The 72,089-nt window shown below is 46.5% G+C and overlaps 1 long non-coding RNA gene across 1 annotated transcript; it reads right to left on the reverse strand.

The window, feature by feature from the left end:
• Window positions 1–4,547: 4,547 nt before the first annotated feature.
• On the reverse strand, window positions 4,548–33,948 carry LOC141735595 (uncharacterized). The gene is made up of 3 exons (XR_012584799.1): window positions 33,819–33,948; window positions 9,027–9,642; window positions 4,548–6,984 (listed from the first exon to the last, which is right to left on the reverse strand). It is a non-coding gene; the product is annotated as an uncharacterized LOC141735595 (long non-coding RNA).
• Between the last annotated feature and the right edge of the window lie 38,141 nt (window positions 33,949–72,089).

The following is a 72,089-nucleotide window of genomic DNA, read 5'->3' on the forward strand; positions in this document are numbered from 1 at the left end:
GAGAATGTTATGGGAGACAGTGTCAAAAAGCCTTGCTGAAGTTGAGGTAGACAACGTCCACTGCTCTCCTCTCATCCACCCAGCCAGTCATGCCATCATAGAAGGCTATCAGATTGGTCAAGCATGATTTTCCCTTGGTGAATCCATGCTGACTACTCACAATGACCTTCTTTTCTTCTAGATGCTTAGAGATGACATCCAGGACAAGCTATTCCATCACCTTTACAGGGATGGAGGTGAGGCTGACTGGCCTGTAGTTTCCCAGGTCCTCCTTGCCTTTTTTGAAAACTGGCTTGACATTAGCTTTCCTCCAGTCCTCAGGCACCTCTCCTGTTCTCCATGACCTTTCAAAGATGATGGAGAGTGGCTTAGCAATAACATTTGCCAGCTCCCTTAGAGGTTTTTCTTAGAGGTTTTAGAGGTTCTTAGAGGTTTTGTCAAATGCTTAACATTTTGCTTTTCATCAATAAAGATTTCAGGAATTCTGTTTCATCTTATGCAATAAGGCAGATTGATGAACTGAATTGTTGCATTAGGTAAGTTCATATGAAAATTCATCATTTTAAGACCCTCATATACTCTGGGACCTAAGATATTGATCCAGTTCCCCAGGTGGTGTAATCTAATGTGATTCCAAGGACACTAGCGAAGTTAAACCCATTTGTCCCAGCAGAGAACCAAATTGTGTATCAATAATGAAGTACAATTCCAAAAGGTTCAGTTATAAAATTTTGCACTTATTTGAACTCTTATTTACATGGTAAATGGAACGATTATTCAAAATTCTGTTTTGTTTATGTATTTGGTTTACATGGCAAGGTTTGGGGGGTGAGGCTGCAAGGGCGGTTTCTGTGAGAAGAGGCAAGGGGCTGTTCTGTGCTGGACAGAGCTGGTTTTATCTGGTTCAGCAACAGACCTACAGCAGGCTAAAGCTGATCCAATCAGTGAAGTGGGTGGCACCTCTGTGAAAACATATTTAAGGAAGGGCAAAACGCTGTGTAGGCAGTGAGGAAAAACAAAGTGTGAGGAGAAATCATCATGGAGCGGGTAGTTCCCCATAGCGGGGAGGACCATGATGGAGCAGAAATCCATACTGCAGCTTGTGGAGGACCCCATGCTGGAGCAGGGGGATATTTCCTGAAGGAACTGTGCCACTGTGGAGAGCCCATGCTGAAGCAGGTTATCCTGACAGGATCAGCAGCCTATAGAAAACCTGTGCTGAAGCAGAGGAACAGTGTGAGGAGAAAGGAGTAGCAGAAAGGAACTGTTTTGTACTGACCATAACTCCACATCCAACCTGTGCCACTTATGGCAGTGTAATAGTGGTGGTTTCCCAAATTAAACACAGACCTTTTATCAACTGTTTCACTTTATTCAGAAACTGTGGGTTTTGTTTTATTTTGTGTTAGAGTTTTTTGTTTGGTTTACTTGTTGCAGCATACTGACAAGGCCATAAAGATACTATTTGATCATGAATAACTTCAAAAGCTATGGGATAAGGAGTTGTTCCTTACAACAATCTACGGTTCATAGTAATGAACAATCAATGTTATCTGAAGGGGATGTGCAAATTTTAACTGCTCAGCAGTAGTGATTCTGAGGACACACTTCCTCTGACAGAGGAACAACCTGGCACAGAGGGCAAGAAGGCCTAACAACAGAACCAGCTAAAGGGCACTTTGGTCAGCAGAACTGGGGCTGGGGGATGAACCAAACACTGTGTTAAGGCACCTGATTCAAACACTCCTATGACTGGTGCTGGTGCAAGTGTATATAAATATTTGGCCCATGCTGCATCTTTGCAGACTCCTTGTTGTCCTGGTTTGAGGTAAAACAGAACCAACTTTTTTTCAGTGTGGCAGTGTGCTCTCCCCTTTTTCCCCTCCCCCCCAGCTCCTGCTCAAGCCATAACTGTCAGTGGGAGTTGTGATGAGTTGCACCTGGACTTTGGGGGATGGCTGGCAACACAGTCAAATACACTGTCTGGAGTGGGGGCCTAGATATCTTGTTCCCATGTGAATATGACTATAGGTCAATTCTCTTACTCTATAAATAGTGGACAGCCCAAGAGCCCTTTGAGCTCTCCTGCATGGCAGGGGGCTGCATGACAGGATCTCCCCTTGAGTGGGGACGCTTGCTTAAGGTTCTACTCCTTGAGGTTGAGAGATTCCTTGCCACAACAGATTCTCGGTAAGTGACTAATAGCATGCTAAACTTTGAAATCTTAGCTAAGTGATATAAGGATTGATTGCACATATATAATCCTTTAGACATAAAGCATTGGCCAAGTCTGGGACTAGGATTGGATCCAGCTGCACCTAGACTCCTCTCTGAGAAGGAGTTTAGAAAGCACGGGGGTCCTTTCTGAGCCTCGTGACTCAACAGGAGGGTCTCCCTGACAGCTCTGTCTGACCCTGTCCTCTATGCAGTAAATAATCAAGCGTACCTTGCGATTGAATCTCATAAAACACTGTTGCATTCACTACTAACTTTGTTAAATCACTGTTTTATATTAATAAATATTTCACTGCTGCTCTCTTAGGAGTGAAGTTAATCACTATGTGTGCAACATCATGGCATAGTTGGCAGGATGGCGGGCGTTATCACTGATTAATTACAGAGGCATGGAGTGAACCCCAGCCCCAAAGGATGGAAAAGATAAGGGAGTTATCTGCAAGATGTTAGGTACCTGTTTAGAAGCTGTGTACCAAGACAGGGAGAATGGAAATAGGAGAGAGCAGGACCTAGAGAAGGAAATAGAGAGCAGGAAGGCAACTGAGTTACTGCTATCTTTAAAAATTAAACAGCTGCAAAAACAATTGCAGGGAGAAAAGGCAGAAATTGGGAGAAAAGGTCGAAATGATGCTTATACAGTGTGAGAAACTTGTATCTTAATCTTGAAACTCATCCCTTGTACAAGAAGAATCATTCTGAAACCTCAACATTCTCCCCTAAAGGACTGTCTGGGGGAATGTTCCCGGGGTCTTCTTATTATCCCCTTTTTCATCCCTAGGCCTAGAATCCTTATTTCCCATTCCGAACAGAGACTTTTCTTACACCCCTCCCTTTCGCTTCGTCCTTCTCCGGCTGCGCCCCTCGCGGGACTACAGAACTGCAGATCCGGACTCCACGCTCGCTTCGTACCACAGTACGTCTCAGTCACTCACACACAAGTCTCTTAGAATGTCCCGACCACCAAGGCAATACTTTAACAGTCCGATTTTTCTTACCTTGGTCCGTGCACGGAGTTGCCTGGTCGTACTCTCTGTGCCTACTGCACCTATCCCTTTTCCCCCTGTGGTTCACAGAGTCTGCCATCCAACTGGGTCTCGAGATCTTAGTCGATTCCTCCCGGAATCCCTGCCGACGATCCACGAGACCGTTGAAATCAACGGGACGCGTCTTCCCATCCTTCGGCGACAGGGACTCCCAAGAAGATGACTTCTTCTCCCGGACGAGCCCCCAAATTGTGAGAAACAAGTTCCGGTCCAAATGAAATAGGCTCAGGCAGAATCCTCTGTGAAGCACATTTTTATTCACGTTCTTGCAAGAGCGGGTGACCTAGCAAGTAGGCACACTCTCAGTTCTTGAAACACACCTTTTTATTTCCTAATCCCCAGCTGAATTTTTCCCTCCCCTGTTTCCCATTGGTTAGGTACTCCAGGGTTCACAGTCTGTCCGAGGCGCCTAAAATCCTTCCCAGATGTCTGCCTCCACTTCTCTTTATGCTACACCTAAAGGGATTATCTGGCTAGTTTATTTCCTTCCTTTTTGGTAAAATTGCTCAATGTCATTAGCCCTGATTAAATGTTTGACTACCCTTCTAGACACTAATCCAGTAGGAATCAGTTTGTCCTTTTGTCTGTGTGATAAGAGATGTTCTACAAGCCTTTGCTGGAGCCTCTTTGTCTTAGTCATTCCCTTATCATGTCACCTCTGATGGAAACGGCTTTTCTCCTCTGCAAAAGCAATACCTACCTTTCTTACAACAGGCTCCCCACCCCCTTGACATTGTACAGATTAAGAAACTGATAGTATTCCCTGAAGATTGGGACGGAAATGTTTGGGGTGATCCCAATGATAGCGAGTCAGAAGACGACATTCCTTTGTTCCCCACAAATCCTCTTGAATATGAAGCCAGACCTATTCTTAAAACAGAAAGAACGGCGGAACTTCGGGGTGGTAATCCATGGCATACTACACGAACCAGCCCCTGGGGTCTGTTGCAATTGACAAATTTGCAAGAGAGATATAGCAGAAACCCCGGTGAAACTGAAACTAAATACTTGTGGCGAGTATGCTTAAGTGGTGGCGACCGAATAATGTTAAATCAGGATGAAGCCAGCGGCTACTGGGGTCCGGGAGTTTTCTTAAATTTAGAACCCAAACCAACAGATACACCCCATTCTATCACCAGCTGAGTACCTTATTGGGTGGGAGGAATTGACACCATGGAGCGGGATGAGCCCTCCATAATCCCCATTAAATCTCTAAGCGAGCTATCCACAGCCGTCAGATGTGGCAATTAGGCACGGACTCCGTTTCGGTGCACAAACAAAATCGCTTTATTTTAGGCAACAGCCTCCTTAAATACCTTCTGCTACAGAGCTAGCAATTTCCCACTGCTACATCCTTATCATGTGATTACACAGCACATACCACACATACCACATACCATACATGGTGTAAACCAAGACAAACTATTCATCTTTAGCAACCCAGCCGGCCGTCAGCACTCTCTCTTCTTCTTCTGCTTATCGTGGCCCAGGTGCTGTGCAGCTAGGGCTTGTTTACTTATCCCATGGTTTGCCGCCAGTGAGAGCGATGAGAACTCCAGGGCTCGTTCTGGGTGCCACGTCCGCAGGTTCTTCGTCATCCACAATTCCCCCTTCTTTATTTACTACCAAAACAGTGGGTAAGGTTTTGTCTATAAGACGCTGCGCACACTGTAGCATACAGGGAATACAAAGCGTAATGCACAAGAATATGCTTATACAAAAAAGCAAGAATTTTAGAGGTGATTGCAACCATCCAGTTAAGCCCCAACTGTTAAAAAGGTTATCCAGCCATTCCCAACTTCCCCCCATTCGTAATTTCTGCACATTTTGCTCTAACTGTTGTATACTTTTATGGATTCATTCAGAGTGGTCTGATAAATTCATACAGCACATGCCATCAAAATCTTCACATCCATGGCCATGCGCTAATAACAGGAAATCGATGGCTGCCCTATTTTGCAAAGTTGCATGGCGTACTGAATCTACATCTAATAAAAGGCCAGAAAGAGCTAATGAAGTAGCATTACTTTGTTTCGCAAGCCAACAACCTAGCTTTTTTAAGAGCGTTAGCGCTTTCGCAGAAGCCACACCAGGAGCAAAGAAAGAAGAAATGGCAACCACGGGCGGTTGCCAGAAGTGTACCTGGTCGTCACATTTTGACTCGAAAGCATGAGTTACTGATCTTTTATTTCTATGGTAGTCATTCACATGAGTGTGATTTAATATCATTGTGATATTAGGTGTCAGCATGGTTAATTTTTCTATAGTACAAGGCCCTCCCATAATCCGAGAGGGAATCCCTGACCATGCACAATCTCCACAAATAAAAAACACGCCCTGGGGCAGTTTCCGGGGCACCGGATCCGCAGGGGCAACGTGAGCGGATGTCCAATTGCACCATTTTGATTGATTCCGATATGTATAATCAAGAGGGGTGACCTTTTGGAGATGTGTTGTGTTTCGAGGGTGTTTGGTAAAGTTAAAATACTTACAAGCACTCATCTGAATTGAGCCTAAAATATCAATCTCCTGTGGCTCTAAAGGCAGGGGAAAGAATGATTTATTTGCCCAATATAATCTACTAAGGCAATTTGTAGGTTAAGACTTTGTGATAACCAAGGGTCAAGGTCATCCTTTTTGATGGAGACATGTATGTGGCTTGGATCCATTCCAGAAAGCTGGTGACAGCACAAACGACCCTGGAAAAACAATCGTGGTAACATTTCAATCATCGTAGTTACTGGTTTTGAAAAGGTATGTGGCAAAAATACCCACTCTAATGCAGTCAGGCTCTTTGTGAGTGCATCATCCCACTGTCCTATCAGGGCATAAAGTTGAAATTCTTGTAGGAAGGTGTTCAATGCATCTTGCAGCAGTAGTAGACTATATCTTATCTTGCAACATGCTGTAATGCCTTCGGAGCTGTTGGGGTTAATGAACATAGAACGTATGGGGGGGGGAGGGGCGCGGGGGCAGACACAGTGCTTCAGGGCATCCCCTGTACCTTCAAAGTGTGCTCATGTCTCTCTCCCCCTCTCTGACCCGAGACAACCCCCTTATATCCTGCACCAGATTGAGTGGAAAAGCACAGGCTAGAGTCGCTGCACACGTGGCCAGCACATGCAGCGAGTCTCACCAGACTCATGGATCCAGCTTTGCTAACAGTGGCTGTCTGATACGTGACTACATAGTTGTAATCCCTTCTTGTTATCTTCTTCTGTGAAGGTCAGGTTCTCATGGATACACACATAGTTTTTGCAGCAACAGTACTGAGGTCCTTTTTCTCAGCACGTATACTGGGTTTGGTTCAACTAGTAATTTTCTGTCGTGTCTCACCCAAACCATCCTCTATTATCCCTTACACATGCCACCCCGTGGTCCGTAGTTTGGACACGACGATATTCTACAACTCGTACAAGGATATGATGCAAAGCGCCATTTACAACTGATCGTATAATGCTTATTAAACACGTCAAACAGCATACTAAACATAACAGACAAATTCCTTCCACACAGGCAATGAGTATAATTTGCTTCAACCAACCCCACCCCCAAGTCCATCCAGCAAAGAGATTTCACCCAGTGGTCTCCACAAGTTGCTGGTTCGGTCGGTGCAGTTCCTGCAACTGGGCATGGATGGATTTGGAGTGGTCACTTAGATTCATACAATACAGTCCTTTAAAATCTTGACAACCATGTCTGTGAGCTGAAAGCAAAAAATCAGTAGCAGCTCTGTTTTGCAACATCGCATATCAAATACTATCTACATCTAGCAATACCTCAGAAATAGCTGTACTAGTAGCATTGTTAAACTTAGCCTTGGCAGCAAGAGAGTCCTTGTTACCAAGAGTCCTTGGCAGCAAAAGAGTCCTTGTTACCAAGAACGCATGCAGACTCCCTGTTCTTGCTGGTATAGTTTTCTCACTGTGCTTTGATCTTCTTCCACAACGGGCCAAGATTCCCAAGCAGCTAGATAAGGTGTCTGTGAGTCCATTACAGGCTTATGTCATCCAAATGTTTTTCTTGCAAGCACCCGAGAATGAATAACAATTGGTGTGATATATGTGTTTTCCAGCACCCAGGTGCGAGTCCCTTGAGCGTATTTACAGTCCTCCTCGCCGATCTTCCATTGCTTTCCCATATTCCACCCCCTTGCTCAAGAGACCGCTTCTGCTGGGGTTCATTTTAGTCTCGCAGGGTATAACACAGAGTAATTTACCAAGGCATGCAATAACATATACACATATAGGAAAAAACCAAAAACATATCTCTATGATACTGCTTTGAATCAGGTGTCCTATTTCTCTTTTTCTGCTGCTTTCTCGTAATGCGTATGGCATACTTTTGTGCTAACGTGGCACATTTCCTGTCTAATTGTTCCTGTTTGTTTTTTTTTCGTTTTTTTTTGTTTGTTTGTGTTTTTTTTTTTCCCCATCACTTATGACTGACATAGAAGTCTGCCTTTGCAACAAGAGCTCACCCTTAAGTTTCTCATTTTCCTACAGAGCATCCTATAGATTTGGGCTCAACTCCTTTTCCCAATCAACCATGATCTTATAGGCAAACAACAAACAACCAGCGATATGCCCTGCATGGGCAAGCCATTCCCAAGAGCGTAAGTGTGTCGGCTGGTGAAAACTCCCCCAATATTCCAGGATTTCCATCGGTTCTACAGCCCATCCTGGTCTATCTACCTGGGGTGCACTCGCCTTACGTCTAAACATTGTGTATATACAAACTTCTTCACTTGACGGAGTGTCAGCCTTAGTTGCATACGAGAACAGTACCACACCGAGCAGAACACCTGTTCAAGTGGAGTCACCTAACGACACTGCACACAACAAAAAGCAAACAGTAGCACGCATGCTGATCAGCAGGTATAAGCTGGCGCCCACACACACTTACACAGCAGACATACAAAAACAGCACTTCTATCTCAGGGAGACGGCTGGGGAGGGGAGGGGGTGAGGCAGGCAGTGATGGGAGCGAAGCGGCTCTGGCTCCATCCTTCTCCGCTGACATTCTGACAATACACCGCAATACCCCAATTCCAGCTGCGCACATATAAGCGGTTGATAAGGAGGAACAGATGCAGTATCTGGCGCAAATGGAGGAGGGTTAAAATGGAGGAGCGCGATAACAACTTTCATCACTGTTGCTGTAAAATCTCCTCCGCAGCTGAAGCAGATGCAGGCATAGCTTTAATTGGGGTTAAAGGTGGATATAAATCAGGTTCAGTCTCTGGATTTATTGGACCAGGATCAAAGGGGTCCCCAGGATCATCCTCAGGGCTATTACAGAATAGGGTAGAGTGAACTTGAGTGCTTCCTTTCCCTTCGGCATGTTCTGATCTCGGCAAGACCGGGGGGCAATCATCTGCTTTAAAATTAGGAGGTGCGGCGGTTGCCCCAAACGGAGCAGCATCGTTATTGCTCGCAGCTTGTCTGATATCCTCCTGTTTCCGTATCATCTCTAGAATTTGCCGCCAAGGGGTTAATAATTCAGCAGCAACCTTGTCTGCCTTCATGGCTCTGTCCCAGAGTTTAACCCCTGCTGCATCCCACGTTTTTATACTAAAAATAGTGATTGCATCGACACCATCGCAATTAACGGAGACCCATTTCAGTATCTTTTTTAAGGTCTGGAGGCTCATATCTACATGATGTTTCTGCAAGAGTCCTTCCATTAACCCTAGCACCGATTTTTCTTACAAAGATATGTTACTCCCCATTGTTCCCCACAACTCACCTCTCTTGACGAGATGATTAAAGCCGGCTCCTGCTTCCTTTCAGCAGCACTGAAGTTCTGTGGGGCTTGCCACCAGACTTCATTAGCCTGGATAATCGCTCCTCACACGGGGCACCATTTGTGGCAATTAGGCACGGACTCCGTTTCGGTGCACAAACAAAATCGCTTTATTTTAGGCAACAGCCTCCTTAAATACCTTCTGCTACAGAGCTAGCAATTTCCCACTGCTACATCCTTATCATGTGATTACACAGCACATACCACACATACTACATACCATACATGGTGTAAACCAAGACAAACTATTCATCTTTAGCAACCCAGCCGGCCGTCAGCACTCTCTCTTCTTCTTCTGCTTATCGTGGCCCAGGTGCTGTGCAGCTAGGGCTTGTTTACTTATCCCATGGTTTGCCGCCAGTGAGAGCGATGAGAACTCCAGGGCTCGTTCTGGGTGCCGCGTCCGCAGGTTCTTCGGCATCCACAGTCACAAAAGCCGCTTGCGTAGAAGCCATGCACGAACGAGGACACCACGATGTCCCACTATCTGCTACAGTAGATTTTGCAATATTAAAGCCACTGGTCAGAGGAGTCACAGCAGTTCTGAAATCCCATCTAGCTGCAAAACGGGATGAGATTAGAAGAGATACCATATTTAATACACAGGGCAATCGTCCTCCCAGGCAACTCCCTACCTGGTCAGAATTAATGCACAGCATTGTTAACTACTGCCGTGAAATGGGCTGGGAAAACAGTGCAGCAGTTGAAAAACAAAGCCAGAAATCACGGGGAGGAGATCACAAAGTAAGACCCATGAAACAGGGAACAGGAATTAAATTGAAGGTAAACGTGCAAACAGAGTCTCAAGAAAAGAGGAATGAATTGTGGAGAAAAGCATTAGCACTAGGCATTCCCAGAGCTTCGATTCAAGGCCAACCTACTGGCATTATCTTGAGTCTGATTGAAGCATTCCAGAAACAAGATAACGGTGGAAACAGAGACTTCGTTTTCAACTTCTTTGAAGGGGGATAATCCCTTTTTCCCTCTTAAAGAGGAACTGCAGGACACCAAGTCAAAAAACGAGTGATGTCCGGAAGGCAATTGGGCCTGCCTGTCCGGAAAGTGGAGGCTTATCAGTGGATAAGTGATGATGGCCCATACATCTTAATTCCAATTGGTCCTCGAAGACAACTAGTAAAGTTTTTAATAGATATGGGAACACAAATTTCAATATTAACACAACAAGATGCTGAGAAGCTGGGCGTGTGTTCCAGATGGCAAAGAGTTAGAATTACAGGTGTGAACGGGGGAACTGATGTATGTCAAACTGCTAAAGTTAGTTTATGGCTCCCAGGCAAGAAGCGCATTTCATCTACTCACTTTGCAATTAAAGTTCATCATGAAAATATTTTAGGTTTTGATATTTTAAACGGCTAAATCTGGTGTCTGCCGGATGGCAGCGTGTGGTCCTTCGGCTCAAACACTGACCTTAACCCGTGCAGAAACCGGGAATCCACAGTGCGGGTGCTCTGCTCAGCCCCTGCACTCCCCGAGTCAAAGATTAGAAATGTACCGCAGTATCCAATCTCTGCTGAGGCACGAACGGGCATTTCTGAAGTCATAGCTGATTTGGAGAAAAGACAAATTGTCTCCAGAACCCACTCCCCATATAACTCAGTGGTCTGGTCGGTTAGGAAACCTGATGGGAGGTGGCGTTTAATTAGCGCCATCTAAATGCTAATACAGCGCCGCTAACGCCATTGGCCGCTGTACCAAACATTGCAACCTTAACAGCTACTTTGCAAGCAGCTGCACACCCATGGATGGCGGCACTAGATATGTTCTTTATGGTTCCCTTGAAGGAGGAGGATAAAGAGAAGTTTGCTTTCACTTGGGAGGGAATACAATATACCTTTAACAGACTCCCACAGGGGTATAAACATTCACCCACAATTGCTCATGCCGCTCTTGCTGAAATTTTGCAGACAGTCTCACTCCCCCAAGGTGTGAAACTGTACCAATATATAGATGATATTCTGATTGGAGGAACTTCTCCCGAGACACTGAGGGAAGCAGCAGCAGCAGTGTGGCAAGCACTAAATAAAGCAGAAATTGAGGTTCCACGTGGAAAATGTCAGGGACCAAGTAAAGAAGTAAAATTTTTAGGTACTTGCTGGATAGCAGGCACTGCTGTGATTCCTCCGGATACCTTAAGAAAAATTGAAGAGCTGCAAATGCCCCAATCAAGGAAGGCATTACAACAATTAATGGGAACTTTAGGATATTGGAGGAAGCATGTGCCTGGATTTTCTATAATTTCCCATCCATTAAACTCACTTTTACGGAAAGGCAAATCCTGGGAGTGAAGGTCAGAACATAATGAGGCAGTAAACACTCTAATCGAAGAATTAAAAACATACCAGTCACTGGGACTGGTACACCCCCGCGACCCTATCATAGCCCAATGGGGTTTCGGAGAACATGCTACTTATTGTAATCTGTTCCAAACTGGCCCAAATCGACCAAAAAGACCTCTATTGTTTAGCTCAACTGCATTTAAAGAAACAGAACAACGGTATTCTGAATGGGAAAAGGGACTTTTGTCTTTAGTCCTAGCAGTTAAACAAGTTGAGGAAATACATCAGGGACAACCTGTGCAAGCTAGAGGACCCTTTATTTTACTAGAAGCAATCCTTAAGGGGACTGCTCCCCCAGAAGGAGTTGCACAGAAACCCACTATCAGAAAATGGTATGCCTACCTAACAGGAGTAGCAGAAAATATGCAATTAACTGAAGGACACAGTAAGGTTTCCAAATTGCAGATGCCCGTAAACACAGACCCTTTAGCGTTACAACAACCTTTTAAACCTTTACCCATTCTGGATGCACCACCCCTTACTGAGAATACTCTGACAGAAAACATTTGGTTTACAAATGCTTCTGCGAAAAGCAATATAAAGCTGTTGCATTAGATATTACCTCTGGCAAATAAGTAGTAGAGGAAGGTGAAGGTAGTGCACAAGTAGGAGAAATAAGAGCAGTTGTTTTGGCGGCACAGAATGGAGCAAAAATTCTGTATGTAGACTCTCATGCTGTATGGGCCGGTGCCACATAGTGGCTCTGTCAACGGGAAACCTTAAACTGGGAAGTAAATGGATAAACAGGAAAACTTGTGAAACTATTCTTACAGAATGTCTGTGGTGTAGACTGAGATTGCAGGCAGATCATCCTGCTAAAGCACCACCTCTACATATCAATGAAGAACTTCGAGATTTGTTGCCTACCCCTATCGGAATGAATCTTACATTGGTGAAGAAACTACTACTGGTGAGTGAATGTAGACCCTGATGATATGCCATGCAACCAGCCTATGTTGCAGAAGTTTGTGCACCACCGACGTATACTCACACATTGTCAACAGTGGTCTGGGGAGGATCTGATGCTGATACATGACCTGTAAATGAAGTGGCTAACAGAGTACGACAGTATGAAGATAGTTTCTCTTGTCCCCTCACTGTTGCAGCCGTGCAAAAAATGGCTGAGAAAACCGAGAAAATGATGGCTGATAAAACTGAGAAAATGACTGCAAAAAATGAAAAATTATTTCATAAACTGTCCAGGATGGAGGAAAGATCCCACTCTTCCCCTGCATGGACTCACATTGCAGCTGTTAGGAGAAGACGCCCTCTTATGAGATTAGCTCAAGAGAGACGAACACGTTATGAGATATCCTGTGGTTTTGATGTACAGCAGAAAAAGGGATATTCTACTTTGTAATAAGTAAGCTTGGCTACTTTAGTAATGCATGCCTTACTAATGACTGTATCCTTGAAGAGGAACTGAAAGGCTGATAAAAAACTAAAGACTGATAAAAAGAGACCATCCCTCTGCAGGAGGGGTGAAGAGACCATCCCTCTGCAGGAGGCGCTGAAAGACAGATAATTGCAAAAAAAAGCATGAAGTCAGCAAAATTCAGTTATAACTAAGGGAAAAGTAAAGGTGGCAGGAGGAGATTGTGACCGCTGACTCAATTAGAGACCAAGCAGTCTAACCACGCCACTGTATTGGAGCATGCGCACATCAATTAAAGGGCACTGTAACTTTAAATGAAAGCAAGGAATAATACTAAACAATAGAAATTGTGAAGATAAGGTACTAAGCAATAATCATAACTAAAGGCGTGTACATCTGTGTTTTGAATCGTATAAATGTAACGAAGATTTTGTGAACCGGTGTGCTAGCTTTGTGGAATACCACCTAGCACCCATATCTATGCAAATATGCAATAATAAAATACCTCTGATCTGTGTGTACATTGGCATCTTGCACACCAGGTAAACGACCCCACTTTTGGTACAACAGTTTTGGCGACCCAGATGGGACTGCGCTGACAGCCTTACCCGGATTGTCTTCCCGTACACGACTGAGGAGAAACGGCCCAACTGGATTCCAGCAAGCACCAACCTTTTGATTGGGGATTCCATCAGTTCCCCTCCTGCAGTCAGGCAGTAAGCAACACAATGGTGCAGCATGACTGAAAAGGGGTATATTTTTGGGAATATGAGGAAAGGGGGGTAGGGATGAAATCTCTCAGGAAGCAGGTAGCATTTGGTCTGGTTATCTCTTAACACCATGGTGGGAGAGGCCTGCACCAGGAGCTCAAATTGGTCTTTTCTGGTAAGACGCATCAGGAAAGATGCACAGGCTGCATAAGATGCATGAGGAAAGATGTGCAGTGGTAACACGAAGGGAGACATCCCTTGTTTTTGATCTCAACATGTAGATGCATGATAGGGGAAGAGAATTCCCCGTCTTTGCTGACAAAGAAGGGCCAGAAGGGTTGGAGCTGAGTGCATGAGATCCTGGGTAATTGCTCTCAACCCCACGGCAGGAGAGGCCCGCACCAAGAGCAAGAGTCTGTTCTGGTCTGGTCTTTTCTGTTCTGTTTTGGTACTGAAATGTGCACTACTGCTTCCCAGGGGACACCCCTTTACTCTTCTCTAGGATGCATCCTGAAAAATTGGAATAAATTTGGAGGTGATCCCATGACTAAAAATAAGCTAAAATGATATTGTAATCAATGGTGGCTGAATTGTAAATTAAATGATGATGAGCAATGACTGAAAAATGGATCTTTACAATTTAATACTATGTTGCGATTGATGATGTTTTGTCGTCGATTTGATAAATGGGATGAGATTGCATATGTTGATTTGGTTTTCATTTTAACGTGTGATCATGAAACTCATAAAAAGTGTAAATTGTTGATGAATGATGCTGATGGAATGTATGTATTAGTAGAAAGTGTTAATAGGAAAGGAAAGAAAAAGTTGTAACAAAGAATTTAAAAAGAAAAAGCAGAAGAAACATATATCTGTATGTTGTGCAGGTGATGAACAAGAGGATGTACAGTTGCTTGTGCCTTCTTCCCCTCCCTCATGTAATCCTAGGGCCAAAGAAGAGCAAAGTCTAGTTAATTCCGAAAAACATTTTTTAAAAAAGGAAAAATGGGAAATGAGAATTTTAGCCCTATTTCAAGTAGAACTAGAGGGCATTCTCAGCTGGTGATACAGGCACTGCTAAAACAGGCTGTCGGTATGCCAGTCTTTGTGCGTGTCCCTTTTACAACTTCTGTCTTGTTAAATTAGAAACAGTCAGCTCTTATCAAGAAAACCCAGAAGGAATGTTTGGCATGTTGCTTATGGGCCAGTCGTCGCAAGATATAGGGAGTTGTGGAAGGAGGATGAAGCAGGGAGAGTGTCTGTTTCTTAGTTGATTTAAATTGCTTATGGGATGAAGGAGAAAGAAAAGAAGGAATGAGAAAGGATGAGGCTGCAGGACTCTCTTTTGGCTGCAGCAATTGTGGATAGGAGATACGGATACAGGACATGGAGTACCAAGAGGCCCTCTGAGTTTAAATCAATGCACCTTCTGTAAACAGGAAGGACACTGGAAGAATGAATGCCAGAACCAAAAAGGGCCAGAGGAACAAGATCATATAGGGAATGCTAACCTTATTATGCTAGACGATCCGGACAATGAATCAAGGGGACTAGGGGAAAATATTAAGGTCTCCCCAGTTGATCCCCTGGTTCCAGTTAAGCTGGGGAAAGAGATCATAGATTCTTTAACTGACAGTGGGGCCACTCATTCGGTAGTCACCAGTTGTAAAGGATCTCTAAGTAAAGTTACTATACCTATTGTTGGGGCAACGTAAAAAAGAATATTAAGGCCATTTTTGCAACCTATGTGTCTTGGGTTGAGTGACACAGGACTAATTTCTCTTCTAATGCTGGGGAAAACTCCACTTTTAGAAGACTCTAGTGTCTGAATTTGTGAAAATATTTACTTTATAGCCAGATAGGCTATGTGACATTCAAGGTCTCAGTGTTTTCGAGCCTTGCCAGGTGCAGGGATGAGGAGGAGCAAGGCCTGGGCATTTGACCCAGGCTGGCCAACAGGATTATTTCATACCATGAACGTCACATTTGATATAAATTAGAAAGTTTGCTGCATAGTCTCTCTCTCCCTTGATGGTGGCAGTCCAGAGAACTCCTTGCCCTGGTGCCAGACCCTGGTGTCAGCTTATGGCTGACTTACAGTCTTGTCACTATGACTTCTCATTTCTATTTCATTAAAAGCTCACAATTGGTCACACAACTGTCATGGTTTTGCTGCTTCTCCCTCTTTGGATAACCTATGTTTTAAAATTGGGGAGTTTACTCTTCCAGATTCAGACTAATATTAAGAGATGTTTAATGAAGGGACAACATTATAGAAACAATAAGAAAATGTCACAATGACAGTTTGAGCACTTTCAGTTTTATCTAATAATAATATTTGGAAAAAATCTTATTTTTTGTGAGCAGAATGCATTCATCCATATTTGAGTACAATTCTAGTGAAATGATTCATTATTACTTGTAAATACATTTCTGCTATGCTAACCCAGTTCTAGATCAGCTTCTGTGTGAAATTTTTATTGTACAAAAACCACCTGAAACTCAACACACAAATTTCTTCAGAAAATGCAGCAAGTATGATCAATAATGGCCTGGTTCCAGGAGAGGCTTTACACTATGTATATGATTCAAAAATAATGTAGGCCTAACTTAAAAGACATAAATATATTTGCAAGAGTGGGTTGACCCTGGCTGGATGCCAGGTGACCACCAAGCCACTCTGTCACTCCTCAGATGGACAGGGGGAGAAAAATACGACAAAAGGCTTGTGGGTCGAGATAAGGACAGGGAGATCATTCACCAATTATCGTCACAGGCAAAAGAAGGCATACCACATCTCAAGGGCCAAAACTACACACACGACTCCCTCTCTGAAATGCTTATACACCAATGCACGCAGCATGGGGAATAAGCAGGAAGAGCTGGAGATCTGTGTGCGGTTGCAGGGCCACGATCTCATTGCAACTACTGAGACATGGTGGGACAGCTCACATGACTGGAATGCTGTCATGGATGACTATGTCCTTTTCAGGAAAGAGAGGCCAGCGAGGCATGGTGGTGGAATTGCACTCTATGTGAGAGAGCATCTGGAATGCATCGAGCTCTCCCTGGGGGGGCGGGATGAAGAGAGGGTTGAGAGCTTGTGGGTAAGGATTAAGGGGCAGGCAAATATGAGGGACACTGTTGTGGGTGTTTATTACAGGCCACCTGATCAGGATGGGGAAGCTGATGAGGCCTTCTACAGACAGCTGAAGGTAGCCTCACAATCACAGGCCTTGGTTCTCATGGGGGACTTCAATCACCCCGATATCTGCTGGGAAGACCACACAGCCAGGCACGCACAGTCCAGGAGGCTCCCTCCAGTGTATTGATGATAACTTTTTGACACAGGTGGTGCAGGAGCCAACAAGGCGAGGAGCACTCCTGGACCTGGTACTGACAAACACAGAGGGACTGGTGGAGGACATTAAGGTTGGGGGCACCCTAGGTTGTAGTGATCATGAAATGATAGAGTTCAGGATCATGGGTACTATTCACAAAACAACAAGAAGTAAAATTACAACCTTGGACTTCAGGAGGGCTAACTTTGACCTCTTCAAGAAAGTGCTTGGAGAGATCCCGTGGGCTAGGGCTCTGGAAGGCAAAGGGGCTCAAGAGAGCTGGTTGGTATTCAAAGACCACTTTCTCCAAGCTCAGGATTGGTGCATCCCTAAGAGCAAGAAATCGGCCAAGGGACGCAGGAGACCTGCATGGTTGAGCAGGGAGCTTCTGAAAAAGCTCAAGCGGAAGAAGGAAGTCCACAATAAGTGGAAGAAGGGACTGACCCCTTGGGAGGATTACAAGAATGCAGCCAGAGCGTGCAGGGATGAAACAAGGAAAGCCAAGGCCTCCTTGGAATTAAACCTGGCAAGGGATGTCAAGCTCAACAGGAAGGGCTTCTACAAGTATATTGGAACCAAAAGGAAGACCAGAGAAGTTGTGGGCCCACTGTTGAATGAGACAGGAGCCATGGTGATGGAGGATGCGGAGAAGGCAGAGTTACTGAATGCCACCTTTGCTTCAGTCTTTACTGCTCGTCCCAGTCCTCAAGAGTCCCAGGCTTTAGGGAAAGTAAAGGGAAAAGAAGAAGGGTTGAGGAGGATCAAGTGAAGGATCAATTACGTCAATTAGATATTCACAAGTTCATGGGTACCGATGGGATGCACCCGAGAGTGCTGAGGGAGCTGGCAGAAGTCATTGCTGGGCCACTCTCCATCATCTTTGAAAGGTCCTGGAGAACAGGCGAGGTGCCTGAGGACTGGAGGAAAGCCAATGTCACTCCAGTCTTCAAAAAGGGCAAGAAGGAGGAGCCGGGGAACTACAGGCCAGTCAGCCTCACCTCCATCCCTGGAAAGATGATGGAACAGCTCGTTCTGGGTGTCATCTCAAAGCATGTGGAGGAAAAGAAAGCTATCAGAAGTACTCAACATGGATTCACCAAGGGGAAATCATGTCTGACTAATCTGATAGCATTCTATGATGGCATGACTGGATGGATAGATAAGGGGAGGGCGGTAGATGTTGTCTGCCTTGACTTCAGCAAGGCGGTCGACACGGTCTCCCACAGCATCCTCATAGGGAAGCTTAGGAAGAGTGGGCTAGATGAATGGACAGTAAGGTGGCTAGATAACTGGTTGAAAGACAGAGCTCGGAGGGTCGTGATTAGGGGCACAGAGTCTAGTTGGAGGTCAGTGACGAGTGGTGTTCCCCAGGGGTCAGTACTGGGTCCAGTCCTCTTCAATATATTCATCAACGACCTGGATGAGGGGATAGAGTGCACCCTCAGCAAGTTTGCTGATGACACAAAGCTGGGAGGGGTGGCTGACACACCGGAAGGCTGTGCCGCCATACAGAGAGACCTGGACAGGCTGGAGATTTGGGCAGAGAGGAACCTTATGAAATTCAACAGGGGCAAGTGTAGGGTGCTGCACCTGGGGAGGAATAACCCCATGCACCAGTACAGGTTGGGGGCTGACCTGCTGGAGAGCAGCTCTGTGGAAAGAGACCTGGGAGTCCTGGTGGACAACAGGATGACCATGAGCCAGCAATGTGCTCTTGTGGCCAAGAAGGCCAATGTTATCCTGGGGTGCATCAAGAAGACTGGGGCCAGCAGGTCAAGGGAGGTCATCCTTCCCCTCTACTCTGCCTTGGTGAGGCTGCACCTGGAGTACTGTGTCCAATTCTGGGCTCCCCGGTTCAAGAGGGACAGGGAACTGCTGGAGAGGGTGCAGCAAAGGGCTACCAAGATGATTAAGGGACTGGAACACCTCTCTTATGAAGAAAGGCTGAGGGATTTGGGTCTCTTCAGTCTGGAGAAAAGACGTCTGAGGGGGGACCTTATCAACACTTACAAATACTTAAAGGGTGGGTGTCAGGAGGATGGGGCCAGGATCTTTTCAGTGGTGCCTGGGGACGGGACAAGAGGTAATGGGCACAAACTTCAACGTAGGAAGTTCCATCTCAACATGAGGAGAAACCTCTTTCCTTTGAGGGTGGCAGAGCACTGGAACAGGCTGCCCAGAGAGGTGGTGGAGTCTCCATCTCTGGAGACATTCAAAGCCCGCCTGGACGCATTCCTGTGTAACCTGCTCTAGGTGACCCTGCTCTGGCAGGGGGTTGGACTAGATGATCTCCAGAGGTTCCTTCCAACCCTATGATTCTATGATTCTATGAAAACAGACTTGACTCAGGGAAATTAATTTAATTTCTTGCCAATCTAAATCAGAATAGGATAATGAGAAATAAAACCAAATCTTAAAGCACCTTCCCCCCTCCCTTCTTCCCAGGCTCAACTTCACTCACAATTTTCTCAACCTCCTCCCCCTGAGCAGCCCAGGGGGATGGGGAATGGGGGTTGCGGTCAGGTCATCACACATTGTCTCTGCTGCTCCTTCCTCCTCGCACCCTGCTCCAGCGTGAGGTCCCACCCCCAGGAGACAGTCCTCCATGAACTTTCCGAATGCGAGTCCTTCCCACAGGCTGCAGTTCTTCATGAACTGCTCCAGTGTGGGTCCTTTCCATGTGTCCTGTCCACAGGGTGCAGTCCTTCAGGAATGACCCCCACAAGGTCACAAGTCCTGCGAGCAAAACTGCTCCTGCATGGGCTCCTCTCTCCATGGGGTCACAGGTCCTGGCAGGAGCATGCTCCAGCACAGGCTCTCCATGGGGTCACAGCTTCCTTCAGGGCACATCCACCTGCTCTGGCATGGAGTCCTCCATGGGCTGCAGGTGGATATCTGCTCTACTGTGGACCTCCATGGCCTGCAGGAGGCCTGCTTCACCATGGGATTCACCACAGGCTGCAGGGGTGTCGTGGTTTGGGTCCGACTGGCCACTGAGATGAATGACAGATGCTCTCCCCCAAGGGGAAATCTCCACTCCAGTGCTTGGAGCACCTCCCCCCCCTCCTTCTTCACTGACCTTGGTGTCTGCAGAGTTGTTTCTCTCACATATTCTCACTCCTCTCTCCTGGCTGCTGTTGCACAGCAGGGTTTTTTCCCCTTCTTAAATACGTTATCACAGAGGTGCTACTACCGTCACTGATTGGCTCAGCTTTGGCCAGCAGCGAGCCCATCTTGGAGCCAGCTGGCATTCACTTTATTGGACATGGGGGAATCTTCTAGCAGCTTCTCAGAAAAGCCACCCCGTAGCCTCCCCGCTACCAAAACCTTGCCACGCAAACCCAATACAGCTGCAAATCATAGTTCTCATCAACCACATGCTGTTGTTTAGAGTTCTGCGTTAGCTGGGGTTTGCATGTTGGAGAGTAAATGTCAACATGCCCACACACATAGAGATTTCATAAGGATGTCATATTCTTCCATCAGTGGCATCAGAGTAAATCCAGATTTCTTGATTTTCATAGATTTAAATCATTAAAACTTTAGTTAAGTATTAAGTTTTGCAATTTAGATTGAGCTGATGTCTGTGTATTATGCAGATACACTGCAACACAGGAAAATAAAACTCTTCTGGGATTGAAGAAACTGTTGGCAAATAATTAGCACTGAAATATTTTTTTCATAATTTTAAAATGAGAGGAGACAATTAGACTGTCTGATTCTGTACATTGCTGTTATCAAACCCAACCAGAGCATCTCCATGTTTTTCACGTTATCTTAGGCTAAAGCACTTTTACTAGACCAGCAGAACTTTTTTGTCTAAGGTAACTTTATGATGACTAATTTTAAGCACTAGGGTTCTTTTGTAGGTTATGAGTGTGTTGTATATAAGAAGTGCCTGCAGAAGAGCCTAGACTGTTGTATTATTTGGCATCTGAAAAGATGTCTGAAGCAACCAATATACTTGAAATGGTTAGGTGCTGTCCTGGTTCCGGCAGGGATAGGGTTAATTTTTCCTGGTATTCTATGCCATGTGAGCCACGCCCACCCTGAGCTGCCGGGGGCAGGAAGTTGCTGCTTGGAGCGGGCTGGGGCGCGTCCCGGGTCCGGTCGGCGAGCGGCGGGGAGCGGCGGTTCCGTAATCGTGTTTGTATATGCCTCTATCCGTGTTGTTGTTGTTGTTTGCCTGTTCCCTTTGCTGTTCTGTTAAACTGCCTTTGTCTCAACCCAAGAGTCTTGCCTTTTCTTACGATTCTTCCTGTATTAGGAAGGCGCGAGCGAGCGGCACGTGGTTCTTTGTTGCCGTCCGAGGCTAAACCACGACAGTCCTTTTTGGCGCCCAACGTTGGGCTCGAAGGGTTGAGATAACGACAGAATCCAACTAGAACGTGGAAAAAAAAACGGTTTTGGTTTTTTTTTTGTATGCATTTATTTTATTAGGTAAGTAGTCACTGGTCATCATGTTGCTTGGTTTGTTCTCATGGCTGTGTTACATAAATTCCTATATGGCTTATGTACTCCCTGCGATGCTGTTTACCATGTCTGGAAGAGGGATGAGGATTATCATTCTGCTGTCCTGTGCGTTATCTGTTTATGATATGATAACATCACTGTTCAGACAGCTATTTTGGGGTGTTTATGTGGTGTTGCTGTCCTGTCCGTACATTGGACACCGTCTCTCAGAATTTATTAATAATTTCCCCAGCCCTTTTGCCTCCCTTTTCTCCTTCGGGTCAGGTATGACAGCTTTTGAGAATCTTGAATATCCTTGGGATACTCAAACCAGCGTGTTCCTAGTGCTATGTCTCCTGAATACGTTCCAGGTCTTGTTTAGGGTTAAGCGACTATTTAAGACTACCACCCGGAGATCTGCTCCGAGGCTGGATAGTCAGGGGTGGCATGGCATGTGGGAGAGCATGGGCAGGTACCTAGAGAACTACTCACCTCCAATGGTCTGGGACTTCACCCCTGAACAATTACAGGACCCTGATAAAGTGGTAGAATATTTGAAGGGAAAATGCTGTGGCTATTCTAGAGAGGCACAACTCACCGCGCTGTGCTGGGCCCTGGCCAGTATCTACCAGGCACTGCTCAGAATTATGCAGCACCCTCAGGGGGAAGAGATGGAAACCAGACCAGCAGCCCCTGTGGCTACTGCAGCCCCTGCGGCAGCCACTGCGGCTACTGCAACCCCTGCGTCAGCCCCTGCGGCTACTGCAACCCCTGTGACGGACACTGCGGCTACTGCAACCCCTGCGTCAGCCACTGTAGCTACTGCAATCCTTGCGACAGACACTGCGGCTACTGCAACCCCTGTGGCAGCCACTGCAGTTACTCCAACCCCCATAGCAGCCACTGCCACTGAACCAGGGAACCAACCCGTGCCGGTATCAGTTGCCCCCATACAGAAGAAGAAGTACACAAAGAAATCAGTTCGCTTAGTAAGAGATGATGATGAATTAGGGTCATCACGAGAGCAGGAGGAAGAGGCAGAACCAGAGATAATTACTCGATCCCTATCCTTGAGTGAGCTGCGGGATATGCGAAAAGATTTCAGCCGACTTTCAGGCGAGCACATTGTCACCTGGCTGCTCCGGTGCTGGGATAATGGGGCCAGTAGCCTGGAATTAGAGGGTAGGGAGGCCAGGCAGCTGGGATCCCTGTCTAGGGAAGGCGGCATTGACAAGGCAATTGGGAAGAAGACCCAAGCCCTCAGCCTCTGGAAACGACTCCTGTTAGGCGTGAGGGAGAGGTACCCCTTCAGTGAGGATGTTGTATGTCAGCCAAGCAAGTGGACTACCATGGAAAGAGGTATCCAGTACCTGAGAGAATTAGCCGTGCGGGAGATGATTTATTATGACTTGGACAATGCAGACTTACCCACAGAGCCTGATGAGGTGCGATGCACAAGGCCCATGTGGCGGAAGTTTGTACGGAGCGCACCATCATCATATGCCAACTCCCTGGCAGTAATGGAATGGAAAGGTGAAGAGGGACCAATGGTGGATGAGGTGGCTGTCTGGCTCCGGCGATATGAAGAAAGTCTCTCTTCCCCCCTTGTCTCAGCTGTGGAGAAACTGTCGCGGAAGGTCCAGCCACTTGAAGAGAATATGTCCTACTCCCCACCTGCACGGGCCAGCGTCTCAGCTATTAGAAGCAGGCATTTCCCCACTCAAGAGAGAGAGTACAGAGGGCACACACCACGAGGCACCCTGTGGTTCTACCTGCGGGACCACGGAGAGGACATGAGGAAGTGGGATGGACAACCTACTTGGATCCTGCGGACATGGGTACAGGAGTTGCAAGGAAGGACAACCACAAAAGGGGATCCCTCCAGGAAAAGTGCCGCCCCAGTTTCCAGTGGGCCGTTCCCCAGACAAAGCAGAAGGCCTGATCTTGCTTCTGATCCTCTTGAAGGAACTTCCAAGTCATTTATGCAAGAAGTGAGTAATGGATACTATGACCAGTATTAGGGAGGCCCTGCCTCCGGCCAGGTGGAGGAAAGGGACAACCGGGTTTCTTGGGCGGTGTGGATTCGATGGCCTGGCACATCAGACCCACAGGAGTATAAGGCTCTAGTGGACACGGGTGCGCAGTGTACTTTAATACCATCAAGCTATAGAGGGGCAGAACCCATTTGTATTTCTGGGGTGACAGGGGGATCCCAAGAGTTGACTGTACTGGAGGCAGAAGTGAGCCTAACTGGGAATGAGTGGCAAAAGCATCCCATTGTGACTGGCCCAGAGGCTCCATGCATCCTTGGTATAGATTACCTCAGGAGAGGGTATTTTAAGGACCCAAAAGGGTACCGCTGGGCCTTTGGCATAGCTGCTTTGGAGACAGAGGAAGTTAAACAGTTGTCTGCCTTGCCTGGTCTCTCGGAGGATTCTTCTGTTGTGGGGTTGTTGAGGGTCAAAGAACAACAGGTGCCGATTGCTACCACAACGGTGCATCGGCGGCAGTATCGCACTAACCGAGACTCTCTGATTCCCATCCATGAGCTGATTCGTCAACTAGAGGTTCAAGGAGTGATCAGCAAGACTCGCTCACCCTTTAACAGTCCCATATGGCCGGTGCGAAAATCTAATGGAGAGTGGAGGCTAACTGTAGACTATCGTGGTCTGAATGAAGTCACGCCACCGCTGAGTGCTGCCGTGCCGGACATGCTAGAACTCCAGTACGAACTGGAGTCCAAGGCAGCCAAGTGGTATGCCACGATTGATATAGCGAATGCATTCTTCTCAATCCCTTTGGCAGCAGAGTGCAGGCCACAGTTTGCTTTCACTTGGAGGGGCGTCCAATACACCTGGAATCGACTGCCCCAGGGGTGGAAACACAGCCCCACCATTTGCCATGGACTGATCCAGACTGCACTGGAACAGGGTGAAGCTCCAGAACATCTGCAGTACATTGATGACATCATTGTATGGGGAAACACAGCAGAAGAAGTTTTTGAGAAAGGGAGTAAAATAGTCCAAATCCTTCTGAACACTGGTTTTGCTATAAAGCAAAGTAAGGTCAAGGGACCTGCGCAGGAGATCCAGTTTTTAGGAATAAAATGGCAAGATGGACGCCGTCAGATCCCAATGGATGTGATCAACAAAATAGCAGCTACGTCTCCACCAACTAGTAAAAAGGAAACACAGGCTTTCTTGGGCATTGTGGGATTTTGGAGGATGCATATCCCAGATTACAGTCTAATTGTAAGCCCTCTGTATCAAGTAACCCGGAAGAAGAATGATTTTAAATGGGGTCCTGAGCAACGACAAGCTTTTGAACAAATCAAACAGGAAATAGTCCATGCAGTGGCCCTGGGGCCAGTCCGGGCAGGACAAGATGTTAAAAATGTGCTCTACACCGCAGCCGGGGAGAACGGCCCTACCTGGAGCCTCTGGCAGAAAGCACCAGGGGAGACTCGAGGTCGACCCCTGGGGTTTTGGAGTCAGGGATACAGAGGATCCGAAGCCCGCTACACTCCAACAGAAAAAGAGATATTGGCAGCATATGAAGGGGTTCGAGCTGCTTCGGAAGTAGTTGGTACAGAAGCACAGCTCCTCTTAGCACCTCGACTGCCGGTGCTGGGTTGGATGTTCAAAGAAAGGGTCCCCACCACACATCGTGCAACCGATGCTACATGGAGTAAGTGGATTGCACTGATCACGCAGCGAACTCGAATGGGAAACCCCAGTCGCCCAGGAATTCTGGAAGTGATCATGGACTGGCCAGAAGGCAAGGATTTCGGAATGTCACCAGAGGAGGAGGTGACGCGTGCAGAAGAGGCCCCACCATATAATAAACTGCCAGAAAATGAGAAGAAATATGCCCTCTTCACTGATGGGTCCTGCCGTATTGTGGGAAAGCATCGAAAGTGGAAGGCTGCTGTGTGGAGTCCTACACGACGGGTTGCAGAAGCCAGTGAGGGACAGGGTGAATCGAGCCAGTTTGCAGAGGTGAAGGCTATTCAGCTGGCTTTGGACATTGCTGAGCGAGAAAAATGGCCAGTACTTTATCTCTACACTGACTCATGGATGGTGGCAAATGCTCTGTGGGGGTGGTTACAGCAGTGGAAGCAGGGCAACTGGCAGCGCAGAGGCAAACCCATCTGGGCTGCTGACCTATGGCAAGATATTGCTGCCCGGATAGAGAATCTGGTTGTGAAAGTACGCCATGTAGATGCCCACGTACCGAAGAATCGGGCCACGGAGGAACATCAGAACAACCAGCAGGTGGATCGGGCCGCTAGGATTGAAGTGGCTCAGGTGTATCTGGACTGGCAACATAAGGGTGAACTATTCATAGCTCGGTGGGCCCATGACTCCTCAGGCCATCAAGGGAGAGATGCGACATATAGATGGGCTCGTGACCGAGGGGTGGACTTGACCATGGACACTATTGCACAGGTCATCCATGAATGTGAGACATGCGCTGCGATCAAACAAGCCAAGCGTTTGAAGCCTCTTTGGTATGGAGGGCGATGGCTGAAATACAAATATGGGGAGGCCTGGCAGATTGATTATATCACACTGCCACAAACCCGTCAAGGCAAGCGCTATGTGCTCACAATGGTGGAAGCAACCACTGGATGGCTGGAAACATACCCTGTGCCCCATGCCACTGCCCGGAACACTATTCTGGGCCTTGAAAAACAAGTCCTGTGGCGACATGGTACCCCAGAGAGAATTGAGTCGGACAACGGGACTCATTTCCGAAACAGCCTCATAGACACCTGGGCCAAAGAGCATGGTATCGAGTGGGTGTTTCACATCCCCTATCACGCACCAGCCTCTGGGAAGATAGAACGATACAATGGACTGTTAAAAACTACACTGAGAGCAATGGGTGGTGGGACTTTAAAACACTGGGATACTCATTTAGCAAAAGCTACCTGGCTAGTTAACACCAGGGGATCTAACAATCGGGCTGGCCCTGCCCAATCAAAACTTCCACGTACTGTAGAAGGGGATAAAGTCCCCGTAGTGCACATGAAGAATATGCTAGGGAAGACAGTCTGGGTTAGTCCTGCCTCAGGCAAAGGCAAACCCATCCGTGGGATTGCTTTTGCCCAAGGACCTGGGTGCACTTGGTGGGTGATGCGGCAGGATGGGGAAGTCCGATGTGTACCTCATGGGGATCTGATTTTGGGCGAGAATAGCCAATGAATCAGATTGTGTGCTGTTAATTGCTAAGAAACACTGTCACTGTATGTCCTCATTGCTATAATTGCTATCAGTTGTACTACAAGTAAGGCACAGGGATGATGGGATAAGAACTGATCTCAGCAGCTGGCGCCCAGCAGTTTCCTCAAGATCTACATCTTCAGCCCACGGACTGCGTGCATGAGCCACACCAGGTGCACCAGTCACAAGCTCCGAAAAATACAGCATGCAACAGACCAGCACCACCCAGCATCTCACCTGCCCTGAGAGACTGTTCTAACAGATGGAGCCCAAAGCCGTGGATTAAAAGAACTCAACGGACACTTTGGAGGGATGGCCCATAAACTAAGGGCATTATATGTGCATGAATATATGTGTGTATATATATATATGACAGGGGAAAGTGGTGGCAATTCATTGGAACCTGCTGGGCATGGCATAGATGGTATGGAATAAGGGGTGGATAATGTCCTGGTTCCAGCGGGGATAGGGTTAATTTTTCCTGGTATTCCATGCCATGTGAGACACGCCCACCCTGAGCTGCTGGGGGCAGGAAGTCGCCGCTGGGAGCGGGCTGGGAGCGGGCTGGGGCGCATCCCGGGTCCGGCCGGCGAGCGGCGGGGAGCGGCGGTTCCGTAATCGTGTTTGTATATGCCTCTATCCGTGTTGTTGTTGTTGTTTGCCTGTTCCCTTTGCTGTTCTGTTAAACTGCCTTTGTCTCAACCCAAGAGTCTTGCCTTTTCTTACGATTCTTCCTGTATTAGGAAGGCGCGAGCGAGCGGCGCGTGGTTCTTTGTTGCCGTCCGAGGCTAAACCACGACAGGTGCGCAAAAGAAAAAGCTGTGTCCACCAAGGATACTTTCAGCACTTTAATTTTTTTTTTTAATACAAGGACCATCATCAATTTTTTGGTTCATGAGAAAAATAGGGGTATGTTAAAATAGCTATTTTGTGGAGACGAGGTGGATGAGAGTGCTAGCAAAAATTTCGAGAAGCCCGTAATGACTATGCTATAAAAGCGTCCCTCTCATGGTTCAGTCAACCTAAGTCTCACATGGCATGTACACCCCTAAGGGACAGAATTTTGTTTCTGATGTGGAATGAAACAATGGACCTCATTGACTCACCACACTGCAGATGCTAAAAGTTTACGGGCTTCAGGAGACCCTGTAAGATATAGAGGGGAAAATAGCCATCAAGAGTTACTAAATGAAAAGATCCCATTTCTGGTTCAGCACTGAGCTACAAATCATTGGTGTCAGGAAGGGTACTATGGAGAAGCATTTCAATATGCATGCTGTGTTCTTATTTTCTTCCCTATACATTTAATTTTGGTCACTGTCAGCTATTTTGTAGCACAGCTGGTTTTATGCTTTTTTTAAAGCTGAAATCCAGCAGAAGTCAAGGAAAGTCTTATCAGTGTTCAGAAAATTCTAGACTTGTAATGTTTATTGTATATTTTATAGAGCATCATTATTACTCCCAACAACTCTCTCCCAGGCAAGAGTTGGGCGGTGCTGGCTGTCCCCGTGGCCAGTTCAAACTGCAAGAAGCTAATGCTAGCAATAGCAGCAGCAGCAGTGTTTGTTGCTGCATGCTGAGAAGCATACGAGGATTGTGAGGTCCCTGGGGGGTGTCTGAGGGGGTTTCTGGGCCCCTGACACCCTTGGGCTGTGTGTGTGGAGGGACTGGCCAGCAGGCGACAGGTCTTGTGAGAGGGGTGGGCAAGAGTTGGGCAATGACAGCTGTCCCTTGTGGCCAGTTCAAAGATGCATATAACAGGCCTCTAGGGAGCACCAGTGACTTAATATAGTGAATGATGTCCCTGCCAACTGTAAGGGGGTTGGAACTAGATAATCTTTAAAAGGTCCCTTCCAACCCAAAACATTCCATGGTTCTATAATTCTCTGACAATGCAGTGCTCAAATTGACAAAACTGTCCAAGAGTGTTCAGAGAATAATAAAATCACAGAATCACAGAATGGTTGAGGGTGGAAGAGACCTCTGGAAGTCATGTGGTCCAACCTCCCTGCTCAAGCAGGGCCACCTAGAGCAGGTTGTCCAGGACCATGCACAGACAGCTTTTGAATAACACCAAGGATGGAGATTCCACAACCTATCTGGTGTTGTGGTTTGGGCTGGACTGGCCACTGAAATAAATGACAGATTGTCTCTGACCTCTTCAGAGAAGGGACAGCATCTCCCTTCAGGGAGAGGAGAAAGAGAGAGAAAGACACCTATGAGTTTAAAAGAAACTGAACTACTTTAATGAAATAGTAATAATAAAATAATAAAAAGAAAAGATAGTAATAAAAAAAAATAAAATAATGAAATATATACAATATATACAAAACCATATCAAGCTCCCAGGATGACGATCACATCACTGGCAGGTACTGGAAAAGTCCCAGACTGAACTCAGCGATGGACGGGAACTGGATTCCAGATCTGGATTCAGGGATGCATGGATAGGGATCAAAGGCAGACGAACAGACAGTCCTCCAGAAAGAGAGCTGACCCTTTGATCCCTCAGCAAGATCCTCTCTGCATACTATTCCTTGGTATTCACTATAAACATCAGACCTTATCTGCTATAAGTGAATACTGTCTGAAAAAGACAGGCTTAACCAAAAAGTAAAATTCCTGAAAAGAAAATTGGTTCTGTTTTACCTCAAACTAGGACAGCAGCCAAGATACTTTGTATTACTACTGTAATAAGAAAAGAGGCAGAGACAGTTGCTATGGTGTGAGAACATGAAAATCAGCCTGTGTTTTCAGACAGTGTATTGTTTCTGAAATCTCATCTAAAGCAAGTGTTCCATAGAGTATTTTCTGGTGGTTTGTACAATGTTATCTCATTATAGGATTCTGGAGTGCTTCCTGGACTTCAGCTGCTGAACTGCATTTTAAGGTAGCTTTAAAAACATTGAATACTTACCTAATATTCCTTTTCATGTTAAAAATTGCTTATCCATTTTGAAGATGAAAATGGGAAAAGGAGTGTCCATCAAATAGTCTCTCTTTTGGGATCTGAACTGTAAAAAGCCTTTGCATATTCCTACTACCATATTTATTGTACATGATTTTTTTTTCTTCTTTTAAACAAAATGTTCAGAATGTCCATTTTGGTGTGTTCTTTATGAAATGGTCTATTCTACCAAAATGAGAGTGTTTAAAATACTTCTCTCTTCTACCAGAGCATAGAAGTGTCAGAATCCAATACTCTCTGACTAGGTTCTTTTAGATATTCCATGTGTGAAGGGTGTAATGTTTAATATCTAATTTACTTATGTTAAAGTTAGCTGATGTTATATGGGATTTCTGATTTATCAGAGTGATACAAAATATACTGCGTAACACAATCAAATGTAAGTTACACTTAGGAAAATATAGCAATTGCAATACGCAGTTCAATCACAATACCAATGTGAACCCCATTACTGATCTCTATAATATGCTCACCATCATGATGCTGAGCATCCCCAATTGCCAGGAAGGAATACATGGGTTGAACTCAGCTCAAACCTGTTGCTCTCTTCGAAATTCTTTTGCTAGTTATTTTGTTTTTATACTCTATGTTGGGCTGAGCGACATTCACTCCCCCCCATGCTGGTCTGGTTAACTCAGGGAGACATTTACACCACCAGTTGATCCACTCAACTGTTGATAGCTGTTTACCTAAAACAAAGGCCACCCTCCTGTCCCCTTTGTGTTGGGATAAAGTCAGCTTCTTTACATTATTCCCTGAGCTTCATGGGCACATCACCCTTGCCCATCTCCACTGTGCCTTCTTCCATTATAGGGGTTTATTCAGTGAGACACATTTAACCTCTAGGAGTTTAGTCAGTCACATGAGGTTTCGGAAGAGGTTATTGGTAAAATGCTTAAAGAAATAAATCATTTGATTCACTATATAATAGCTGTCAGACTCGTTGAAAGAATAAATAATTCATCCTAATACGAACCATTTCTGTCAGGTTATGAGTATGGTTTACAAAGGGTGCTTATTGACTACTAATTCTGTAGTTGTTAAAGTAAAAATTCTCCTAGATACAATATCAACTATTATTCTTGGGAGCAAGGAACTTCTGCATCCCAATTTTATTTCTGAGAGTGGTAAGCTGTCATTGGTTATGCCATTTATTTTTAATATCAACATGCAGCAGTTCAGCTGACAGAACATAACATGACTCCACAGTTTTTCAGCCTTTTGCCCATTGAGCACTGAACACAGTACAATTTCAGCCCAAATAGTTTTATTTGGATTCTATATGGTCACAGATTCTTCTGGAGTAAATGTTCATCCCAAGCTTCAAATATCTATGGAGAGCAAAATCAAAACAGAGGACGCAATTGTTTCTTATGACAAGGAGTTGGAAAACTGAAGTTCTCCCCAATGTTCTGGTGCTTTAGGGACAGGTGAACGTACAACTTCATCCACTTACAAGGAGACCAAACTGAAGAGTTGGAAGTTAGTTGTCAGTTGTTCAAGTTCTTTGTGTTAAAATAGCGTATGAGCCTCTTAATTATACCATGTGTTTTAAAATGATATCAAGGGCTAGAAAGATAATTTGTTTTCCTTTTTTATGTTTCAGTGAAGTGTATTTCAGTGAAGAATATTGCTTTGGAGACTATTCTACATCTCAATACCATCTTAAACATACCATTCTGTAATTTAATGTTTAGCAGGAATGAACTAAAAGCAATGCCATTTGGCTCTGTCTTGCTTTCAGACCACACATATGGTCTATAGGTCAATAATACAATTGTACTCATTCTATTGAGAGTTCTGAATATCTCCCTGATTGTATTAGTTGATATGCTATATGTCAGAAGAGGAGGGGATGGGGCAAAGGAAGGGAAAAGGCATAGGAGAGAGAAGCTTGGATTCCAGACATATAGTCACAGTAAATCAGGTTAGCTGGGCATGTGGCTTTGAGATCAACGGCCCTTCATTCCCATTATTTCAGCAAACAAAGCAGAACAGGTATCAATTGAGATTATTTTATTTAATGTTTGATTTTTTTTAATCCAGATGCGTTTGTTTCAGGTTTTGATTTGTTTTCAAAATAGCCTCCAGCCATGACAGTTTACATAAAATCCTACCCATCTGTTAAATCTCTATCTAAAACACCGTAAATGAAAAAAATATTAACCAGTAATTCACAAAAAAAACCATAAATATGTACGAATCTATAAATTACATCCTAATTTCTGTAGGTTTAAATAAGCATATGTTATTTTCTTCTGTGTACTGGTTTTGGCTGGGATGGAGTTAATTTTCTTCATAGTAGCTCATATGGTGCTGTGTTTTGGATTTGTGACCAAAACAGTGTTGATAACACACCAATGTTTTAGCTATTGCTGAACAGTGCTTGCACAATGTCAGGGCTATTTCTGCTTCTCATGCTGCCCTGCCAGTAAGTAGACTGGAGGTGCCCAAGAAACTGGGAGGGGACACTGCCAGTGGTCTCTGAGAAAATAAAATTGTGTAGCATGAAATAGAAGTGTCAAAAGAAAAATGTATGTGGTAAAATGTCACTTCCAGCAGTACAAGTAGTACAATATAAATACAGAAGTGCGTTTCTTCACAGTGTTAAACAGAGATTTGGCTCTCAAAAAATGCAGCTGAGCTTCACCTTATGAAGTACTGCCAGTCCCTTACAGTCACAACAGGGAATGTAGTTGCCTTAAGAGGCTAACATGAAGCTGGTTTTCAAGTCAGTCACACATTCTGTTATATGGATTGTTTACATCTTTCTGTCATTACTGACATCTGTATTGGTTTCCCTCTGTGAGAATGGTAGTCTTGCCAATGGAAAAGTTGTCTCTGGCTCCTTAAAAGATGAGGGCTTTTACTCATACTACCATAAATATGGATCAATTCCATCAGAAGGAAGGCATGATGATGACAGCCATAGGGAAATCATAATAAGGGACAAAATACTCAAAAATTCCCTGTTAATACTAATCTATCTGACACAGAAGAAGCCCCTGACAAACAGGAGTGAGATTTAGAATGGAGATGTTTATGGTGTCTCCTGCAAGGATTAGGGTTTGCGACAGGCAAGTTACACAAACTATGGGATAATTATGAGAGAGTTTTCACTGACAGCCTGGATGCTGGGAGAGTGCTGAGCAGTATTGTTCTGTCTGCCCCCCCCATCCATTATCGGAAAATGAATAGAGGACCTTCCAGCCCATGGAGTTCTGACTACCCATTCCAAAGTGGCTGAAATTTTTTTAATTAATATTAGTGAAAGCCCTTGTATACTGGTAATAGTGAATAAGTATTTTCTCTCTTTTATTATTACATGCTTCTGTCCCTTCTATTACAAATCATATTTTGAATTACTATCCCCAAAGCTAGGACCTAGTCAAATACTTCGAGTTTTAGGCATAACTTGGCTAGGTGGCAGATAGCATTTTCCCTCTGATACTTTACAGCAAATATCCAAATTAGATTTACCTTCTAATAAGAAGGAGCTCCAACAACCCTTAGGAATTTTAGGATTCTGGCAAGCACATATTCCAGGGTTTAGTATAATTGTTCATCCCTTATATAAGCTGTTAAAGAAGCATGCTACCTGGGAATGGAAAGTTATTACAGAATCACAGAATTGTAGGGGTTGGAAGGGACCTTGGAGATCATTTAGTCCAATCCCCTGCCAGAGCAGGTTCACCTAGAGTATGCTGGACAGGAATGCATCCAGGCAGGTTTTGAATATCTCCAGAGAAGGAGACTCCACAGCCTCTCTGGGAAGCCTGTTCCAGTGCTCTGTCACCCTCAAAATAAAGAAGTTTTTCCTCATGTTGAGATGGAACTTCCTGTGTTCCAGCTTGTGTCTGTTGCCCCTTGTCCTGTCACCGGGCACCACTGAAAAGAGCCTGACCCCATCCTCTTGACATCCTCCCTTTAGATATTTATAAACATTGATGAGATCCCCTCTCAGTCTTCTCTTCTCCAGGCTAAACAGACCCAGGTCTCTCAGCCTTTCCTCATAAGAGAGGTGCTCCAGTCCCTTGATCATCTTTGTAGCCCGCCGCTGGACTCTCTCCAGTATTTCCCCGTCCTTCTTGAACTGGGGGGCCCAGAACTGGACACAGTACTTGTAACGGGTTTTTTTGGAGAGATTCCAATGTACAAACTGGAGCCCACACAAAGAAAAAAAAAGGTTAACTCTGCTTTATTGTGAAACCTTGCTACAGAGAAAAAACCAGTTAATTCAGCTTTATTGCGAAGCCTTGCTAAGCGGTTCCCAAATGTCCCAAAAGTTACTTAAAAGAGAGTCTTACCAACCCGGAGATCATAGCAGCACCACCAAGCAGCAGGATAACGAGGAGCCACATCGGTAAGGCAGAGGGAGGCAAGGCACAGCGCGTTCAGGGCGTCCCCTGTATCTTCAAAGTGTGCTCATGTCTCTCTCCCTCTCTCCAGCCTGAGACAGCCCCCTTATATCCTGCACCGGATTGAGTGGAAAAGTACAGGCTAGAGTTGCTGCATGCGTGGCCAGCCCATGCAGCGAGCCTTACCAGACTCATGATCCAGCTTTGCTAACAGTGGCTGTCTGATACGCGACCACATTGTTGTACTCCCTTCTTGTTATCTTCTTCTGTGAAGGTCAGGTTCTCATGGATACGCACATAGTTTTTGCAGCAACAGTACTGAGGTCCTTTTTCTCGGCACGTATACTGGGTTTGGTTCAACTAGTAATTTTCTGTCATGTCTCACTCAGACCATCCTCTATTATCCCTTACACAGTACTCCAGATGCGGCTTCACCAAGGCAGAGTAGAGGGGGAGGATGACCTCCCTCGACCTGCTGGCCACACTCTTCTTGATGCATCCCAGGAGACCATTGGCCTTCTTGGCCACAAGGGCACATTGCTGGCTCATGGTCAACTTGTGGTCCACCAGGACTCCCAGGTGTCTTCCACAGAGTTGCTTTCCAGCAGGTCAGCCCCTAACCTGTACTGGTGCATGGGGTTATTCCTCCCTAGGGGCAGGACCCTACACTCACCCTTGTTGAACTTCATTAGGTTCCTCACCCCCCAGCTCTCTAGCCTGTCCAGGTCTCACTGAATGGTGGCACAGCCTTCCGGTGTGTCAGCCACCCCTCCCAGTTTTGTGTCATCAGCAAACTTGCTGAGGGTACACGCTGTCCCCTCATCCAGGTCGTTGATGAATATATTGAAGAGGACTGGACCCAGTACTGACCCCTGGGGAACACAACTAGTTACAGGCCTCCAAAATGGACTCTGCACCACTGGTCACAACCCTCTGAGCTCTGCCATTCAGCCAGTTCTCAATCCACCTCACTGTCCACTCATCTATCCCACACTTCCTAAGCTTACCTAGGAGAATGTTATGGGAGACAGTGTCAAAAAGCCTTGCTGAAGTTGAGGTAGACAACGTCCACTGCTCTCCTCTCATCCACCCAGCCAGTCATGCCATCATAGAAGGCTATCAGATTGGTCAAGCATGATTTTCCCTTGGTGAATCCATGCCGACCACTCACGATGACCTTCTCTTCCTCTACATGCTTAGAGATGACATCCAGGATGAGCTGTTCCATCACCTTTACAGGGATGGAGGTGAGGCTGACCGGCCTGTAGTTTCCCAGGTCCTCCTTCTTGTCCTATTTGAAGACTGGTGTGATATTAGCTTTCCTCCAGTCCTCAGGCACCTCTCCTGTTCTCCGTGACCTTTCAAAGATGATGGAGAGTGGCTTAGCAATAACATCTGCCAGCTCCCTCAGCACTTGCACGTGCATCCCATCAGGGCCCATAGATTTGTGGGTGTCACGTTTGCCTAAATGATCTCTAACCTGATCCTCCTTGATCAAGGGAGAGTCTTCCTTACTCCAGGCTCTCTCTCCTACCTCCAGGGTCTGGGATTACTGAGGGACGGCCTTAGCAGTAAAGGCTGAAGCAAAGAAGGCATTCAGTAACTCCACCTTCTCTGCATCCTCTGTCACCAGGGCACCTTCCTCATTCAGCAGCAGGCCCGCATTTTCCCTAGTCTTCCTTTTACTGATGATGTACTTGAAGAAGCCCTTCTTATTGTCCTTGACATCCCTTGCCAGGTTTAATTCCAAGCGGGCCCTAGCCTTCCTCGTTGCATCCCTGCATGTTCTAACAATGTTCCTATATTTCTCCCAAGTGGCCAGTCCGTTTTTCCACATTCTGTAAACTTCCTTCTTCCATCTGAGTTTTTCCAGAAGCTCCTTGCTCATCCACGCAGGTTTCTCACTGCCTTTGCCTGATTTCTTGCTCCTAGGGATGCATTGATCTTGAGCTTGGAGGAAGTGGTGCTTGAATATTAACCAGCTCTCTTGCACCTCCTTCCTTCTAGAGCCTTAGCCCCATGGGATTCATCCAAGTAGGTCTTTGAAGAGGCCAAAGTCAGCTCTCCTGAAGTCCAGGGTTGTAATTCTACTTTTTGCCCTGCTTCTTCCATGCAGGATCCTGAACTCCTCCATCACATGGTCACTGCAGCCAAGGCTACCCCCAACCTTCACATCCCCAACTAGTCCTTCTTCGTTTGTCAGCACAAGGTCCAGCGGTGCACCTCTCCTCGTTGGTTCCTCCACCGCCTGTGTCAAGAAGTTATTGTCAATGCTCTGCAGAAACCTCCGGGACTGTGCATGCCTGGCTGTGTTCTCTTTCCAGCAAATGTCAGGGTAATTGAAGTCCCCCATGAGAACCAGGGCCTGTGATTGTGAGGCTATTTCCAGCTGTCTGTAGAAGGCCTCATCAACTTCCTCTTCCTGATCTGGTGGCCTGTAGTAAACACCCACAACAGCGTCTCCCATATTAGCCTGCCCCTTAATTCTTGCCCATAAGCTCTCAACACGTTCTTCATCCATCCCTAGGCAGAGGTCCCTATATTCCAGTTGCTCTCTCACATAGAAAGCAACTCCACCACCACGCCCTGCTGGCCTGTCTTTCCTAAAAAGTATGTAGCCATCCATGACAGCATTCCAGTCATGTGAGCTGTCCCACCATGTCTCCAATTGTAATTGCAATGAGATCATGGCCCCTCAACTGCACACAAATCCCTAGTTCTTCCTGCTTATTCCACATACTGCATGTGTTGGTGTACAAGCATTTCAGAGAGGTAGTCGGGCGTGCGGGTTTCCCTGGAGGGGAGTGTGTAAGGGATAATAGAGGATGGTCCGAGTAAGACACGATGAAAAATTACTAGTTGAACCAAACACAGTATATATGCCGAGGAAAAGTACCTCAGTATTGTTGTTGCAAAAGCTATGTGCGTATCCATGAGAACCTGACCTTCAAAGAAGAAAACAACAAGAAGGGAGTGCAACAATGTGGTCGCGTATCAGAAAGCCAATGTTAGCAAAGCCAGAGCACGAGCCTGGTGGGGCTCGCTGCATGGGCTGGCCACGCATGCAGCAACTCTAGCCTGTACTTTTCCACTCAATACGGTGCAGAATATAAGGGGGCTGTCTCGGGCCGGAGAGAGAGAGAGAGATGAGCGCACTTTGAAGATACAGGGGACGCCCTGAAGGCGCTGTGCCTACCTCCCTCTGCCATACCGATGTGGCTCCTCGTTATCCTGCTGCTTGGCGGTGCTGCTATGATCTCCGGGTTGGTAAGACTCTTTTAAGTAACTTTTGGGACATTTGGGAACCGCTTAGCAAGGCTTTGTAATAAAGCTGAATTAACTTTTTTCTCTGTAGCAAGGCTTTTTTTCTTTGTGCGGGCTCTGGTTTGTATGTTGGAATCTCTCCAAAAAAGAACCGGTTACAGGGAGCAAGAGGATCCACCACAGCCATTCACACCCTTGAGGTGGTTGGCCTTCTGGATCTCATCTTGAGAGTCAGCTAAGGAACATTTGTCACTGCTCTGGTTAGCCTGGCTTATTCCTAAGTTGGTGTGAGCATTGCCACACTGGACCCCACCCCCTGAGTCCTTCAGTTCAAATCCCGCTTCACCAAGTTGGTGAGCCTGCTGCCAAAGATTCCCTTGCCCCTTCTAGACAGGTGGATCCCATCCCTCTCTAACTGGCTGTATTCATCAAAGAATGTCCAATTGTCATAAAAGCCAAAACCCTCACAATGGCACCAGCCACGTAGCCAGGAGTTGATGCACTATCCATCTGTTTCTGGCTGCTCCCTTTCCTCCAACTGGTAAAATGGAGGGAAAGATAACTTGGGCACCAATTTTTTTCACTTGCACCCCCAGGGCTTTATAGTCTTCCTTAACTCTGCCCAGGTTCCAGCTTGCAGTGTCATTCATGCCCACATGAAAGTAAGAATGGGTAGTAGCCCATGTTCTTGACAAGTTGTGGCACCCTCTCAGCAACATCTCGAACCTTAGCTCCCAGGAGGCAGCATACCTCATGTGACTCCCTGTCAGGAGGACAGATGGGCACCTCAGTGCCCTTTAACAGGGAGTCACCCACTACTAGCACTCGTTGTTGTTTTTTTCCATGTCTACTGTGTGCTGCTAGTGCAGGTCCTCCTGGTAGACCTTGCTCCTGGGTGTCTATAGCTGTTAAAGCTTCATATCTGTTTTTTGTTGTGATGCTAGAGGGTGGGGGCTGAAGCGTAGTCCTGCTTTTGTGGGTCATCAGGGTCCAAGGTGCCTCATTCTCAGTAGTATCCACTGTAGGAACATGGTTATGAAACCACCTATCTTTCTCAGCTCCTCTGATACTACACAGCCTTTTAATCGTTTCTTGCAACTCAGCCACCTGACAGATCATTGACCTGTGCACACCATGTGCAAGTACTTACCTTACTACCAGGAGAAAGAGAAGAGTCTGGGCACTCACTGCAACTTACCGCCTGTACTGAAGTCTCCCTCCTTATCAGTTCCATATGGGTGGATGCATCACACATCCAAGGGGCTTTCTCTGTAGGAGCACTGGTTTTAGCTCTAAAGCAAGTGGCCACCATTTTGGCAGAGACCTTGAGCACTTCCCTGGGCTGTGGACCAACAAGCAGGGTGCAGCGCCCTTCCTGTGCACCCTTCCACGTGAATTGCCGCACCACGCCCTGACTGTCTGCCCTGGTCACTCCTGGGTGCTAGTGCTCCCTAGGGCCGTTTAAATCTCCCGCAGTTGCTTCTGGCAACGCACCCTTCACAACATCAGCCTTGCTTGAGAGAGAGCTGCTGGCTCCTGGCAGGGCTCTCTGCTCTTCCTTGGGTTTCCCTGGCTCTGGGAAGCTCCTGTCTACCTCGATCTAGCTCCCAGCTGCAGAACTTACCATGTTCGCTGCTGCATTCCTCACCGACTAAGTCATTATTCATGAAGAAGTGTTTCATTTATAATACGTGATGTTTCAGAATATCAGGCTATGGGCCCAATAATAGCAGTAGCCCCCTTTTAGCCTACATATTGGACTTACAGAAAAAGAATACCAATGGGGATTGTGGCAACGAGTTCCCAACAAAACCCAATTAACTCCTATATGATTTGAATTAAAGGGGTGGCAAGGTTCCCAAGCATGATATTCACCTTGGGAAAAATCATTACTTGCTACTTATACACCCCTATTAAATACAGAACCCATCACATTAGACACACCCTTAGAAATATGAACGCTGTTCCCTATTCTTAAAGGAATTAGAGAATCTACTCTTGTTCCACAGGGAATTGCACACTCCAATACAATTCAGAAGATGGTAATGTACATAGACATCATGACTAGAATGAGGGGAAACATGGTCTTACAGGGAAATTAAAATTTAATATTCAATGGTGTGGAATAATTACTAAATTGGCCAAGAATACAAAAGTACAGCATTGTTCACACATTAAGGAAAAGTATAAAATCAAGAGGCTTCTGAGGTAGAAAATAGCCGCAGCTGGCATGAAGGATACAACACCTGTGGTTCCCTGATAAGCTACATGAGGTACGGGACGGGATGCAATTATTCCGTGGCTTTACCTTATGATGTATAGCGGATACGGGAATGGGATGATACCATGACACAGATAAGCTGCCAATTAGCTGCCCGCTAGATGCTCAGAGCCAACATTTTGTCAAATTTTGATGAAATGCTGTCCTTTGTGCAAACTTTGCTCATTATAATGTCATTATAATACCAAAACACACCTCCATCCCAAAGGCTACCCGCCTCCAAGGTGCGACCACTCCTCCTTGAGTCTGCGCCCTGAATTTCTCGTAAACTATACCTTTAATTGTGAAGCGAGAGAAATTTACACCAATCATGATAAAAGTATGTATGACTAAAGTCACTCAAACTCCACCTTGAAGATAACAAATAGTATAAAAATAGCCCAAGAGAGGGGGGATACCCAGGGAAGACACCATCTCAAAGAATTCCATCACTGACTTCTGGGATCAGTCGACGGGCTGAGCCTCTCTTCCCCCCCATAGGGACGCCTTTGGGTAAGACTTAGATTATACCGAGTGCTTCCTCGGGAAACTTAGAAATTTCTCTAGAGACTCTCTTTTCTACATTTAGAGCCAGGCTGTATCGTTGTCGTGGTTTAGCCTCAGATGGCAACAAAGAACCACGTGCCGCTCGCACGTGCCTTCCTAATACAGGAAGGATCGTAAGAAAAGGCAAGACTCTTGGGTTGGGACAAAGGCAGTTTAACAGAACAGCAAAGGGAACAGGCAAACAACAACAACAACACGGATAGGGGAATATACAAACGCGATTACGGAACCGCCGCTCGCCGACCGGCCGGACCCGGGACGCCCCAGCCCGCTTTTAAGCAGCAACTTCCTGCCCCCTCCCCCGGCAGCTCAGGGTGGGCGTGGCTCACATGGCATGGAATACCAGGAAAAGTTAACCCTATCCCCACCGGAACCAGGACATTATCCACCCCTTATTCCATACCATCTATGCCATGCCCAGCAGGTTCCAATGAATTGCCACCACTTTCCCCTGTTATATATATATATATATACACACATATAATGCCCTTAGTTTATGGGCCATCCCTCCAAAGTGTCCGTTGAGTTCTTTTAATCCACGGCTTTGGGCTCCATCTGTTAGAACAGTCTCTCAGGGCAGGTGAGATGCTGGGTGGTGCTGGTCTGTTGCATGCTGTATTTTTCGGAGCTTGTGACTGGTGCACCTGGTGTGGCTCATGCACGCAGTCCGTGGGCTGAAGATGTAGATCTTGAGGAAACTGCTGGGCGCCAGCTGCTGAGATCAGTTCTTATCCCATCATCCCTGTGCCTTACTTGTAGTACAACTGATAGCAATTATAGCAATGAGGACATACAGTGACAGTGTTACTTAGCAATTAACAGCACACAATCTGATTCATTGGCTATTCTCGCCCAAAATCAGATCCCCATGAGGTACACATCGGACTTCCCCATCCTGCCGCATCACCCACCAAGTGCACCCAGGTCCTTGGGCAAAAGCAATCCCACGGATGGGTTGGCCTTTGCCTGAGGCAGGACTAACCCAGACTGTCTTCCCTAGCATATTCTTCATATGCACTACGGGGACTTTATCCCCTTCTACAGTACGTGGAAGTTTCGATTGGGCAGGGCCAGCCCGATTGTTAGATCCCCTGGTGTTAACTAGCCAGGTAGCTTTTGCTAAATGAGTATCCCAGTGTTTGAAAGTCCCACCACCCATTGCTCTCAGTGTAGTTTTTAACAGTCCATTGTATCGTTCTATCTTCCCAGAGGCTGGTGCGTGATAGGGGATGTGAAACACCCACTCGATACCATGCTCTTTGGCCCAGGTGTCTATGAGGCTGTTTCGGAAATGAGTCCCGTTGTCCGACTCAATTCTCTCTGGGGTACCATGTCGCCACAGGACTTGCTTTTCAAGGCCCAGGATAGTGTTCCGGGCAGTGGCATGGGGCACAGGGTATGTTTCCAGCCATCCAGTGGTTGCTTCCACCATTGTGAGCACATAGCGCTTGCCTTGACGGGTTTGTGGCAGTGTGATATAATCAATCTGCCAGGCCTCCCCATATTTGTATTTCAGCCATCGCCCTCCATACCAAAGAGGCTTCAAACGCTTGGCTTGTTTGATCGCAGCGCATGTCTCACATTCATGGATGACCTGTGCAATAGTGTCCATGGTCAAGTCCACCCCTCGGTCACGAGCCCATCTATATGTCGCATCTCTCCCTTGATGGCCTGAGGAGTCATGGGCCCACCGAGCTATGAATAGTTCACCCTTACATTGCCAGTCCAGATCCACCTGAGCCACTTCAATCCTAGCAGCCCGATCCACCTGCTGGTTGTTCTGATGTTCCTCCGTGGCCCGATTCTTGGGCACATGGGCATCTACATGGCGTACTTTCACAACCAGATTCTCTATCCGGGCAGCAATATTTTGCCATAGGTCAGCAGCCCAGATGGGTTTGCCTCTGCGCTGCCAGTTGCCCTGCTTCCGCTGCTGTAACCACCCCCACAGAGCATTTGCCACCATCCATGAGTCAGTGTAGAGATAAAGTACTGGCCATTTTTCTCGCTCAGCAATGTCCAAAGCCAGCTGAATAGCCTTCACCTCTGCAAACTGGCTCGATTCACCCTGTCCCTCACTGGCTTCTGCAACCCGTCGTGTAGGACTCCACACAGCAGCCTTCCACTTTCGATGCTTTCCCACAATACGGCAGGACCCATCAGTGAAGAGGGCATATTTCTTCTCATTTTCTGGCAGTTTATTATATGGTGGGGCCTCTTCTGCACGCGTCACCTCCTCCTCTGGTGACATTCCAAAATCCTTGCCTTCTGGCCAGTCCATGATCACTTCCAGAATTCCTGGGCGACTGGGGTTTCCCATTCGAGTTCGCTGTGTGATCAGTGCAATCCACTTACTCCATGTAGCATCGGTTGCACGATGTGTGGTGGGGACCCTTTCTTTGAACATCCAACCCAGCACCGGCAGTCGAGGTGCTAAGAGGAGCTGTGCTTCTGTACCAACTACTTCCGAAGCAGCTCGAACCCCTTCATATGCTGCCAATATCTCTTTTTCTGTTGGAGTGTAGCGGGCTTCGGATCCTCTGTATCCACGACTCCAAAACCCCAGGGGTCGACCTCGAGTCTCCCCTGGTGCTTTCTGCCAGAGGCTCCAGGTAGGGCCGTTCTCCCCGGCTGCGGTGTAGAGCACATTTTTAACATCTTGTCCTGCCCGGACTGGCCCCAGGGCCACTGCATGGACTATTTCCTGTTTGATTTTGTTCAAAAGCTTGTCGTTGCTCAGGACCCCATTTAAAATCATTCTTCTTCCGGGTTACTTGATACAGAGGGCTTGCAATTTGACTGTAATCTGGGATATGCATTCTCCAAAAACCCACAATACCTAAGAAAGCCTGTATTTCCTTTTTACTAGTTGGTGGAGACATAGCTGCTATTTTGTTGATCACATCCATTGGAATCTGACGGCGTCCATCTTGCCATTTTATTCCTAAAACCTGGATCTCCTGCGCAGGTCCCTTGACCTTACTTTGCTTTATAGCAAAACCAGTGTTCAGAAGGATTTGGACTATTTTACTCCCTTTCTCAAAAACTTCTTCTGCTGTGTTTCCCCATACAATGATGTCATCAATGTACTGCAGATGTTCTGGAGCTTCACCCTATTCCAGTGCAGTCTGGATCAGTCCATGGCAAATGGTGGGGTGCCGCGATTGAGAGACGGGACGCTGCTTGATGCAAGCAAGATGTCGGTTTATTAGAGGCGTCGGAAAGCTTTTATACAGCTACTTAACAGTTACATAAATTACACAAATTCTATCATTTCTAATTGGCTTAGCTCTAAATGTTTCATTACAATAATCCCTCCTACCTGCGGTTTCGCTACATGCTAGAAGCTACAGTTTTGGAATGTGCTAAAAGCTACAGTGATAACTTGTTGCCTACTCCCTACTTCTTCAAGGTTATTTATCTCAGACCTGCAAGGCCAGTTGTTCCCTGGCTCCTCAGATTTATTTGTCTCAGGTCTGCAAGGTCGGCATACCCTCGAATTTCTTGCATACTTGTACTTTTCTGCTAGCCGCCCCCAACATCTCCCCCTTTTTTGTTTCTTTAAAGGCAGAACTGAGGCACGGGTTTAAAAGTCATCATTCTCAGTGAGCTGGACAGAACTAACACTAGCGTAAATCTTCGGAATATCACCGTTTTGAATAAACCATGTATGTTGAACAACTTTAGTCACCATAGACCTAACACAGGAAAGAGCACAGCTTAGAATCAAAAGGCCTACCAATATAATAACTAATATGAGTACAGCAGATTGTACCAGGCTCCTAAGCCAGCCCTTTAGCCCAAACCAATCACCCAAAGTACCCAATCCGAAGAAGTTCGTATCAGATTGCACCTTTTGTGAATGCGCAAGGAGTTGTGTAATTTGCTTATGTATCGAAGAAGAGTGGTCCTCTAAGTCCATGCAGCACATTCCGTCAAAATCCTCACAGCCATGTCCATGGGCTAGTAGCAAGAAGTCAATAGCGGCTCTGTTTTGCAGGACTGCATGTTGTACCGTAGACAAGTCTTCAGCCATCTCAGATAGTATGCGGCTGGTAGCATTTGCTTGCTTAACCACCCAACAGGCAATTGCATCTAAGTTTCTGTGGGCTCTCGCTGCTGCCACCCCAGGGGTAAATAGCGAGGCGAAAAAAAAAAACCTCCCAGCGATTCCATAGCTTAACATTATCGTCACAGGTATTATCTAATGCTTGTATTGTGTCACGAGTAAAACGTAACCGCTGTTTTGGGCTTGGATGATAGTGAGGAGTGCCAAGACTAAGCTGTCCAATAGTACACGGGCCTCCTCTAGGGTTAGAAGGGATCCCAGACCAAGCTCTATTTCCACAAATAAAAAAGAACCCCAAGGGGAGCCGCCTAGGGAGCATGGTACCGGGGGCTGAGTGAGTGGCGTTTCGAGCAATGCTCAAACACCATTGTTGTTGCCAGAGGGTAGCATTACCAATAGGTGAGATGATGGTCGGTGGAGAATCCTTTACTAAGCGCCCCTCTTTTCGGGCCCCTGACCATGACCTAAGGCCAATAAACAAACAGTGAGAAGCATTAAGAGAATCTACTAAGTCAATTTCCTGCGGCTCGGGCCCTATTGGTAATTTATCATCCTAATTATCGTATTTTTCAAAAAGGTTCTTAAGATTTTTCCATGAAAAAGGAAGCCTTCCAGAAATATTGTACTGCTTCCGTAAGGTTGTCATAGAGTTATTAAACAGTAAAAAGGTCGAGTTATTCAGTGGTACCCCTACTAAGCAGGTGGTGAAGGGCGAGCTGGGTGTAGCAAGACTGGCACAAAAGCTAGTTGTATTGAGCGACCTGGCCAGAGTAAACCAGACATTTTGACGGGGGTCAAAAAGGTGAGGGTGATACCCTGGCAAAGGATTGGCATGTGTCCAGGCCGCACATATACAAAAAAGTGTTAACAGGATCATAATGTTTGACGGACTCTTCCCCCCACCCCCTTTTTTTTTTTTTTTTTTCTTTTTTTTGCAATGCTAAATTCTTACAATGCTAACTTCATATATTAGGCAACTGTCACACCATCTATTGGCCAATGTTAACCATCGCTACCATCTCTTACCACAGCGATAGCAGTCACATAAAACCTAAGGGTCACAATTACCACAGGCGACGCAATGAATATGTTCTACTGGAGTCTCTGCTCTATTGTCCATAAGAGCACTGCATCAATCCTCCGAATGTTTTTCGGTATGCCGTTCAGGGGAATGATCTAGCTGTGGATTGGTGTTGTGGCCATCCGATTGTGGTAGGGGTTCACGGAAAGGTCGCACGCTCTTCGCTGGGATCGACCTGGGGCCTCGTTCTGTGGAAACACAAGCATAGCCTCTGCCCCATGTGACAAGGGGGTATGGCCCCAAGACCTTACCTGTCTCAGGGTCGCGGATCAGGACTGGAGCATTTACGCTGGCTTCGAAAGAAGTGTTTGTGTTAAAGTGGCGAATGATCGGAGGGTTGTTATCTATTAAAGAACAATTTAAAAAGTTAAAAACATACAGGGCTTTCTGTAGACGTTCTTCAGGGGTGGCTGTCCCTACTCCCCCTTTCTGTTGTTGTAACAAGCGCTTTAAAGACTGATGAGAGCGTTCAATCAGTGACTGGCCCGTAGGGGAATGCGGGATCCCAGTGATGTGAGTGATCCCCCAAGAGATAAAAAAGGTTTTAAGTGCAGCCGAGATATAAGCAGGGCCATTGTCTGTTTTGATTTGTGCAGGGATGCCTAAGGTAGCAAAAGCACGCAGCAGATGCCTGCGAACATCTTTCGCCGCCTCCCCCACATGGCAGGAGGCAAATAGAGCGCCTGAAAAGGTGTCAATAGAGGAATGGACGTATTTTAATCTCCCAAATTCTGGATAGTGTGTGACATCCATCTGCCATAATTGCAGGCTTTGCAAGCCTCTGGGATTAACCCCGCCTGGGGCCGTAGGAAAAGAATGTTTTTGACAATCAGGGCAGACAGCGATAATGTTCGCCGCTTGCTGAGAAGTGAGGCCAAACTGGCGTTTGAGGCCCCCTGCATTCTGATGGAAAAAGGAATGACTAAGCTTAGCTTGTGCAATACGGTCAGGTAAAACTTGTACCGGCAGAGTGAGCATATCGGCCTGTTGATTGCCTTCTGCAATAAACCCAGGTAAAGAGGTGTGCGATCTAACATGTAAAACAAAATAGGGATGTGTTCGAGAGGTTAAAAGGAAAACAAGTTCCTGCAACAAAGCAAACAAATCAGCATGCGAAGTATGATGCAGCACCGAGGCCTCTGCCCGTTCGACGACGCCTGCAACATAAGCAGAATCAGTAATAAGATTCAGTGGTGTAGACCACTTACGAAAAGCTCGAACAACAGCGGCAAGCTCTACGATTTGAGGGGACCCGGAGACTGTCTCAACGTCTGACTCCCATTGTTGAGAGCGGTCATCCCACCAGACAATCACCGACTTGTGTGTTTTTCCAGACCCATCGGTGAACACAGTAAGGCCTCGGAGGGGCTGGTGACATCTCTTTGGTATGGGTATTAAGTTAAAATGAGCATGTAGAAGCTTGTGGGACGGAGGATGTGAGGTTAGTTGACCCGTATAATCTGTTAAGGCAAACACGAAAGCATCAGACTGTTGGAATAACCATTGTAGGTACATATTAGTTACAGGTAAACAGATAGAAGCAAAGTCCATCCCTGACAGGGCAAGCAAGCGCTGCCGTGCTTTAATTATCAAGGAAGCAAACATTTCATGTTGTGTCCAAATTGTTTTAGTGGGCTGGTTGGGTAAAAAGACCCACTCAATGATTAATAAGGGATCAGGATTGTTAGGGTCCCATTGAAAAATCAAAGCACATGGCTGACGTGCAGGGTTCAAAATAATTAAATTGAAGGGCAATTCAGGCGCACAGCGGTGTGCTTGCCGTAAGGCGATGGCTTCCGCTACTTTTTGTAATGAGGCAGCGGCTTCAGGACCAAGTCGACGAGGGGAGCGTAAATCGGAATCTCCCTTGAGGAGTTCAAACAAAGGGCTTAAGTCTGAATTGGAGATTCCTAGCAAGGGTCGGACCCAAGTAATGGTCCCTAATAATTTTTGAACATCGTGCAAATTTTTAATGTCCGCCTGTATATGCACAGGTTGGGGAACTATCGTCTGGGTCCTGATGCGCCAACCCAAGTAGGTCCAAGGGGGCATTTTCTGGACTTTTTCAGGCGCAATACAGAGGCCTGCCGAATTGACAGCGGCCGTGACAAGGGCTACGGCCTTTTCCATGAGCTCAAGGTGAGGCGCAGCCATCAAGATATCATCCATATAATGATATAACAGAACTTGAGGCAACGCAACCCTGACAGGGCTAAGTACCTTAGCGACATACCATTGACAAATTGTCGGGCTATTTTTCATTCCCTGTGGCAGTACAACCCACTGATATCGTTGCACAGGGGCTTGCATATTGACACTTGGGACTGAAAAAGCAAATTTGGCAGCGTCATCAGGGTGTAGTGGAATGTTAAAAAAGCAATCCTTAAGGTCAATAACGGTGAGATGCCAATTGCGGGGGATCATAGTTGGAGAAGGGAGCCCTGGCTGCAGAGCTCCCATATCTACCATAGCATCATTGATTTTTCTGAGATCATGGAGCAGGCGCCACTTGCCAGATTGCTTCTTAATAACAAAGACAGGTGAATTCCAAGGACTAGTAGTAGGTACTATATGTCCTTTTGCTAATTGTTCCATAACCAGTTCTTGGAGAGCGCGAAGCTTTTCGAGTGGTAGGGGCCATTGATCTACCCAAATGGGTGTCTGAGTTTTCCAAGTCAGTTTCAGGGTGTCGCGCACCTCAATGGCCCCCCCTAAAAATGCGATTGAATGGAAGTTCCCCATTGTGATAGCACATCACGTCCCCATAAGACCATAGGAACAGGCAGCACAAAAGGCTTGATGGAAGCCACTCGTCCTTCTGGGCCTTTGATTTGGATCAATTCCGAGGATTGGTGGCTTCTACCAACTCCTCCGATTCCGGCTAGTGCCTGAGGCACAGCTGCCAAAGGCCATTGTGGAGGCCACTTCGCCTGTGAAATTATGGTAACATCGGCCCCGGTGTCGATAATCCCATTCAGGATTACTTGCTGAGTGCCGTGAATAAGAGTACATTGACAAAGTGGTCGCTTCTGGGAAATGGACTGTACCCAGAGAATCTGTGGATCCCCAGTAGATCCAAAACCTCCTTGTCTTTGCTGCGGAGGTGGGTGAGGCGAAAGAGAGCTTGCGTTCTGCGGGATCAGTAGTAATTGTGCAATGCGGCTTCCTTTGGGTACTGTGCAAGGGGGAAATGGGGTCCAGGCCATGATTTTAATTTCCCCAACGGTATCCGCATCAATTACTCCAGGCAATACAAAAAGTCCAGCTAAGGTAACCGATGATCTCCCTAATAGTAGCCCTTGTGTTTTCGGAGGTAAAGGACCTGAAACATTAGTTGCTAATAAATGAACAGAGGAATCAAGCAACGTTACTGCGTGTGAGGTTGCCAGGTCCAATCTGGCGCTACCGGCTGTTGCTGGGCGAAGACTTGTGGCGAGGTCACACCCATCTGCATGGCTCGATCCACCGGCGACGATACTTGTGTCTGTGCGCATCGCTGCCCCGCGCTCCGCAAGCGGTTTCCCTGTATCGGCTGCCCTTGAAAATTATACTTAGAACGACATTGATTAGCATAATGACGCCCCTTCCTGCATCGGGGACAGATCCCAGGGGCTTGAGCTTTAGCCCCCCATTAGAAGCGAGACAATTTCGTTTGATATGGCCTGGTTTACCACAACCGTAACAATTTCCTCCCCCAGACATGCCTCTCATAGCTGCGAAAGCAGCTGCCATCGCTTCAAATTTATGGTCCACAGTACCGATACGATTACAAGCCTCTACCATTTCAACCAAAGTCGGAGCTGGGTTAGGGAGAGATTTAAGTAATTTTTTACAGTCGGCGTTAGCATTTTCAACTGCTAATTTTAATAGCAAAATTTCTCGAGCTTTGGTATTATCTATTTGGCGTTCTAAAGCTTGCTTAAGTCTATCAATGAATTGCACGTACGGCTCCCGAGGTTCCTGCGTAATAGAGGTGAATGCCTTTTGAGGTTTACTGGAATCGGGTATTTTAAGTAAGGCCTTTTTTGCTTCTTCGCGGATCGCTTCCAGGGCCTCTCGTGGACAATCTCGAGCCTGTGCCGCTGGATTAGAGTGCTGACCCGTACCCATAAGGTGCTCCATGGTCAGTGTGGCAAGAGCAGCATTATTATGACCCACGTAGCTGGTGAGGAGAGTTTGAAGGCCCCCCCTCCAATGTGACTCCCACAGGGAATACTGGGAAGGGGTTAATAACAATTGCGCTAGCGATTTTAAATCATGGGGAGTCATAACATACGTATCAAAGACAGAAGACAGCAGGCTCGCAAAATATGGGGAAGAGAGCCCGTGTTCTGTGACGGTACGGCGCAGCTCTTTAATCACCGGGAAGGACAAAGCCTCCCACTGCACTCCCCGGCCTTGATAAATAACAGGGGCAACTATCGTTCGCGCTATTTCCAAGTCACCTTCTTTTAAAGCTTGACGTCTAATATTCGCCCACGTATCATGAGGGTCAGGGGGGTACAAGTCAGGCTCTTTATCAGGATCAACGGGCCCCGGGTCAAGCGGATCTTCCTCAGGAGGGTAGCCTGCGGCACAGACCTTTAAGGGTCCGGGCGACTTAGCACGTCGCGGAGGTAGCGGAGGGGGAAGCAAAGGCTGAGCTGATGAAGGTTCCCCCTTAGTATCTGGAGAGTCTTTATGGCCCTTTTTCTGTGCCTTAATAGCCTCAAAGATATTTCTCCACCACGGAAGCAAACGCTGAGCCTCGGCATTCCCTGACGTCGCTAAGTCCCACAACTTTACCCCCACATTGTCCCAAAGTTCCCAGGTAAAAATACTGGAGGCTGTAACAGTGGGGATCTTCATTTGTACCCACTTAAGCATAATCTTTAAGTCCTGCCCGGAAATATCTTTTTTATGTTTCCGGAGGAGCGTTTTCATAACTTCATATACGTCTCTCTCTGCGGGGGACATCTGATTCCCCATGTTTCCCACAGCTCACCTCTTAAATCCAGAGGGATTCCTGGCCAGTTCCTGCTTCCTTTCAGCAGCTCCTTCAAAGTTCCATGGGACTCGCAGCAAGCCGCTCAGCTAGGCGGTTCACCACCCCATCACGTCGGGGTCACCAATTTGCCGCGATTGAGAGACGGGACGCTGCTTGATGCAAGCAAGATGTCGGTTTATTAGAGGCGTCGGAAAGCTTTTATACAGCTACTTAACAGTTACATAAATTACACAAATTCTATCATTTCTAATTGGCTTAGCTCTAAATGTTTCATTACAATAATCCCTCCTACCTGCGGTTTCGCTACATGCTAGAAGCTACAGTTTTGGAATGTGCTAAAAGCTACAGTGATAACTTGTTGCCTACTCCCTACTTCTTCAAGGTTATTTATCTCAGACCTGCAAGGCCAGTTGTTCCCTGGCTCCTCAGATTTATTTGTCTCAGGTCTGCAAGGTCGGCATACCCTCGAATTTCTTGCATACTTGTACTTTTCTGCTAGCCGCCCCCAACAGTGGGGCTGTGTTTCCACCCCTGGGGCAGTCGATTCCAGGTGTATTGGACGCCCCTCCAAGTGAAAGCAAACTGTGGCCTGCGCTCTGCTGCCAAAGGGATTGAGAAGAATGCATTCGCTATATCAATCGTGGCATACCACTTGGCTGCCTTGGACTCCAGTTCGTACTGGAGTTCTAGCATGTCCGGCACGGCAGCACTCAGCGGTGGCGTGACTTCATTCAGACCACGATAGTCTACAGTTAGCCTCCACTCTCCATTAGATTTTCGCACCGGCCATATGGGACTGTTAAAGGGTGAGCGAGTCTTGCTGATCACTCCTTGAACCTCTAGTTGACGAATCAGCTCATGGATGGGAATCAGAGAGTCTCGGTTAGTGCGATACTGCCGCCGATGCACCGTTGTGGTAGCAATCGGCACCTGTTGTTCTTTGACCCTCAACAACCCCACAACAGAAGAATCCTCTGAGAGACCAGGCAAGGCAGACAACTGTTTAACTTCCTCTGTCTCCAAAGCAGCTATGCCAAAGGCCCAGCGGTACCCTTTTGGGTCCTTAAAATACCCTCTCCTGAGGTAATCTATACCAAGGATGCATGGAGCCTCTGGGCCAGTCACAATGGGATGCTTTTGCCACTCATTCCCAGTTAGGCTCACTTCTGCCTCCAGTACAGTCAACTCTTGGGATCCCCCTGTCACCCCAGAAATACAAATGGGTTCTGCCCCTCTATAGCTTGATGGTATTAAAGTACACTGCGCACCCGTGTCCACTAGAGCCTTATACTCCTGTGGGTCTGATGTGCCAGGCCATCGAATCCACACCGTCCAATAAACCCGGTTGTCCCTTTCCTCCACCTGGCCGGAGGCAGGGCCTCCCTAATACTGGTCATAGTATCCATTACTCACTTCTTGCATAAATGACTTGGAAGTTCCTTCAAGAGGATCAGAAGCAAGATCAGGCCTTCTGCTTTGTCTGGGGAACGGCCCACTGGAAACTGGGGCGGCACTTTTCCTGGAGGGATCCCCTTTTGTGGTTGTCCTTCCTTGCAACTCCTGTACCCGTGTCCGCAGGATCCAAGTAGGTTGTCCATCCCACTTCCTCATGTCCTCTCCGTGGTCCCGCAGGTAGAACCACAGGGTGCCTCGTGGTGTGTACCCTCTGTACTCTCTCTCTTGAGTGGGGAAATGCCTGCTTCTAATAGCTGAGACGCTGGCCCATACAGGTGGGGAGTAGGACATATTCTCTTCAAGTGGCTGGACCTTCCGGGACAGTTTCTCCACAGCTGAGACAAGGGGGGAAGAGAGACTTTCTTCATATCGCCGGAGCCAGCCAGCTACCTCATCCACCGTTGGTCCCTCTTCACCTTTCCATTCCATTACTGCCAGGGAGTTGGCATATGACGATGGTGCGCTCCGTACAAACTTCCGCCACATGGGCCTTGTGCATCGCACCTCATCAGGGTCTGTGGGTAAGTCGGCATTGTCCAAGTCATAATAAATCATCTCCCGCACGGCTAATTCTCTCAGGTACTGGATACCTCTTTCCATGGTAGTCCACTTGCTTGGCTGACATACAACATCCTCACTGAAGGGGTACCTCTCCCTCACGCCTAACAGGAGTCGTTTCCAGAGGCTGAGGGCTTGGGTCTTTTTCCCAATTGCCTTGTCAATGCTGCCTTCCCTAGACAGGGATCCCAGCTGCCTGGCCTCCCTACCCTCTAATTCCAGGCTACTGGCCCCATTATCCCAGCACCGGAGCAGCCAGGTGACAATGTGCTCGCCTGAAAGTCAGCTGAAATCTTTTCGCATATCCCGCAGCTCACTCAAGGATAGGGATCGAGTAATTATCTCTGGTTCTGCCTCTTCCTCCTGCTCTCATGATGGCCCTGGTTCATCATCATCTCTTACTAAGCGAACTGATTTCTTTGTGTACTTCTTCTTCTGTATGGGGGCAACTGATACCGGCACGGGTTGGTTCCCTGGTTCAGTGGCAGTGGCTACCACGGGGGTTGCAGTAGCCGCAGGGGCCGCCGCAGGGGCTGCAGCAGCCGCAGGGGCCGCCGCAGGGGCCGCCGGTCTGGTTTCCATCTCTTCCCCTTGAGGGTGCTGCATAATTCTGAGCAGTGCCTGGTAGATACTGGCCAGGGCCCAGCACAGCGCGGTGAGTTGTGCCACTCTAGAATAGCCACAGCATTTTCCCTTCAAATATTCTACCACTTTATCAGGGTCCTGTAATTGTTCAGGGGTGAAGTCCCAGACCATTGGAGGTGAGTAGTTCTCTAGGTACCTGCCCATGCTCTCCCACATGCCATGCCACCCCTGACTATCCAGCCTCGGAGCAGATCTCCGGGTGGTAGTCTTAAATAGTCGCTTAACCCTAAACAAGACCTGGAACGTATTCAGGAGACATAGCACTAGGAACACACTAGTTTGAGTATCCCAAGGATATTCAAGATTCTCAAAAGCTGTCATACCTGACCCGAAGGAGAAAAGGGAGGCAAAAGGGCTGGAGAAACTATTAACAAATTCTGAGAGACGGTGTCCAATGTACGGACAGGACAACAAAACCACATAAACACCCCAAAATAGCCATCTGAACAGTGATGTTATCATATCATAAACAGATATCGCACAGGACAGCAGAATGATAATCCTCATCCCTCTTCCAGACATGGTAAACAGCATCGCAGGGAGTACATAAGCCATATAGGAATTTATGTAACACAGCCATGAGAACAAACCAAGCAACATGATGACCAGTGACTACTTACCTAATAAAATAAATGCATGCAAGAAAAAAAAAAAAAACCAAAACCGTTTTTTCCACGTTCTAGTTGGATTCTGTCGTTATCTCAACCCTTCGAGCCCAACGTTGGGCGCCAAAAAGGACTGTCGTGGTTTAGCCTCAGATGGCAACAAAGAACCACGTGCCGCTCGCATGTGCCTTCCTAATACAGGAAGGATCGTAAGAAAAGGCAAGACTCTTGGGTTGGGACAAAGGCAGTTTAACAGAACAGCAAAGGGAACAGGCAAACACCACCACCACCACGGATAGGGGAATATACAAACGCGATTACGGAACCGCCGCTCCCCGCCGCTCGCCGACCGGCCGGACCCGGGACGCCCCAGCCCGCTTTTAAGCAGCAACTTCCTGCCCCCTCCCCCGGCAGCTCAGGGTGGGCGTGGCTCACATGGCATGGAATACCAGGAAAAGTTAACCCTATCCCCACCAGAACCAGGACAATCGTTTATAACTTTGTCGCGCGTTTTCTGTATGTAACAATACTATCATTTGCACGTGCTTTGCAGACAGTGTATTTATCACCGGCAATCCTAAGAACCTATATATCTGTTGCTTAAATAAACTGCACTTTTTTAAGTAGCTAGTCGTTTTGGTTTCTCACTGAACGCGACCAAAGACTCGAGAGTGGCCGTGCTAGTTCATGAGCACGACTAGACTGAAGGTGCAGTCCACTATTAGTGTATCCAAATCGTAATAGTTTAATACATATTAAACGCGACTGGACTGATAGTGCTGAATTGGGCATCACTCAGAATTTAAACCTAGCCGCACCTAGCCTCCCACCTCGGTGAGGAGTGTTAGAACGCAAGGGGGTTTATCTTCTGCCAAAACCGCTTTGCCCCTTTTCACGCAATAAATGGTGAGGGGTGCTGAACCACCCCTTGATATGCTGCCCTCACCAGTTCAAGATGCACCACCCCCATCTGATTTACCAAAGGATCCCGAGGCTTGATCTAATGTCTGGTTTACAGATGGATCAGTTCAAAGGATGAAGGGCAGGGCTGCCCTCTTGTGACCTTCAGACAGAACATCAAAATACAAGAGCGATGAATCAGCTCACTTGGCTAAGCTCCAAATGGTAGTGTCAGCTGCTGAAGGAGTGCTGATGCAATATATACTGATTGGAAAACTAAAAGATTGAAAATTAAAGGAAGGTGCTCGATCATCAGGGTAATGAGTATCTCATTTCTGAGTGATGGATATCCAAATTACCTAATACCCAAAAGGAATGAAGTGAGTTTGGTTGTTTTTTTTCTTTCAGGTTGCTCTGATCAGCAAATGGAAATTCAGATTATTCTCCCTGGACTGATCCATCATGTGTGCCCCAGAGGCCACAGGTCCTGCCAGAAAAACTGCACGTGCATGGGCTCCTCTCCACTGGACACAGTCCCTGCCAGGAGCCTGCTCCTGCATAGGCTCTCCACAGGCTGCATCCTCCTTCAGGGCACATCCATCTGCTCTGACCTGGGATCTTCCACGGGCTGCAGTGTGGATATCTACTCCAACATGGTTCTCCCTAGGCTGCAGGGGTACAACCTGCTTCACCATGGTTCTACAGGTATGTTGGCCATAAAAGAAAGATTAAAGAAAATGTCCCCCTGCGATAAATAAGACAGGACAGCTGGTGACAACCGACATGGAGAAGCCTGAGGTACTCAACAATTTCTTTGTCTCAGTTTTCAATGCAAATATATCTTCCCACATCTCTCAAGGTCCTGAACCTGAAGGCAGGGACTGGGGGAATGAAGTGCCTCTCATCATTGGAGATCAGGTTCGATACCACCTGAGGAACCTGAATGTACACAAGTCCATGGGATGCGATGAGATGTATCCCAGGATCCTGAGGGAATTAGCAGATGTAGTTGCTAAGCTGCTCTTTGTCATATTTGAGAAGTCATGGCAGTCAGGCAAAGTCCCCAGTGACTGGAGAAAGAGAAACATCACAGCTATTTTTTAAAAGGGTAAAAAGGAGGACTCTGGGAATTACCAACCAGTCAGCCTCACCTCTGTGCCCAGTAAGATCATGAAAGAGATCCTCCTTGAAGATATGTCAAGGCATATGGATGACGGAGGTGATTAGAGATAGCCAACATGGCTTCAACAAGGGAAAATCGTGCCTGACTAATCTAGTAGCCTTCTATGATGGAGTGATGTGGAATTTGGATAATGAGGTGAAGTCTCTGTGCTCAAAGAGCAATTAAGACTGGCTTTGCTATCTCTTGTGCAGCCCAGGGGAGTGAAGGCTTGTCTGGCTATCACAGGATAAATCTTGTCTTGGGGAGCCAGGACAGCCCTGCTTTTCATCAGCAGAGACAGTAAAATCAAGATAACAGAGACTTTGTGTAGCTCTTTGTTTCCTTGAGAGGCTACCATGCCCGATAATTGACCTTTGCCTCATTACCTGTGAAATGCATATTAAAGTTGACACCCCTGCATATGCTAATGAAGATTTTAGAGATCATGCTAAACATATATGACTATAGCACTCGTCTCTCCACCCAAATCATGCTATGTGTCACCTAGGGGAGGGAAACCTTGTAATTTTGGGGATAAAACGATGGAGAAAATGACTGTTAAATTGGGAGAGAAGAAACTTGATACTTGACAGACCAGTTGACTCCACTCCAGGCAGGGACGCCTTTCTGGGTAAGCGCTGCGCCTTTCACCCTCTGGGGAATGTTACCCCGGGTTGTTGTACTATTGTTATTTTTGCTAGCAATATTAACCTTAAGTAATTAGCGCTATTGTAGTCAGTGAATTTATCAATGGCAATCTCAAATCTGCGACTGTCGCTCTCAATAAAATAACTAATTTCGATTATTTGTGAATCTGATTCAGTGAAAGTCCTTTGGTGGGACTCTGATAGTAAATCAGTGAAAGTCCTGGGACTCTGACAGACAAATATCGACACTACAGTCCTTTTAACGCGACAAGTGACTGTGCTGATGGATAAGGGAAGAGCAGCTGATGTCATCTATGTTGACTTTTGTAAGGCCTTTGACACAGTCCCACACAACATCGTTGTTGCTCGATTGGAGAGATATGGATTTGATGGACGGACAGTTAGATGAAAAAGGAATTGGCTGGATGGCCACATTCAAAGAGTTACAGTCAATGTCTCAACGTCCATATGGAGATCAATATCAACTGGTGTCCTTCAGGGGTCCGTACTGGGACTGATACTGTTCAATATCTTTATTAATAACATAGACAGTGGGATTGAGTGTACCCTCAGCAAGTTGTAATACACATACATTTGCTTTACTGTTGCAATATGTATACACTTGCTTTCTGAGTGGTAATTTTGTAGTGACTTGTGCGTGTGTGTACTTGTTGGAGTTAAACAAGCCCAAGTGCAGGGTCCTGCACCTGGGTCAGGGCAATCCCCAATATCAGTACAGACTGGGGGATGAAGGGATTGAGAGCAGCCCTGCAGAGAAGGACTTGGGGACACCGGTGGATTAAAAATTAGATATGAGATAGAGGAAAAACTGAATATGAGCTGTCAATGTACACTTGTAGCCCAGAAAGCCAACCATATCCTGGGCTACATAAAAAGAAGCGTGGACAGCAAGTTGAGGGAGGAGATTCTCCCCCTCTACTCTGCTCTGGTGAGACCTCACCTGGAATACTGCATCCAGCTTTGGGGTCCCAGAAGAAAAGAAAGACATGGACCTGGTAAGAGCGGGTCCAGAGGAGGGCCACAAAAATGATCAGAAGGCTGGAACATCTCTCCTATGAGGAAAGGTTGAGAGTTGGGGTTGTTCAGCCTGGAGAAGAGAAGGCTCTGGGGAGACCTCATTGCAGCCTTTCAATAGTTAAAGGGGGCCTACAACAAAGATGGGGACAGACTTTTTAGTAGGGCCTGTTGCAATAGGACAAGGGCTAATGGTTTGAAACTAAAAGAGAGTAGATTCCAACTAGATATAAGGAAGAAAATTTTTATGATGAGGGTGGTGAGACACTGGAACAGGTTGCCCAGAGAGGTGGTAGATGCCTCATTCAAGGTCAGGTTGGACGGGCCTCTGAGCAACCTGATCTAGTTGGAACCTGAACCTGAACCAGGAACTGGAACCTGAACCTGCTGGAAAGAAGTCTGAGGGCAATGAAGAAAGATTTCAGGGCCTTGGGATGGCTTGTCAAGGGTTCGGGAGCACAAATTCTGTTCTCCTCTGCCCTTCCAGCTTTGGGGACTGACAAATGGGTAAACAAGAAAATCGGACAGATCAACACCTGGCTCTGAAACTGGTGCTACCATCAGGGCTTTGGTTTCTATGATCACAGTTTGTTCTACAGGACACTGGGCCTGCTTGCTAAGAATGGGAAAACCCTATCCCAAAAGGGGAAAAGGGTACTAGGCCAAGAGTTAGCAAGGCTCATGGACAGGGCTTTAAACTAGAAGCGAAGGGGGAAGGGGATAAAACCAGGTCCACTAGTAATGAGCCTAGGGATCAAGGGCCAAGGATGGGGGTGAAATCGGTAGCCCAGCTCAAGTGCATCTACACGAATGCACGCAGCATGGGCAACAAACGGGATGAGCTGGAAGCCATTGTGCAGTAGGACAGCTATGATGTAGTTGCCATCACAGAAACATGGTGGGATGACTGTCACGACTGGAATGCTGCGATGAATGGCTATAAGCTCTTCAGAAGGGACAGGCAAGGAAGGAGAGGTGGGGGTGTGGCTCTGTACATTAGGGAGTGTTTTGATGTTATAGAGCTAGATTCCAGTGATGATAAAGTTGAGTGTTTATGGGTAAGGATGAAGGGGAGGGCAAATAAGGGAGATCTTGTGCTGGGAGTATGCTACAGACCACCTGGCCAGGATGAGGAGACAGATGAAGTGTTCTATAAGCGGCTGGCTGAAGTCTTGCAATTGCCAGCCCTTGTTCTGGTTGGGGACTTCAACCTGCTGGGTATCTGCTGGAAATATAACACAGCAGAGAGCAGGCAGGCTAGGAGGTTCCTCGAGTGCATGGAAGATAACTTCCTGACACAACTGGTAGGCGAGCCTACCAGGGGAGGTGCCTCGCTAGACCTACTGTTGACAAACAGTGAAGGACTAGTGGGAGATGTGGTGGTTGGAGGTTGTCTTGGGTTTAGTGATCATGAAATGGTCAAGTTTTCAACTGGTAGTGATGTAAGGAGGGGGGTTAGCAAAACCTCCATCTTGGACTTCCGGAGGGCAGACTTTGGCCTGTTCAGAACACTGGTTGAGAGAGTCCCTCGGGAGATAGTCCTGAAGGGCAAAAGGGGTCCAGGAAGGCTGGACGCTCTTCAAGAAGGAAATCTTAAAGGCCCAGGAGCAGGCTGTCCCCAAGTGTCACAAGATTAAAGGGCGGGGAAAATGGCCAGTCTGGATGAATAAGGAACTTCGCATGGGACACTTAAGAATAAAAGGAGGGTTTACCACCTTTGGAAGAAGGGACAGGCAACTCAGGAGGAGTACAGAGATCTCGTGAGGTTATACAGAGAGAAAATTAGGGAGGCAAAAGCCCAGCTGGAGCTCAACTTGGCCACTAACATTAAGGACAACAAAAAAAGCTTTTATAAATACATCAACAAAAAGAGAGCAAGGGAGAATCTCCATCCCTTACTGGATGTGGGGGGGAAAGTTGCAACCAAGGACGAGGAGAAGGCTGAGATACTTAATGCCTTCTTTGCCTCCATCTTCAACAGTCAGACCAGCTATCCCCAGGGTGTTCAGCCTCCTGAGCTGGAAGATAAGGATGGAGAGCAGAACAACCCACCCATAATCCAGGAGGAAGTAGTCAATGATCTGCTTCTGCACCTAGACACACATAAGTCTATGGGGCCAGATGGGATTCACCCAAGAGTACTCAGGGAGCTGACGGGAGAGCTCACCAAGCCTCTCTCCATCATTGATCAACAATCCTGGTCAACAGGGGAGGTACCAGATGACTGGAGGGTGGCTAATGTGACACCCATCTACAAGAAGGGTCGGAAGGAGGATCCGGGGAACTACAGGCTTGTCAGCCTGACCTCGGTACCAGGAAAGATCATGGAGAGGATCATCTTGAGTGAGCTCTCAGGGCAAGTGCAGGGCAGCCAAGGGATCAGGGGCAGCCAGCATGGGTTTAGGAAAAGGAGGTCCTGCTTAACCAACCTGATCTGCCAACCTATGACCATGTGACCCGCCTTCTGGATGCGGGGAAGGCTGTGGACGTTGTCTATCTGGACTTTGGTAAGGCCTTTGACACCGTCCCCCACAGCATTCTCCTGGAGAAGCTGGTGAATCACGGCATAGACAAGTGTACACTTCGCTGGCTTAAAAACTGGCTGGATGGCCGTGCCCAGAGAGTTGTGATTAATGGGGTGAAATCCTCTTGGCGGCCGGTCACCAGTGGTGTCCCTCAGGGCTCAGTTTTGGGGACAGTTTTGTTTAATATCTTTATCGATGATCTGGATGAGGGGATTGAGTGCACCCTCAGTAAGTTTGCAGAGGACACCAAGCTAGGTGGGAGTGTTGATCTGCTTGAGGGTAGGAAGGCTCTACAGAGGGACCTGGACAGGCTGGATCGATGGGCCAAGGCCAACTGTATGAGGTTTAATAAGGCCAAGTGCCGGGTCCTGCATTTCGGTCACAACAACCCCAAGCAACACTACAGGCTTGGGGAAGAGTGGCTGGAAAGCTGCCCAGCAGAAAAGGACCTGGGGGTGCTGGTGGATGGCCAGCTTAACATGAGCCAGCAGTGTGCCCAGGTGGCCAAGAAGGCCAACAGCATTCTGGCTTGTATCAGGAATAGCGTGGCCAGCAGGAGTAGGGAAGTGATTGTCCCCCTGTACTCGGCACTGGTGAGGCCTCACCTCGAGTACTGTGTTCAGTTCTGGGCCCCTCTGTACAAAAGGGACATAGAAGTGCTGGAGCATGTCCAGAGGAGAGCTACCAGGCTGGTGAGGGGTCTGGAGACCAAGTCATATGAGGAGAGGCTGAGGGAGCTAGGCATGTTTAGCTTGGAGAAGAGGAGGCTGAGGGGAAACCTCATTGCCCTCTACAACTACCTGAAAGGAGGTTGGAGAGAGGTGGGTGTTGGCCTCTTCTCCCAGGTGAATAATGACAGGACCAGAGGAAATGGTCTGAAGTTGCAGCAGGGGAGGTTTAGATTAGATATTAGGAAGAATTACTTTACTGACAGAGTGGTCAGGCACTGGAACAGCCTGCCCGGGGAGGTGGTTGAGTCACCATCCCTAGAGGTGTTTAAGAAACGTCTAGATGTGGCACTTCAGGGCATGCTCTAGTGGCAGAGATTGTAGGTTGTTTGTTTGTGGCGGTTTTGGGGGGGGGTTATTTGTTTTTGGGTTTTTTGGTGGGTTGGTTTTTTTTTTGGTGCGTGTATGGTTGGACTCGATGATCTCAAAGGTCCCTTCCAACCATGAAGATTCTGATTCTATGATTCTATGTTGCTCAGAGCCCATGTTTTGACAGGCTCTTATTAGCTCTGATAGAGTTTTGGCCTTATTTCACAACAGCTCTAAAGTGCGCTTGCAATCCACATTAGCATTTTCAATTGCTAATTGAAACAATAAAAATTGCTGTGCTTCTTCACAATCTATTTGCCTTTGGATAGCAGTCTGCAATCTAAGAAGGTAACATAAGATTCTTGCGCCCCCTGGCGCACAGCCGCAAAAGACATTTCTCTTCCTGTGTCGGGAACTTGCCGCGAGGCTCTAATAGCCAGCGTTGTGGCCTGACTAAAATCTCTTCCGTCTAACTGGGCTTGTGGCTGCGCGGTGGCGTATGGCCCTTGTCCCAGCAGCTCGTTCAGACCTATATTAATACCTTGAGTAAGATTGTCCATAATTTGAGCAGTGGCAGCATGACGATACTCTGTGTCCCAGACTGCAAATTGTGCTGCAGTCAAGATTAACCACAAAAGAGAACACCAATCATACACTGTCATTGTATATGAGTCAGCTATGGCATGAATAAGATTCATTGTAAAGGAAGATTGCAATCCGTAATCTCTGGCAGAATTTCTTAACTCTTTAACTAACTCATAAAGTAAGTGCTGATATTGAGGAGGTTGGTTAGGTCTATAAATTACAGGCATTGCTTGTAACATCTGAACATCTCCCCTGCGCAAAGCCTCCCGCTGACATTCTGACAATATATCGCAATACCCCGATTCCGACTGCACATGTATAAGTGGTTGATAAGAAGGAACAGACGCGGTACCAGGCGCAAATGGAGGAGGGTTAAGAATGGAGAATGCGATAACGACTTTCGTCGCTGTTGCTGTAAAATCTCCTCCGCAGTTGGAGCAGATGCAGGCATAGCTTTAATTGGGGTTAAAGGTGGATATAAATCAGGTTCAGTCTCTGGATTTATTGGACTAGGATCAAAGGGATCTTCTGGCTCTTTGCCTCCCGAATTCTGCTTTTGGTAATGTTCTTCAGGACTGGGAATTTTAGCATATTCAGGCTGAGGGTCTGCAACTCGGGGTATCATTTCAAAAGACTGAGGTTCCTCTGGGGGAGCTTGTGGTGCCCCTCCAGCAACCCCTTGCAGGGCTTGTTCTGCGGGATGCAGTGTTCGTATGGCAGTGTATACAGTTCACCAAGTAATTATTATTCCTTCTGGCAAGGACAACTGCAGCATTTCCCACGTTTGCAATTCCTCCCCCACTTTTTGCCAGTGAGCTAAATCATAGGACCCCCCTTCAGGGAACCATGAGCAATAATCATGTATCCATACAAGCAAAGTCACTAGTTTGACAGGGGCCACTTTAAAGCCCTGTTCTGTTAAAATGCGCTGCAGAAGTTCAAGTTGCAATTTCTGTTCTCGAGTAGCTGTTTGTCCCATTTTTAATATCTACCGTGGCTGCTCACCTTTTTCGTCCAGCGAACGGTGATGAAAGTAATTGTTAGAGAGCTCTCGGTATGAATTCCTCCATCCAGCCATGGGTTACACCACCGGATAATTAGTACTTCATATCTCTGTTCCTTTTAATCCTTGTTCTTTCAAACCTTGTTCTTTTAAACCCTGTTCAGGCGCCATTTGTGGTGTATGAGGGCACGGACTCCGGCTGTGATGAGCACGAAATTGTTTATTGCTTCTCAAGCCTCAGCTTTTATACCCGAGCTCTAAAACTTTCCATGCACCTGCTAGGCAAGTAAACACATATTTCAGATCACTAACCCAGTCACCTTATTCAGTTCCCACTAAGATAAGCACACGAAGCTGTTTTCTGTTCTATGTTTGTATTGGACCAGTTCCTCTTCGTTCCATCCGTATCGATATCTGCGTTCCTGTTTCTGTGTGCTCTGCTCACTGTGTCTGCCAACCCTATGCAGGCCTCTGCTCATAGATCTGCCACATGCCAGTGCACTGTCATGGTAGCAATTGGCACCTACTGTTCTTTAACCTGCAGCAACCCCACCACAGATGGGTCCTCTAGAGACCAGGCAAGCTAGACAGCTGTTTAATCTTCCCCATACTCAAGGCAGCTATAGCAGAAGTCCACTGATACCCTTTTGGTTCTTTGAAGTACTCTTTCCTGAGGTACTCTATGCCAAGGCTACATGGAGCCTCCGGACCAGTCACAATAGGATGCTTTTGCCACTCATTCCCAGTTAGGCTTACCTCAGCCTCCAGACAGTTCTTGAGATCCTACCATCACTCCAGAAATACAGATGGATTCTTCCCCTTTGTAAACTGATGGTATTAGAGTACACTGTGTACCAGTGTCCACTAGAGCTTTATACTCCCATGGGGATGATGTGCCAGGCCATCAAACCAACACAGTCCACACACCTAGTGTTTACCCTGGCAGGTTTGAGGGAGTATGATACAGTCAATTTGACAAGCCTCCCCATACTTATATTTTAACCATCATTCGCCATACCACAAGTGTTTTAACCTTTTAGTTTTCTTGATTTTGGCACACATTTCACAATCATGGATAACCTGTGCAATAACATCCATGGTTAAATCCACCCCTCAGTCACAGGCCCGTTTATATGTTGCATCCCTTCCTTGATGACCTGGAGCGTCATGGGCCCACTGAGCTAAAAACAGTTCACCTTTATGTACAAATCCGTCTGGAAAATCTTAGCAGCCTGGTCCACTTGCTGATTGTTTTGATGTTCCTCAGTGGCCCAACTCACAGAATCACAGAATCACAGAATGATAGGGGTTGGAAGGGACCTCTGGAGATCATCTAGTCCAACCCCCCTGCCAGAGCAGGGTCACCTAGAGCAGGTTGCACAGGAATGCATCCAGGAAGGTTTTGAATGTCTCCAGAGATGGAGACTCCACCACCTCTCTGGGCAGCCTGTTCCAGTGCTCTGCCACCCTCAAAGTAAGGAAGTTCCTCCTCATGTTGAGATGGAACTTCCTACGTTGAAGTTTGTGCCCATTACCTCTTGTCCTGTCCCTGGGCACCACTGAAAAGAGCCTGGCCCCATCCTCCTGACACCCACCCTTTAAGTATTTATAAGCATTGATAAGATCCCCCCCTCAGTCATACTCCACTTCACTGAAGATTGTGAAAACATTAAAGATTTTAATCCCCTACTGTGGCAGTGTCACACATTCAACTGGTTTATTAATCTGGAGTTTAGGAGGGGTCTTCTACTACCTTCTTTCTACTCATATCTAATGCAGGGCAAAAACTGAACTACAGGAAAATCTGACTACTGCATTCACCCAGGCACCTGAATTGTCACAAGGCTCTTAAGATCATTCCTCTCAAGGCTCTGCACAGCATAAGACTACCTATACTACATCAGCTTCTGCTTACAGAAAACAGGGACTCTCCAGGATTGTAAAGAAATTGTAAAGGGTTTGGATAGCTGTCATGGTTTGGGCAGAGTTGGCCAATGACAAGATGACAGATGCTCTCCCCCACCTCTCACTCCAAGGAAAGGCAGAAGAGAGATAAAGATAGTTATGAGTTTAGAAAAACCTAAACTACTTCAATGAAATATTAACAATAAAATAAAAAGGAAATAATGAAATAGATAAAATATATACAAATATACACAAAACCATATCAAGCTCCCAGGGAGATATCACTGGCAGGCACTGGGGAAAGTTCCAGACTCAACTCAGTGACAAATGGGAACTGGAACACACTGACTGGGACCAAGAGACAGATGAGCTGATGGGGTCCTCCTCATGCATCAGTCGTTGAAGAAAGAGGCACTGGAGAACCAGTCCATTGAAGAAGAAGAGCCATTGAAGAAGCACCAACCTGACCCCTTTGCTCCCTCAGCTTTTATATTGAGCATGGCAGATGGGATAGAATACCCCTGTTGATCAGTTTGGGTCACCTGATCTGTCCATTCCTCCCCACAGGTTCGACCCCTCCACAAGGTAAACAACCAAGTCAGCTGACCCTGGTTGGCACAGCAACAAGTAAGAGCAAGAGTCTCTCTCACTGAACAGAAAGCTCTCTGCTCCACCTCTAACCAGGACAATAGCCTAAATCATATCTGTTCCTTTGCTTCACACTTTGAGGTTGCTGTTATGGTTTGAGAAACCCATAACAATTTATTGTTGTTTAGACAATTATTCTATCACCTGATGACGCCTCCCCACCTGGAAAGGGGAATCGGGGAAAACAAGGAAACACAAGGGTTGAAATATAAATAGATTTAATAGGATAAGACCAAATAATTAACAATAATAAGAAAGAACCAGTATTAATCCCAATACTAGTATAAAATACACAAGGATTATACTCAGCCAATTCTATCAGTAGGAAGCTGTGCACTCCCAGCAGTGGACAGCAAATGACAGACACTGCGAGCGCAATGGCTTTGGGAGGAAGGGAAGGCCTCAGGGGTCTGGCACGGGGGCAAGAAGTTCTCTGGACTGCCGCCATCAAGGGAGAGAGAAACTCCTCAGCAAACTTTCTAATTTATATTGAATGTGACGTTCATGGTATGAAATAATCCTGTTGGCCAGCCTGGGTCAAGTGCCCAGGTCTCGCTCCTCCTCATCCCTGCACCTGGCAAGGCTTGAAAACCTTGAATCCCACATAGCCTAGCTGTCTATGAAGTAAATATTTTCACAAATTCAGACACTAGAGTCTTCTAAAAGTGGAGTTTTCATAAGCGTTAGAAATTAGTCCTGTGTCACTCAAACCAGGACAGTTGCCTCAAATGTAAATTAAACAAAGCAGAGAAGCAGAGCCCAACTGCCAAAGCTCCTCTATTCACTTCTCTTTACCTTTTCTATCTTTCTTCTTTTGCAATCAAAATATTTAAAATAGTTCTAAAAAAACATTCAGAAACATTAAGCAAGCAACACCTATTCTACTGTTGTGAACCTGTTCCCACTGTGGTCAGTGGGAAAACCATAGCTCAATGGAAATGGGTGCAGAACAAGCAGGAGTCTCTAAGCACTATGGACATATAAATAACAAATCAACCTGGCTTGAAAGTGAGCATCTGACAGGAATGCAGAGATGAAACAGAATATTTTACTATTTAAATAAAATAAAATTTTATAACTTAAAAAAAATATTTCAGAAATAAACTTTTCATAAACAATCCTCTTAACTATTTGTGCTTTCTGAACAGAGTATCAAAAATACAGGCATGAGAAGAAACAGCTACTTTGAAGACTAAATTTTCATCTCGGTTAAGCCCAAACTGGTCAGCAACCAAGTTACTCAGACTGGACGCTTAAATAACTACAAGCAAAACTTGACCTAACAAATGAAACCAGCTTGAGCCAGCGGTGCATAGTTTAATCAGTGATGTTGGCTCTCTTTTCCAAATAAAGGAGCATCTACACTCAAATGAGTAAGAGCTGCCTCAAATTTGTTGCAACAGGATATAAGTATCAACCTTACTTTTATTATGGCTTTCTACAAAACCCTCATTTCTGCCCACTTCTCTTACATGGTGGTGGTTCATAAACCATGTGGGCTTCAATGATTCATCAGAATTTACATAGTAGGTTTATGCAAAGCTTTATCTCCTTTCAATAAGGCAGGCCAACTCAAAAGCTCTGAACTTCTGTGTGAAAGCTATTGTTAGAGTATCAGGGCAAGACATTGTCCCAGCTGCCAGCACCACAGCCCCAGTAATCAGAACTATGAGAAAAGGAAATCTTTAATTTCTGTTATAGCAGCATAGTGTGGGAATATATTTCTATTGCTGCCATTATTATTGATAGCCACATTTCCAAGTCTAACATCAATCTCCTAAAGCCTTCCTGTGCACACAAATGATGACTAGTTAGGGCTGTAATCAGTGAGAAGTTAAGGGCATAATTCCCTTGTGTTCCCCCCTTCAGCTGGAGGGGGGCCACTGGAAGTATGCAAACTGATGAGGGAATGTGGAGGGGAAGGGGATTGGATAGGGACAAAGTGGAGAATAGACAGAAAGGGATATAAAAGGGGCCGGTAGTGTGTAAAACAGAGCTAGTCAGTATGCTCATCTGACTGAGATCTGCACCTGATCACTGCATTCATGTTGATCTTCTTATTAAATCCTTTCTTAACCATTTCACTGCATAATCTCACTCTCTGTCCTGTGTGCATATGTGCTGCAAGTACTAAGTGCCAGCTACTGGTGAGACCAGCATGAGTGGATATGGGTCCAGCAACTGGACAACTGGAGTCAGACAGGTGATGTAGTTGCCCCTGGCCCGTGGTGCCAGCTACTGGAGCAGGTGAAGATCTCAGCTGCCAGCCACTGGGGTAGGAAATTTTTTCTTGAGAAAGGTGAGATACCAGGTCAGAGGAGGTCTTAGGACTAGTGCATTACTTGTTGGCATTTGTTTTAATAAACTGAGGAGACATTCTTCACGTATAAAATGCCACCCATCTGGGGAGACTGCCATACAAATGAGCATGTTTTTTTTGAGACTGTGTGAGCCGATGCAGGCAGGACGCAGGAACAACCACAAAACCATGGATGAAAGGCAAAGAACAAGTTTAATCTTGATACCTCACAGACCGGGGAATCTCCAAAGCAACACCCGGGCAGAGGCACACAAGCAGGGACCACGGGCACTGCGGAGTGAGAGAGTCCTTGTAGCAAGAGTCCTTGGCAGCGAGAGAGTCCTTGTTAGCAAGAGCGCGCATGGACTCTCTGTTTTTGCTGGTATTTAAAGGGTTCAAACAGGCATAGCTTTCCCACTGTGCCTTGATCTTCTTCAACAACAGGCCAGGATTCTCAAGCGGCTAGATAAGGTGTCCCTGAGCCCATCACAGACTTATGTCATCTAAGTGCAAGTGTTTTTCTTGCAAGCACCCGAGCCTGAGTAACAATTAGCGTGATATATGTGTTTTCCAGTACCCCAGGTGCGAGTCCCTTGAGTGTATTTACAATCCCCCTCGCCGATCTTCTGTTGCTTTCCCACAGAGACTATGTGAAAATGACTTAGACAGCATCTGCAATCAATGTTTAGGTCTCCCCACTTGCTGAAGTGGTAGCTATAAACAAAAGAAACTAACCCTCCTTTTAAATAAACACAGCAAGAAGAATGTCTTCAAACTGGTTCAAATTGGGATCTGGCTATAAACTCTTCAGAAGGGATAGGCAAGGAAGGAGAGGAGGTGGGGTAGCCCTGTATGTTAGGGAGTGTTTTGACTGTCTGGAGCTTGATGATTGTGATGAAAGGGTCAAATGTTTATGGGTAAGAATCAGGGGGAAGGCCAACAAGGCTAATATCACGGTGGGAGTCTGTGACCACCCAACCAGGATGAAGAGACAGATGAAATATTTTATAATCAGCTGGGAGAAGTCTCACAATCGCTAGCCCTTGTCCTCGTGGGGGACTTCAACTGCCTTCTCTCGGCCGTACTGATGTGACCCCTCGTTATCCTGCTGCTCAGCGGTGTTACTACAGTCTATGGGTTGGTAAGACTCTCTGAAGTAACTTTTGGGACATTTGGGAACTGCTTAGCAAGGCTTCACAATAAAGCTGAGTAACTTTTTTCTCTGTAGCAAGGCTTCACAATAAAGCTGAGTAACTTTTTTTTTCCTTTGTGTGAGCTCTGGTTTGTACGTTGGAATCTTTAAAAAAGAACTGGTTACATAATTGGCGACAAGGACGGGATTCCAATAATACAAACCAGTTACATACTTTTAACTTCAAATGTAAAGTATTTTAACTAAGTAGGACTGAAAACTATATTCCTCACTGTACATTTATGTTATAATGGATAGAATGGAAGAAAAAATAGAATTATAGAATGTCATACAATACGGGTTAAAGAGCTGCATTTTAAACTGTATATGATGATTGGTTTATGCTGACAGGTGAAATACTGATATCTTAAGCTTCGAATACTACTTGTATTGTCAAAGAAGTCATTATTTAACATCATTTTTGTGAGATAATTATGTTTCTTTGGCTGTGGTAATATGGAAATAGCAAACTGCATGACAGCAAATGACTATGCAATGTTAAAAAAAAAAAAAAAAGCCTAAAGCTAACATTTCCCACTTTTAAAAGAAATACAGTGGGAAGGGCGACAGGTCCAGAAAACAAAGTCACACTATGCTTTAAACAAAAATCTCACAGTCTGTGTTGCAAAAACATTACAGTAGAGATATGGATGGGGCTTGCTCAGTGGAGTGCACAGCCGCACCAAGATCATGCTGTCCCCACACCAGTGAATAGTGGGTGGGGCTTGGTTAGTGGGGTGCATGGCTGCACCAAGATCGTGCTGTCCCTGTATGGGGGGTTGGAACTGCCCATGGTCGGAGCATTGTCTCCCCGAGGTAGAAGTGGTGTTTTGTATGTCTGCTGTGTAAGTGTGTGTGGGCGCCAGCTTATACCTGCTGATCAGCATGTGTGCTACTGTTTGCTTTTTGTTGTGTGCAGTGTCGTTAGGTGACTCCACTTGAGCAGGCGTTCTGCCCGGTGTGGTACTGTTCTCGTACGCGACTAGGGCTGACACTCCGTCAAGCGAAGAGTCTGTATATACACAATGTTTAGGCGTAAGGACAAGGAGGAGGTGAGCGCGCCCCAGGTAGATAGACCAGGGTGGACCGTGGAGCCATGGTGTACCCTGTAGGATAAGGGGGAAACCTGCACTCGTGTGGGGCCAGAACCCTGGGGGGCCGTAGAACCGATGGAAGTCCTGAAATCCTGGGGGGGTTTTCACCAGCCGATATACTTACGCTCTTGGGAATGGCTCGCCCATGCAGGGCGTATCGCTGGTTGGTTGTTGTTTGCCTATAAGATCATGGTTGATTGGGAAAAGGAGTTGAGCCCAAATCTATAGGATGCTCTGTAGGAAAATGAGAAACTTAAGGGTGAGCTCTTGTTGCAAAGGCAGACTTTTATGTCAGCCGTAAATGATGGGAAAAAAAACCCAAACAGGAACAATTAGATGGGAAATGTGCCACGTTAGCACAAAAGTATGCCATACGCGCTACGAGAAAGCGGCAGAAAAAGAGAAATAGGACACCTGATTCAAAGCAGTATTGTAAATATATGGGTTTTTTTCCTTTTCCCATATATATGTTTATTGCATGCCTTTGTAAATTATTCTGTGTTATACCCTGCGAGACTAAATGAACCCCAGCAGAAGCGGTCTCTTGAGCAAGGGGATGGAATATGGGAAAGCAATGAAAGATCGGGGAGGAGGATTGTAAATACGCTCAAGGGACTTGCACCTGGGTGCTGGAAAACACATATATCACATTAATTGTTATTTAGTCTCGGGTGCTTGCAAGTAAAACACTTGCACTTAGATGACATAAGTCTGTGATGGGCTCAGGGACACCTTATCTAGCCGCTTGAGAATCCTGGCCTGTTGTTGAAGAAGATCAAGGCACAGTGGGAAAGCTATGCCTCTTTGAACCCTTTAAATACCAGCAAGAACAGGGAGTCCATGCGTGCTCTTGCTAACAAGGACTCTTTTATTGCCAAGGATTCTTGCTCACAAGGACTCTCTCACCGCCAAGGATTCTTGCTAACAAGGACTCTCTCTCACTCTGTGGAGCCCATTGAGCACAGGGCAGTTGGCCTATATTTACTTTTGGGTAATGCTCCCACTTCGTATCACCAGCCCCCCCTACAGCTGAAGTAGTGGTAGCCGATGACACACAGGCAGTTTCAATAGCAGTACCAGGAGAAGCACAGTGGCTATGTGTGCCTGCTCAGCAATTACGGTGCAGAGATTAGAAGGCTGGGGGTGTGTGTGTGTGTGTCTCTAACCATTTCTACTGTTTATACCCTTGAATAGGTATCTGCAAACTACCCCCGTGATCAAAACATCTGGGTAACTCTGGCTAATGCGACAGGACAAGAGTGGCTGTGTCTTAGCACAGCCACACTCTAAAATCTGTTCATGACATGCCTAGTGGGAGTGCTGCTAACAACTAGTGAATTCAACAGGATGATCAAGGGCACTGCCACCAGCCCCGGCCTCCAGTCAGATGCAAGCATCATCAAAGTATGAGACAGCTGGCTCCCATATCTTAGGGAGTCCCCTGCGTTACCGCCCCAGGAGCTCTGCATTTTAGGAACACTAAATGCGGACCTATGTGGTTTTTTTACTTCACCAGTATAAACAACAACACAGTCTCCTGGTGGGTCAATGCCACCACCCCGTGGTACCAGAATAACACACGATGGTGTAATACTACTAGTCCGAATATCACGAAGAGTTACTTGACAGATATGACTCCCTCACCAGGACTGTTTTTAATCTGTGGGGACCAGGCATGGGCCAGAATTCCCAAAGCAATTAAAGGAGGACCATGTACATTAGGCCGACTGACTATTTTTAATCCCAGTGTCACTGTAGCTTTATGGTTACAACAGAACCAAACATTACACCGGCATCGATGCAATGTACATGCATTGCATGTACTGCAACGACCAAACTGAATTCTGGGGTCCTGCCAGAACCATAGTCACATCCTTTTTAGCCCCGGGAGTTGACAGTGCACAAGCACTGACAACCCTGAATAAACTTGGATGCTGGTTAGCCAAGTTTAGTAATGCTACTAGTTGTGGAATAATTACTAAGATGATCAAAAATACAGCATTGTTCACACATTAAGGAAAGGTATAAAATCAAAAAGTTTCTAGGGTAGAATACAGCCGCAGCTGGTATGCCAGGAATCCACTGCATCTGCAATTCCCTGTACAATATTGCTTGCAAAGCAACATGGGGAATGGAGTGGGATGGAAATTCTACGGCCAAGCCCTGTGATAATACAGCAGATATGGGAACGAAATGGCCTTAGGGAACTGATAAGCTGCATACTTACTACCCTGAGCCAATGGTTTGTCAAATTTCGACGAAATGCTGTCCTTTATGTGAACTTTGCTCATTATAATGTCATTATAATACCAAAACACACCTCTATCCCAAAGGCTACCCGCCTCCAGGGTGCAACCACTCCTCCTTGAGTCTGCGCCCTGAATTTTTCGTAAACTATACCTTTAAATGTGAGGCGAGAGAATTTTACACCAATCATAATAAAAGTATGTATGACTAAAGTCACTCAAACTCCACCTTGAAGGTACAAAATAGTATAAAAATAGCCCAAGAGAGGGGGAATATCAGGAAAGACACCATCGTGAACAAGTCAAGGAGGACTCCATCACAGACTGCCTTTGACTTCCGGGACCAGTCAACGGACTGAGCCTTTCTCCCCCCATAGGGACACCTTTGGCTCACGGACATGGTTGTCAAGATTTTAAAGGACTGTGTTGTATGAATCTATGTGACCACTCC

This window comes from Larus michahellis, chromosome W (assembly GCF_964199755.1).
Source record: "Larus michahellis chromosome W, bLarMic1.1, whole genome shotgun sequence".
NCBI lineage: Eukaryota > Metazoa > Chordata > Aves > Charadriiformes > Laridae > Larus > Larus michahellis.